This window comes from Crotalus tigris, unplaced genomic scaffold (genome assembly GCF_016545835.1).
Source record: "Crotalus tigris isolate CLP2741 ecotype Arizona unplaced genomic scaffold, ASM1654583v1 scf7180000017773.841730, whole genome shotgun sequence".
In the NCBI taxonomy this organism is placed as follows: Eukaryota; Metazoa; Chordata; class Lepidosauria; order Squamata; family Viperidae; genus Crotalus; species Crotalus tigris.
In genome coordinates this window covers 368,471-440,559 of record NW_024096624.1, presented here as the reverse complement: position 1 = coordinate 440,559, position 72,089 = coordinate 368,471, and the positions used below count along the sequence as shown (strand labels likewise).

At 40.0% G+C, this 72,089-nt stretch overlaps 2 protein-coding genes across 7 annotated transcripts; one reads left to right on the top strand and one right to left on the bottom strand.

The window, feature by feature from the left end:
- Positions 1-25,511: 25,511 nt before the first annotated feature.
- LOC120307294 lies at positions 25,512-40,419 on the bottom strand. Its single transcript, XM_039341891.1, has 2 exons — positions 40,211-40,419; positions 25,512-26,797 (listed from the first exon to the last, which is right to left on the bottom strand). The coding sequence occupies exons 1-2, from the start codon at positions 40,290-40,292 to the stop codon at positions 25,974-25,976; spliced, it is 906 nt and encodes a 301-aa protein (XP_039197825.1). The 5' UTR covers positions 40,293-40,419; the 3' UTR covers positions 25,512-25,973.
- Positions 40,420-47,018: 6,599 nt separating this feature from the next.
- LOC120307293 (inactive serine/threonine-protein kinase TEX14-like) lies at positions 47,019-71,723 on the top strand. 6 transcript variants are annotated; one of them, XM_039341888.1, is made up of 21 exons: positions 47,038-47,155; positions 50,289-50,374; positions 51,760-51,902; positions 52,569-52,683; positions 54,250-54,415; positions 55,510-55,652; positions 56,299-56,359; positions 56,465-56,595; positions 57,078-57,194; positions 57,355-57,478; positions 57,558-57,730; positions 57,808-57,953; positions 58,942-59,132; positions 60,727-60,841; positions 62,830-62,924; positions 63,363-63,506; positions 64,646-64,853; positions 66,764-66,843; positions 66,925-66,998; positions 68,349-68,416; positions 70,338-71,723. In XM_039341888.1, the coding sequence occupies exons 3-21, from the start codon at positions 51,764-51,766 to the stop codon at positions 70,349-70,351; spliced, it is 2,304 nt and encodes a 767-aa protein (XP_039197822.1). In that variant the 5' UTR covers positions 47,038-47,155; positions 50,289-50,374; positions 51,760-51,763; the 3' UTR covers positions 70,352-71,723. The 6 variants fall into 6 exon arrangements, with proteins under 6 accessions (XP_039197819.1, XP_039197820.1, XP_039197818.1 ...); XM_039341885.1 differs by lacking the exon at positions 50,289-50,374 and having other exon boundaries at positions 47,019-47,155; positions 62,833-62,924; XM_039341886.1 differs by lacking the exon at positions 50,289-50,374 and having other exon boundaries at positions 47,019-47,155; positions 62,830-62,918.
- Positions 71,724-72,089: the final 366 nt, after the last annotated feature.

Here is a 72,089-nt window from a genome sequence, read left to right as displayed (position 1 = left end):
TTTAGAGACTGAGTGCCCAAACTGCAACCTAAAAGCCACTTATGCATCATCGAGTGCCGGGTGGGTGTGGCCTATTGGGTGGGCGTGGCTGCGGTGGTAACAGCAAACTGGGTGGGATTAAAAAGTTCAATCAATTAATTCCAACTTTACAAGAACTTTTTTTTCCCCGCAAGAAGTTGAAATTGACTGATTGAACCTTTTTTTCTTTTTCGCACATGGCAGCGGAGGCTTAAAGCGAAAAGGTTTTATAAAACCCAGCTGAAGGCCTAGGACTGAGAGGGCTCTGTGTGCCACCTCTGGCACCCGTGCCATAGGTTCGCCACCACTGCCCTACAGGATTCCAGCTTTTAAATGCTTTTCAGAGGTGGCCTTGCCAAAAACAAAATAAAAAAAGAAACAAAACAGCCTAAAAAGAGGTAGAAAGTTATCATAGAAGCACATAAAAGGTGCTTATGGCAATATACAAGGCTACATACACCTGCATAATAAGGAAGGCTGTAACCAGAAGACCCATTGGCTTGTGCTGCTCAGCTGTCCAGAGGATGACCTGCTCAGATAAATTCAAGGCTTCCTATTGTCTTATCCCCTCTCTCATCCCAATTCAAATCCTAAATCAGCCCAGTCTCTCTATGCACCTGATAAAAGGAACATACCAGTAGAACAGAGAATAATAGGACTGGAAGGGACCTCAGAGATCTTCTAGTCCAATCTTCTACTTCAGCAGGAGTTCCTATACCAGGGATGGCGAACCTTTTAAAGACCGAGGGTCCAAACTGCAACCCAAAACCCACTTATTTATTGCCGGGTGCCAGGTGGGCGTGGCCCACTGGATGGGCATGGCTGTGGTGGTCATGGCAGACTGGGTGGATGTGGCCAAGGTGGGCGTGGTCTCCTCAATGTTGCTTGTGGGGAGGGATGCCTGTGGGGGCCAGGCAGGGTTGGGGGAGATCCAGGGGGTCTCTGGTAGGTGGGGCGGTGGGCAGGAGGCTCGTCCTGTGGGGTGAGGTGAGGCAAGACGAGGCAGGGTGGGGGTGCCATTGTCGCAGGGCAAGGCAAGGCAGGGGCCGGGGCGGCGGCTGCCTGACACCATCGGCCCCCGCACACAGAGGCCAGCAAGTGCATGGGGGCCGACAGTGTCCATCAGCAACCACAGCTGGCCAGCCCCTTGACTGGCGCACTCTGGGGCTCTGCAGCCCGTAGCCAGCAGTTCAGAGAAGCCGCCATTGAGCTGAACGGCCGGCCGACAGCTGAGGAGGCAGTGCAGTGGGTCATGCCCAGGAAAAGGAGAGCATGCGAGGCCAGGAGGGATAGGTCGAGGGGGAGGGAAACCAGCCATGCTGGGATGCATCCGGCCACATGGGACCTCAGCAAGTTAGCAGGTGGCTGGTTGAAGAGGGATGGTTGCCATCTCTGGGGCATGGCACACATGCCCACAGAGAGGGCTCTGAGTGTTGCCTCTGGCACATGTGCCATAAGTTCGCCACCACTGTCCTATACCATTCCAGACAAATGGCTGCCCAAAAAAGACAGAGAGCTGTAATGCATAATAATTTAGGCCTTATAACAAAATGTTTAAATCTGAAAAATAGCCAGCCTTCTTCTGTGCTTTAAACCTGAAGGTCAAGTTAGACAACACCATCAGAAAGAGGGTGATTCTGCATAGACATAAATATATAGTGCTTTTCTTTTCTTAAAGATGAGCTGTGGTGGCGCAGTGGTTAGAATGCAGTACTGCAGGCTACTTCTGCTGACTGCTAGCAGTTTGGCAGTTCTATTCTCACCGGCTCAAGATTGACTCAGCTTTCTATCCTTCCGAGGTTGGTAAAAGGAGAACCCAGATTGTTGGGGACAATATGCTGACTCTGTAAACTGCTTAGAGGGGGCTGTAAAGCACTGTGAAGCAGTATATAAGTCTAAGTGCTATTGCTATTAAAAGGATCTCAAATGGAGCTAAACTCTGTGTCAAACCTGCAACGAATCTGACTGAAGCCATCTTGCTCATTTTCGGTTGTCATGAGGTTGGGGGGAGGAGGTATGGAAAGTTCTATGCTAACTTAAGCAATTATCTGTCCTGTGGGAGCCAAGGTTGTTTCTGTTCCTTTGGCTTGGGGGGGGGGGTTGAGCCTAATGTTAGAAAGCCCGCCAAACTATTCTATTGGGAAATGCAGTTGATTGCATAGATTTGGGGGATGGGAATTTTAACTTTGTAATACTGTTGCTTTTGGAGGGAACTTTAGTCTTGGTTTCACTTTTGACCATGCCGATAAACATGTTCTTAGAGGAAAACTCAAACCTGGGAGTTCTGCTTTAATTGTTCTCACCTATCGGAACCATGACACTCTGTGTATGCATATAGGAAGGAAAAGATTTATATCTGAAGTAAACTACTGGACATCAACCAGACAAGAGGAATAATCCCAATAGAGATCAATATAGAACAGGGGTCTTCAAACTTGGCCCTTTTATGACTTGTGGACTTTAACTCCCAGAATTCCTCAGCCAGCATGCCTGGCTGAGGAATTCTGGAAGATGAAGTCCACAAGCCATAAAAGGGCCAAGTTTAAAGATCCCTGATATAGAATAAGAAGCTGTTGGGCCATTTTAGAAGAATAGTCTTCTACTGCTCCTCCAGAGTGTCACAATATTCCCTGCTTTTCAGCTGAATCAAAAGGATTCAATCTACCTGTAAGACCTGGTCAATCCTCAATAGGATTAGAACCCAACATGGTAGGTGCGCTAGTCTCCTCCATAAATGGGGAAAGCTCTGTTATTCAGAATGGAGCTGTGATGCTCCAAAGCAGACAGTGCGACCTATTGTAGAACAGTGCCCTCTGAGCGCATATCAGGGAAGCCCCAGAGACTATACCAGGGGTAGGCAACCTTGGCTCTTTTATGACTCGTGGACTTCAACTCCCAGAATTCTGGGAGTTGAAGTCCATGAGTCATAAAAGAGCCAAGATTGCTTATCCCTGGACCATACCAAGGTCCCCAACCCCTGGTCTGTGGTCCAGTGCCAGGTTGCAGAAACAGGCCGCGAAAGTGGTGGGCAAGTGCATGTGCGCATGTGTGAAACTGCATTTGTGAAAGCATTGCGCGCATATGCGCAGAACCATCAACTCTCCCCTTCCGTTGCCGCTACTGCATCCGTTGGTCCACTGACCCAGAAAAGTTGGACAACACTGCTGTACACGACTCCGTCATGTATTGACTATATAAATAGTCTACCTTTGAACCCGTAAACAGAGTAAATAGTTACATATTTCCTCAATGAGAATGTAATTTTCATGTGTTTTGTAACATTTTTGCCATATGCTAAATATATAAGTAATCCATGGAAAAATAGGATTAGTCCTGTTTGATTGCTCTTGGTACTAAGGATACTTTTTTCTCTTCTCATTACCAGCTAGAGGTACTAATGCATCTGCCAGTACGGTGTTGCCCTTCACGGTCGGCACCTTAATGGTCCCGAGGAACCTGTCTATGGCAACAGGAAAGAGCCATTTGGCCAAAACACCTGCCAGCATCACAGGCATCTCCAGTGGAACAAGAGAGGAATCAGCAACAGCAACCATCAAGACTGCTGTTCCTGGAACATCCGACATTACCAGAACGTCTCCTGGGAACCATAGCAGAATAACTGCTGCTCCGTCAAGTAGGTTCCTGATAGCTGTGTGAGGTTGGCCCCAACCCTCCTATCTCTCTGTAAGGGCCATAAGATGTGGCTGCGCCAGTCGGCTGGGGGCCCCGGGGGGGGGGGGAACAGCACAATGGAGGTGGTTGATTGAGTAATAACAGATCCCACCTCCCCCCTCACTCGACCCCCGAACTCCTGCATGTATCCTTGGTTTTAATGTCAGATTTTAACTTTTTATGTTTTAACTATATGTGTTAAAGCCACCCAGAGTTACCCTATGGCAATGATGGCAAACCTTTTAGAGACCGAGTGCCCAAACTGCAATCCAAAACCCACTTATGTATTGTCGGGTGCTGGGTGAGCGTGGCCCATTGGGTGGGTGTGGCCCATTGGATGGGCGTGGCTTTGGTGGTAACGGCAGACTGGGTGGGACTAAAAAGTTCAATCAATCAATTCCAATTTTGCGAGATCTTTTTTTCCCTGCGAGAAGTTGAAATTGATTGATTGATTGAACCTTTTTTTTTTTTTTTTTTTGCACACAGCGGAGGCCTAAAGCAAAAAGGTTTTATAAAACTCAGCTGAAGGCCTAGGACTGGGGCGATGGCATGCATGCCACAGACAGGGCTCTGCGTGCCACCTGTGGCACGCGTGCCATAGGTTCGCCACCACAGCCCTATGGTAAGATGGGTGGCCAATAAATTTTATAAATAAATAAATATAAATAAATAGCTGGTCTAGAGCCTCAAACTGGGGACACAGAAGAGTAGCTGGGTTCACATCACACGCTGAGCTTGGTTATGATTAATCTTGGCTAGTTGCTTCTCTCTTTTGCATCATAAGGCAGTCTGCAAACTGTTAGGTGCAAATAACTAAGAGCATGCGTTGGGTTCAAGCAAAGAAGAGCTTATTGTTGCTACTTCTAATACAAGTCCGAAATAGTATAGGGTTTCCTGCCTGAGCAGGGGGGTGGAGTAGAAGACTTCCAAGATCCCCTCCAACTCTAACATTATTATCATTATTATTAAGTCACTAATGCTCAAAGCTACATTGACACTAGATAAGGGTCAATAGAATTCATGGGGGCCTGGACTTGTGTCTTTTGTGACAATGCAATGACTGGTGTCACATTTAACCCTGTATTCCAGCTCAACATCTTCTTTTCTTACACAAACCCAGATAGTTGGTTAGTTTATTGCAGTATTTCTCAACCTTACAGCATCCCATGGTCACATGACTGCGTTTTATGAAGGTTTCACCAAAACTTGACATTTATTTCTGGGTTTTGGCAAAACCATGTCCACTGGTTTTCTTTAAAAAAGGTTGTAAAAATGGTTCACATGACCGACCTGTTTAACAATCATCATAAGTTATGATAGGCAGGTTCCATTGAAGTCCTTACTGGAGGACTAACTATACGTACAAATTCAAAAGCATGTACAAAACTAACATTGCAGAAATGTGTGCATGGGCTGAAACTTTATACAGGTCATGTTTTGTTCTTACAGTTTCATTGCTGACAACTAACAGCACTCATTCATTAGGCTCAGGTGGTCCCAGCACAACTGCAGTCAGTACAGCAGGAGCCAACGTCACTATACAAGGTATGATAGAACAAAAAAAAAATTGGTTCACATTGATTTACATTCATCAGCCCAGTTCAATGCAATATTCATGTTCATTTTCTGCTAAAAGGGACAACAACACAAGACCCAGGAAGGCGACCACTGACATTCTGGGCGATCATTCTCATCTGCTTAACCGTGTCTGGAGTCTTCATTGGAGGATATCTTGGATGCTGTTTCCTCTGGAAAGTAAGTCAGGACACCCATCTTTCCTCAGATCAATGGGAGGTTCTTCATGGTTTGATCAGAGCCAGTGTTAAAATCTATGAGACATAGAACAGAGTGTAGCCTGATAATAATGTCTTTGGTTAATGAAGGGGCCAGTCGTAAAGCACAATGTGATTGTGCTGACTTACCACAACAGTTCCAGCAGTTCCAATTTGCAATTGTTGGGCAAATTCTGCCCAGTCATTAGGCACAACATCACATGATCACCATTTGTGACTTCCTGATGTTTTCCCCATAGATTTTGCTTGTAAGAAGCTTAACAGGGAATCTCACAAATTTATTTATTTATTTATTTATTTATGAGACTTATATACCGCTTTAAGTGCAAGCACTCTCTAAGCGGTGTACACCAGTAAGCAATGTATATATATATATATATATCTATATTTACATTGCCCCCAACAATCTGGGTCCTCATTTTACCTACCCCGGAAGGATGGAAGGCTGAGTCAACCTTGAGCCGGTGAGATTTGAACCGCTGACCTGCTGAACACAGTCAGCTAAAGTGGCCTGCAGTACTGCACTCTAACTGCTGCGCCACCTAATGATCACGTGACCATGGGATGTGGTGAACATCATGATCTATGATGGAAATGGGTCGTCAAAAAATGTGATAGATAGGTAGGTAAATAGGTAGGTAGGTAGACAGACAAGCATGCAGGCAGATAGACAGACAGACAGACAAGCACCCAAATCACAGTTATTGTTGTGACTGTCATAGCATTCCTGTAGTCATGAGTATCAACACCACCATAATTTTGATCAGTCCCTGAATGAGTGGTTGTTAATCAAGGACGGTCTATCTCACCCTTTGTATTTCTTGCCTCTAATATTAAAGGTTGAGGGACCTGACCAGGTAATATTGCCTCAGACCACCTGACCTGCTTTCTCTGCAGCAGATGACAAAAAGCAATATGGTTTAAACAAGCCACAAAACTATTAAGTGAAGCAGGCAACACACTTTGAAAAGTGAAAGATTAGAAGCAACTAACTCCTATTATTTCAATTTCCTACTTCTCTAGTGGTAATTATTAGTTCTGCTAGCAGAGCTAATAACCGCCCAGAGTTACTGAGTTATCAGATTGCATATAAAAATGAATAATAGTCATTATTTTTATTATTTAATAGGAGTAGAAAGCCAGGCCTTCTCAATGTCTTCACTTAGGCTTTGGAACTCCCAACTGCTGGAAGTCAGGCTAATCTTTTCTCTAATGGGTTTCCAGTGGCAGGCAAATAGATAAAGTTGGGATGGCTTTCTTTTCAACAATATTTTGCCTTATAGTATACAAGCAGGGCTTTTTTTGTCACAGAATGCCCAGAACGGAGTTCCAGCACCTTTTTGGGATGGAACTTTGTAGGGTAGGCAAGGCGGGTTGTATGACATGTGTGAGTTCCAGCACCTTTTTTTTTTTTTTACAAAAAAAGCACTGTATACAAGTATAGGCCTTACAGTAGAAAGGTGAAGTTATAATATTTAATTGTGAGCCTCACACATGTTGCTAAACTATGACTCCCAGAATTCTTCATTTACAAGGAGGCTGAGTTCTGCAACATCTGGAGATTTCAATCTTCTGACCTACTTATGTCTTTACAGGAAAGACCTGCCCTTATTGGGTTGGTTCTTTGATTTGCAATCTAGTGTTTTTTTCTGCTTTGTTCTGGTCCTGAAATTTCACTATATATTTTGCTTTGTTCCAGAAGAATATTTTCTAGGTCAAGTCTCAGTCTTTCCCTGGAATCTTGTTCCCCATTTTAAACACAGGAACAAAAGGATTGAAAAAATGAAGGAAACTCTTTCTGAGTCATCACGTTTGTTGAAGGACAACAAGGACAATTGGTGGATCTTCAACCCAGATGTTTTCATGATTAAATGTTAAGCCCTGGAAAAAATAAAATTCTTAACTCTGTATTTCTTTCACATTGCCAAAGTTTGATATAATACCCAGAGTATAAAATAATACAGAATAGCAGTATTATCACAGAACCATATTTTATTTATATTGGAGAAGGCGAGGGGATAGCATTTCCACCACCACAACTAAAATAAGCGGGTCCTTTTATACCAAACATGTAATTTACATTTTTTTTGCATTGTAATTACAAGTAGTCCCCGACTTATGACTACAATTGAGCCCAACATTTCTGTTTTTAAGTGAGACATTTGTTAAGTGAGTTTTGCCCCATTTTATGACCATTCTTGCCACAGCTGTTAACTGAATCACTGCAGTTAATAAGTTAGAAACACAGTTAAGTGAATCTGGCTTCCCTCGTTGACTTTGCTTGTCAGAAGATCACAAAAGATGATCACGTGATCCCAGGACACAGCAATGGTCATAAATATGAACCAGTTCTCAAGCATCCAAATTTTGATCATATGATCATGGGGATGCTGCAAAGGTCGTAACTATGAAAAACTGTCATAAGTCACGTATTTCAGTATTGTAACTTTGAGCGGTCACTAAATAAATGGTTGTAGTCAATGTCTACTTGTATACAGAGAACAATTAGATCTTGAGAATTTGTACATGTATACGAATGTTATGCTTTGCTACCATGTAAAGCAGACATGTCAAACACAAGGCCCGGGGGCCAGATGCGGCCCACGAACTGGTTTCATGTGGCCCGCGAAGCCATCCTGGAAACAGTGAGGGAATGGCCCCCGCTGCCTTGGCCCTGGCCCAGGCCAGCCGGGAGCCAATGTACAATTTTGTGGTTGCCATCTTGGCACTTGCCTCATTGGACCATTCCTTGGCACTTGCCCCGGTCCCACCCCCTTCTGCCAGAGACCCTCAGATCTGTCCCACTCCTGTCCAGGTCCCCACAGGTACCCTTGACGCAAATGATGTAGAACTGGCCATACCCACCCAGTAGGTCACACACACTCCATCCACACCCACACAGTAGGCTGCACCCTCTCTGGCCACACCCACCCAGCCCCCCCCCCAGGGCAACCGCAATGCTGATGCGGCCCTCAGTGAAATTGAGTTTGACACCCCTGATGTAAAGCATCTGATTTCCCCAATTGAACATAAAGAAAGGCATCCCCTTAATATCTTATATTATATATACCATCATCTATAAATAAAGAAATCTTTTTGAGCCCTCAGTGTTTATATTGTATGCTGGACATGTTTCTTTTTTTACATGGTTTTATGCAGTGCTTTTTTTCTAAAAAAAAAAAAAAAAAAAGATGCCGGAACTCACACACGTCATACAACCCACCTTGCCTACCCTACAAGGTTCCATCCAAAAAAAGTGCCAGAACTCCGTTCTGGATGCTCTGTTAGAAAAAAAGCCCTGGTTTTATGTATATTTTGGGTTTTTTTCCCTTATTTTTAATTGTCAGCTGCCCAGAGCTGTTTAGAATTGGGCAGCCTCCAAATCTAATAAAATAAAAAACTAAAATAAATTCTGGTACATAAGTCTCCCCCTACAATGTTTCTTGATAATACATTCTATAGTTCAACTTTTGGCTCCCGTCTACAAATTCAAGAGTTTATATTTTAAAACTCAGCAATTCCCCCACCCCAAATTAACAGAGGCATAGAATCAAGATCACATGAAGTATTTTTTTTTAATTGAAAATTTTTAAAATTTTTACAAGAAGAAAAACAATCCTCCCCAACCCACCCCAACCCTCCCATTCCCTCCCTCAGCTTTCCCAGAGCTGAATATAGGCTTAATTAAAGTTTCTTGAATTCTTAAAAAAAAAGTATAAACCATAGATAAATCTAAATACATTACTTAAACAACTAATAAAATAATTAACAATAATATATATATATATAAAAAAACATAAATATTAAAGAAAGGAAAAAAATACTTAAAAAGAAAAAAAAAGATCACATGAAGTATTAATACCACTTTACAATGCACTTGGAATACTGCATCCAGTTTTGGTCACCACGATGTGACCAAGCTATTCTCCAAAGCGCCTGAAGGCAGGACAAGAAGCAATGGATGGAAACTAATCAAGGAGAGAAGCAACCTAGAACTAAGGAGAAACTTCCTGATAGAACAATTAGCCAATGGAACAACCTGCCTCCAGAAGCGGTGAATGCTCCAACATGGGAAGTTTTTAAGAAGAAACTGGACAGCCATTTGTCCAAAATGATATAGGATTTCCTACCTGAGCAGGGGGTTATATTTGATGACCTCCAAGGTCCCTTCCAACTTTATTATTATTATTATTGATCATCGCACAGTCAGCCAGATGTTGAGACTAGATTTGGCATTTTTTCTACCTATCGAGTCCTTACCCAGGACCTGGGATAGGCAGATGTGGATGTTTGATGGTATTACAGATATCGTTGCAGGATGGAAGCAGTTCCTAGTAAGGCCACCTTTTGCAATTGACTAATAACGAATTTGTCGATGCCAATGGTGTTCAAATGGTGCTCCAGTGTTTTGGGATCATTATTATTATTATTATTATTATTATTATTATTATTATTATTATCATCATCATCATCATCATCATCATCATCATCGTTATTATATCCACTTAGATTCAAGAATATGAATATGATTTTTCTTTCAACTTGGTCTAAAATATATTCTCTTCCTCATTCCAAGTAGGCACTGTTCCTGCCTGAAATGCTTTTACCCAGTCCTTCAATGTAAGCACATTGTTTTAATGTGCAAACCCTTTTCTATCAACATTAGCAATGAAAACTCAAATGCACTTTTGCAACTGGCATTAGACTGGACCACTGTGAAGTCTTACACCAAGGTCACCTGGGGTCAGCCTGCTTTTCCAATAAGTTCTTATCAGAGAATTTCAACTTCAAGCCCGCTTTCTTTGCTCAGAGAAAAGTAGGCAGATATCCCATATTATCTCATTTGAACAGCCCTCTCACATACCAGAGATAATATTCTCAACCATATATCAGTGATAATATTCCCTTAAATCAGCATGTTTCTCAATCTTGGCAGCTTGAAGATGTATGGACCAACTCTCAGAATTCCCCAGCCAGCCTTGCTCTCATGACTTTATCAAGTTTTGGATGAAAGTCCAAACAATGTACGATGTTGTTCAGCGGGTGGGGAAGAAGAAAACTACGTTGGATTTATACTTACTTAATGCTTAAAGTTGTTGTATCCAATATGCTTACTGTCCAGTCGTATCTTTAATAGTTCCTCCCATCTGTCACGTTAGTATTACAGCAGTGGTTCTCAACCTGTGGGTTGGGACCCCATTTGGGGTCGAACGACCATTTTACAGGGGTCGCCAAACAACGCAGTCCACCATTTTTTTCCCCCTTTTCCTTAGCTGTGCTACTCCCTTTTATTCTATTGGCTTTTGAAAGCCAATAGAATAGAATCTCTTGAATAGAGTCTAATTCTATTGGCTTTCAAAAGCCAATAGGAATTGTCCGGGCTGTCTCTGCCCTGCTGAGCCCGCCAAAAGTCCCATTCTGCAAATGGTGCTGCACCAGTTGAGTAGTCCTCGACTTACGACCGGTTGATTAGTCCTCGACTTACGACCGGTTGGGGGTCGCGGCATTAAAAAGGTTGAGAACCACTGTATTACAGGATCATAATGTTGGGGCTCTCAAAATTTTTGTGGCCCTTGGGACCCCGATTGGGCACCTATTTGGATTGTCAGGCCTTTTTATGTGCAAATCATTTTTCCCTGATATCTACCTTCTCATAGTATGTAGGCAAATCAGTTTCAACTATTCCTGGGGATCATCAGACATGAAATATCTATCTCTATCTATAATCTATCATTCATCTATCATCTATCTATCATCTATCTATCTATCATCATATTTAGAAACTGTCCATCTCTCTCACAGGGGAACCATGCTGATACACCATCAGGTTTTTTTTTTAAAGTAAGGCCTGTTTCCATTGGTTTCTCCCATCCATTTAAGGCAGTGTTTCTCAGTGTTGGCCACTTATTTATTTATGAGACTTATATACCGCTTTAAGCGCAAGCACTCTCTAAGTGGTGTACACCAGTAAGCAATGTATATATATATATATTTACATTGCCCCCAACAATCTGGGTCCTCATTTTACCTACCTCGGAAGGATGGAAGGCTGAGTCAACCTTGAGCCGGTGAGATTTGAACCGCTGACCTGCTGAACACAGTCAGTTAAAGTGGCCTGCAGTACTGCACTCTAACTGTTGCGCCACCTCGGCTCACTTGAAGATGTATGGATTTCAACCCACTTTCTAGCCTTCTGCCTTAACCACCATAGCAAAGTGGCTCTCATCACACTCCCAGTATCATATTTATGTGTTTGATTGTCATATTTATAGCATAATGTTCTCATGAGAAAGCTAGCCTGCAAGAGCTGACGGCATGAAACAAAATACCCTTCATAGACAAGTTCGTTGGCGTGTTATGTAGTACGCCGCTCCCAACTTAGTTTCATCATTGGAAGAGGCAACTCGTAGCTTAGCTGAGATCAGTCCGTCTCCACCCAATGCTCACAAAAGAGTATGATAGCTATGAGAAGTCCCGGTGTTTTTAAGAAGTTTCAGAAATACATGGCTTGTGAGCCTGCATAAACTAGAGATCATTTTTTCCCTTTCAAATCCAAAACAAATCCAGAGCTCATCTTTATTCTGATGCATTTCTCCAATCAGCACAAAGTAAAGTAGCATTATTACTTCCTGTAGCTTGCTAGATAATTCTCCACCTATACATACCACCACTGTACAGCAGATGTGAAGTTTGTTTTGCCTTCAGAAAGACATTGTTAATCAGACCATGTTCAAATGTGATTTACTGGATGTTTTGCTATGTAGAAATAGTTTGGGGCTTATAATGTATTACTATTCTTTAATCTGCTACTGGCATAATTCCTCTCTACCACCTTATCTTTGGCAACCAGGATCCTGACTTATAAAACCCACCTTGAAAACTGTCTAGTTCAGTGTTTCTCAACCTTGACAATTTTAAGGCATGTGGACTCCAACTCCCAGAATTCCACAGCCAGCTTTGTCAAGGTTGAGAAACACTGGTCTAGTTTATAATTATTTTTTATGACATGAAACCTAGACCAAAATGAATAATTTTTGTCCATGATGTGCCTTTATAAGGGTATACTGAAATTTCACAACCGTTATATATGTTGAAGTTAAATAATAATAATAAGTTATTAAACTTGAATGCAACAACAATCAAATAAAAAAATACAATAAAACATAAAAGAGGGCAAGTGTGACAGACCAGGTGAGCAGACCATACAGATTTTTGTTCTACATAATTTATTGGAAATTCCTTGACAACTTAAATGTCAGAACTGACTTTATATGAAAATTGAAGATATCTTCAAGAGAACAGCTTTGGTTGACACCAGAAATAAAGAGAAATAAATACTGGGAAGTAGACGGAGAGAAAACCATAATCATATAAATAGCCGGAAAGGCCTCCTTTCAATTCAAAACATAAGAAAGGCATTTATTCACTGAACGGACAGATAAGATTTGCTTAGCAGAACATCATCATCATCATAGTTGTGAGATTGATTCTCATAGTCCATCCATTTCTTTCAGCTCTTCCCTTTTTCTATTCCTGTTGACACACAACCTCCAAGAGCCTTTCAAGACATAGTAACAGCAAGTAGGGGTGAGTCTAAATTTGGAATATTCTTTTTTTTTTTAAGTTCAGATGGATTTTGTAAGTGTACACGCTTGGGGAAAAAATAAGATACAGTTTCATATTTCCTACAAGGAGATCATGATGGAAGATATTAATCCTACCCAGAATGATCTTCAGGAAGTTTTCCTAAATCATCTCGCTCAGGCAGTGGTGGCCAAGGTGCCACTGGCAGCAGGGGTAACGGTGGATAAGGATCATCAGGAAATGGGGGATTTAGTGACCCAGGAATTTGTCCCAGGTTGAGAGGCCCCAAGGGCTTTGGTGGTTGTGGAAATTTAGGCTGTGTAGGATGTGGTGATACAGGAGGACCTTCTGGCCAAGGTTTTCCAGGCACTAGAGGGCCCAAGGGCTGAGGGCCTTCTGGTTTTGGTGGTCCTTCTGGCCATGGTTTCTCTGGAACTGGAAGCAATGGACTGTCAGGTTTTGGGATAGGAAGAACACTGGATGCTCCAGAAGGACCAGGCCTTGAGGGATCTGAAGACATGATGAGCTACCACAGAAAGAAGAAGGCCTGGAGAGTCCAAAAAGAAAAAAAATTGTAAATTTTGTAAAAGTTGACAGTATCCATCTGTTGACAGAACCTGATATATAGCGATCAACTTTCTGAATAAATGACTATTGGAAAGCAATAGCAAGATTTATCATCTCTATTGACATATAATGGCAAATATTCAATAAGATTTGAGAACTGATATAGTAAACATTGGCTCACTTGGCTGTCATGAGAAAACCAATAGAACTGCCAAATTTCAGTTAAAGATAATGATGGATTTCCAAACAGAAATAGTCTTTTGTGTGGAAAATCTCAGACATGAAAAAATGAAATTTTGAAAAGTGAGACCATGATGGATTTCAACACTGGGGGAATTATCATTTTAAAATGTGACCTTTCCCCCTTTCTTTATACTAATTTATGCCAAGAAGCATTTATCAAAGATGGACCAGTGGATCTTTTGTACGTAACAGAAACTCTAAAGAGACAACCCAGGTGCTCATATACTATTGCATATCATAGTCAACAAGCAATAGAACAAAACAACAACTTCATAAGTATATGGCACAACATAGGAGAACAAACCCAACAGGACAAGAGTCAGCAGCCCATTTGATTTAAAAGACAAAGGCCATCTTACGAAGACAGCAAAGTCCACATTTTGGACAGAGAGGTTTGAAAGAGGGGTCAAAGAGGCCATCTATGTCAAAATTGAACAGCCTTCTCTCAACAGAGGGGAAGGGATCCAACATCATCTATCTCTAGTCTACAACACATTCCTTTCAGCAGTTCTAAGAAGGCTCCACACCCATTTGCACTACTCAGGTGATCCTGAAGACACAAATAAGCCTCCAGGTAGCTTTAACAATTCGCTAAAAGAATGCAAATAAACAGCTGTCTACAAGGAGTATAAATCTTTCCATTCCCCACCATCCAGTCAGAGCTGAAGAAGCTTCTTGGATGAGAAGCAAAACATCTTCAAAGAAAAAACGAAGTCCAGTTGCCTTGTGAAAAAGCATCTTTGGGAAGGCAAGGAAATGCTTTGAGAATTTTTTTTTAAATGATCTTTAATAGTTCTTTCCTTAGATTTCTTGTTGTTTTGCTATATTTAAAAAATAGGAAATTCCATTTGTAATTTGAGAAAGTTTGCTGAAGAGAATTCAGTTGTGATTTTTGCTACCACTAACAATCAGTTTTGGCTACTGTAGAATTTGTGGTTTGTGGAAATCCAGTTCATCAATTAGCTACAAATTAACCTGACAATAACGTAGTCCACCGATGCCCATATTTTACCTCAGCATATTAAAATGAGACTCAATTCTTCAACAATACACATTCTGGAAACTGTGTCTTTGAACGTGAAGAAGACAAGGAGTGTCTCTCAAAAGCATGCCAACAGAAGATAAATGGTATAAATAATCTGCTTGTTACAAAACACAGGGTATTACTGTGGGTACTACTTGGCATGTGAGGTTGATTCAGTTCAGGCCTGAGGTCACAGAAGATGGAATATTCTGCTTGATTCTACAACAAAGATCAAGGATCCCAGAGTGGTGGGATGAAAGTCTCTTGAGAGATTTCCTGGTCAGAAATGACATGGTCAAAGCTCCGGAAGGCAAGATAGATTGGACCAGAGAAGAAGATTGCCCTCACCTCCCTGCCATGATCATCGCTGAGACATCCAAGAGAATACTGAACTGGATTATATGCCTAGTCAACAGCTTCTTGTGTTGCATGAACTTCGCTGTCTTCTTCAGACACTGACTAAGCAGCAAACTGATCCTCCTGTAGATACATAGGCTATTCTAAACCACCTGCTGTCTATATTGCAGGATCCAATATATGGGTCGGTCGCCGGGACCAGATATTTTGTCTTCCGAGCTTTTGGGTTCATGCTGAAGCCCATCCTCAGGGAACTTTGCTCTAGCAGATAAATATACACATTACATATGTGTGTGTGTGTCTGATCTTCACAGCCCTATTGATTTGGCCCTCCACAACAGTGCCAGTTTCTCATGTGGCCCCTTGGTAAAATTAATTGCCCACCCCTGGTCTATAGCAACATATTAAGCACCTTACCTAGTAGGACTTAACTTGCTTCTGATTAAGTGTCTTAAAACGGTTTTGCATGGCCATGTTTATGCATAAAGCTCTTATTTGTCTCAGTTCATATGCAACTCTGGCCAAAGAGGATGTTAAATAATCATAACCATATTAAGATTTCTTTTTAATTGTATCCCACTTTTTAAATATATATATAACCCAAGGGGGCAAACATGCTCCTGCTCCTACTTTCCCCACAATAACCCTTTCAGATGTGACAACTATAAAAATTTGTTCTTCAAAGGTGACATAATTAACCATTTGACTTCTCCGCAATGCAATAGATGCCTTGTGGTGAAAAATGAAGGATTCTTCTTTCTACAGTTCCTCTGCAGCTCCCATCCCTACTCTTCAGCATACTTTATACTGGTGATTTGTGTGAGAGATATGAATTCATTGGCACTGTAATGGTATTGGGAGAGAACTTGGGAGATGGGTCAAGAAAAGCTAGGGAGCCATCAGACAAGAAATAGCATAGCCCACAGCTGGATAGTGGGTGGGGCAAGAGGCTCAGAAAGGACCCTCCCTAGTTTCTTGGTCTGTAAAGGAGGTGGTGGGAGAATTGTATTTTCAGACTTGCAAGTTTCTGTTAATGTAGCTTTGCAAGAAAGTAGAATTAGTTTATCTGGTTGCATGTCCTGTCTGGTCTACCTAGTAAGGCTGACAGGCATGAGTCTTCAGCATCTCATGATTGCTGACCTAAAGTGGGATGTAGATAGACATCTATTCTGTTCTCCCTCTTTGTCTATCATCTCCCTGACCTTTGAGAGATTGCTAATCTTAGATCACTTTCTCCCAGCCGCCTTCCCAGATACTCATACCTGGAACACAAGCTCTCTGACTCTCTTCCTGGTAGAAAGTCCTTAGCTGGGTGCTAGGCTTTGCCTTTCCCCAAAACATATTTCCCTAAATTTTATATTTATATACGTACTTATATCCCGCCTTTATTATTTTTACAAATAATTCAGGGTGGTGAACATATCCAACCCACCTTCCCTAGTCTCCTATTTTCCCCACAAAAACAACTCTATGAGGTAAGTTGGGCTGAGAGAGAGTGACTAGTCCAAGATCACCCAGCTGGTTTTCATCATTAAGGTGGGACTTGAACTCACGGTCCCCCGCTTTCTAGCCTGGTGCCTTAACCACTAGACCAGCGGTTCTCAACCTGTGCTACTCCCTTTTATTCTATTGGCTTTTGAAAGCCAATAGAATAGACTCTCTTGAATAGAGTCTAATTCTATTGGCTTTCAAAAGCCAATAGGAATTGTCCAGGCAGTCTCTGCCCTGCTGAGCCCGCCAAAAGTCCCATTCTGCAAACGGTGCTGCACCAGTTGAGTAGTCCTCGACTTACAACCGGTTGAGTAGTCCTCGACTTATGACCGGTTGGGGGGTCGCGGCATTAAAAAGGTTGAGAACCACTGCACTAGACCAAACTGGCTTTAAGATAGATAGATAGATAGATAGATAGATAGATAGATAGATAGATAGATAGATAGATAGATAGATAGATAGACAGACAGACAGACAGACAGACAGACAGACAGACAGACAGACAGACAGACATCTCCTTTCTGTTATAAACTTGCTTCACTAATCATTGCTCGGGTCAGATCCCCACTCTCAGGAGTATTTACGTTTACCCATAAAATGCTTCTGTCTCCAACAATTTGTTCTCTTAAAAAGAAATTGTCAAATTTCACAGAGTCCCTCAGTCAAGCTAATTAGTTGATGTTGTTGTCATTTAGATGCATATCCTGCTTTTCACTTAAGAGCAAAAAGTAGCTTGGATAAGGGTATCCCTTCATTTTATCCCACAACAATAACTCCGTAAGGGAGTGCAGGAGAAAGTCACCCAAATGAACATCCGTGGCTGAGGGGACACTTAATCATGGGTGTCTCTGTGTTAATTCAACACTGTAACCACTAGACCATAATGGCATTTTCATCAGTCAATTGCTTCACAACCGACAAAACTAAATCCTTATTAAATACCGCAATTAACTTGGAGAATTCACTGCCAAGAGACATAATTGAATGCCACACACTTGGATGACATGTTTAAAGAAGTAATGAGCCTGACACTTTTTGAATAGTTATGAGCCATTAAGGCTGAAAGAAGGCAACAATAACAAGCCATATCTGAATGTCTGCCAAAGAAAACTGACTGTTTGTGTCTTTGTAGTCATCAGCAGAGCTCATCTTGAAAGAGGTTTGACTATTAAAGCTAAAAGGAGACAGTCAAATGCTACTACATAGCTGAGTGACTTTGGCCCAGTCCCTCCCTCTTAGCCCTAGTCCAAGTTAAAAAAAATATCTATCAACCCACACTACATCAGTATAGGCAGTCCTTGCTGTACGACCCCAATTGAGCCCAAAATTTCTGTTGCTAAGTGAGACAGTTGTTAAGTGAGTTTTGCCCCATTTTACGACTTTTCTGGCAAGAGTTGTTAAGTGAATTACAATAGCTATTAAATTAGTAATACAGTTGTTAAGTCAATCTGGCTTCCCCATTGACTTTGCTTATCAAAAGGTTGCAAAAGGTGAGCGCATGACCTCAGGACACTGCACCTGTCATAAATTTGAACCAGTTGCCAAGCATTCGAAGCAAGAAAGGACTCTTAACGTAATAAAGACTGTGCCCCAAATTTTCCACTGAAAAGGGTGACAGTGGCATAGTAGATTTGTCACCTTCTTTCTGAAGCCAGGAGGATACACCATGAAGTCTTGTTGTTCAAATGATGAATTGACTCAGCCAAAGAAATTGGGGAGGGGAGAGACACAGCATGGCTGGCTGGACCTCTGAAGAAGGCTGGCTGGATCTCTGCCTGCTATCCTGTACTTTGTCAGTCTACATTCCTAACCATTTACACCAGAGTTCTCCCAATTTTGCTATGATTCAGCCTTGCACACCCTTCCTTGATACGTCTTCTATGTATGTCAACATATATTTCACCCTCACCCTGACTTCAACACAGTCATCTGGGCAGCCATTTCCACTTTAGGGAGACATCTAATTAAGCATCTTCTGGTTTCTTAACAAAAGGTCATCAGAAAAGCAGCAGTTCTAAGAATAGCAAAGTTTCAAACAGGAGCTGCTAACTTCACTAGACGTTTTTAAGAAGAGACTGGACAGCCATTTGTCTGAAATGGTATAGGGCAGTGACGGTGAACCTTTTAGAGACTGAGTGCCCAAACTGCAACCTAAACCCCAATTATTTATCGCTGGGTGCCAGGTGGGCATGGCCCACTGGGTGGGCGTGGCCATGGTGGTCATGGCAGATTGGGTGGGTGTGGCCAAGGTGGGCGTGGTCACCTCAATGTTTTCGTGGGGAGGGACGCCTGTGGGGGGGGGTGGGCAGGTCGTTGTTTATAGCGCTTCTAGAATATCTTTACTTCGTTTTGCTATATACAATACAGGTAGTCCTTGACTTACAACAGTTCATTTAATGACTCTTTGAAGTTATAACAGCACTGAAAAAAGTGACTTACAATCGTTTTTCACACTTATGACTGTTGCAGCATCATGTGATTTACATTCAGATGCTTGGCAACTAGGTCGTATTTATGACGGTTGCAGTGTCCCAGGGTCACGTGATCACCTTTTGCGACCTTCTGACAAGCAAAGTCAATGGAAAAGCCAGATGCATTTAACAACCGTGCTACTAATTTAACAACTGCAATGGTTCACTTAACAAACGTAGCAAGAAAAGTCATAAAATCAGCCAAAACTCACTTAACAAACGTCTTACTTTGGGCTCAGTTGTGGTCATAAGTTGAGGACTGCCGGTACATAGAATAGACCGGTATTTCTCAACCTTGGGCAGTTGAAGATGTGTGGGCTTCAGCTCCCAGAATTCCTAGCCAGCATAACTGACTGGAAATCCTGGGAGTTGAAGTCCACACGTCTTAAAAAGTTTTTCAGGAAACAATGGAGATTGGTGATTCAGGTTTTCCCCTCACTGACTTTCCACTCATCCATCTTGAGTGTTGGCTTTTGGTGGCACTGAAAGATCATACTGCTGGAGAAGTGTGTCAGGTCACCTTCTGCTTTTCTACATTCCCCAGGTCTGAATCCTCCCAGGAATCATCAGAAAGCCTTTGCCTCATTCATAGCATAATTCTTCTGAAATAAGTAGAACTCTTCCGATAGCTAACTAGTTAACCAGCTGGTTCCAGTTCCAGAAAAGCTGCAGCGGAAGGACCTGCCGATACAGCCTCTGGTACCTGTTGCACCTGAATTGGATGATTCAAGAATATCTGGGAAAGTTGCCTGACAGGAAGGGACAGGATGTGATTCAAGGTGTGGGAGATTCCCTATTGCAGGGGTGTCAAATTCACCATATCACGTGATGTGTCACGACTTATCGCAACTTTTTTTGCCAATGCCGGCAATGGGGTGGGCGCGGTTTCATTATGATGTATCCAGCCCGCGGGCCAGCAGTTTGACACCCCTGTCCTATTGCCCTAATAATGCTTTAGCTATTAAGAGAGTGATTGGAACTGGTCTGTAGCACTGTAGTTCGTCTCAAGAGTCAGTTTGGTTTAGGAGTTAAGGCTCCTGGCTAGAAAGCAAGAGACCATGAGTTCAAATCCCACCTTGGTCATAAAAGCCAGCTGGGTGAGCTTGGGCCACTCAATGTTCCAATATCTCAGGGGCTGCCACAGAGAAGAGGGAGTCAAGCTATTCTCCAAAGCGCCTGAAGGCAGGACAAGAAGCAACGGATGGAAACTACCCAAGGAGAGAAGCAACCTAGAACCAAGGAGAAACTTCCTGACAGTGAGAACAATTAGCCAGTGGAACAACCTGCCTCCAGAAGCAGTGAATGCTCCAACACTGGAAGTCTTTAAGAAGAGACTGGACAGCCATTTGTCTGAAATGGTATAGGGTTTCCTGCCTAAGTAGGGGGTTGGACTAGATGACCTCCAAGGTCCCTTCCATCTTTATTATTGTTGTTGTTGTTGTTGTTGTTGTTATTGTCATTGTTATGTAGTAGTAGTAGTAGTAGTAGTAGTAGTAGTAGTAGTAGTATTCACTCACTCACTCACAGCCCAATCTACCTCACAGGGTTGTTGCTGTAGGGAAAATAGGAGAATGAAGGCATGTGGGATATATTCACTACCTTGAGTTATTTGTAAAAATAGTAAAGGCAGGAGATAAAGAAATAAATAAAGCCAGTAGCTCTATAGATGTAGAAACTGGATCAATAACAATGAAAGTTATTCTTGGTCTTAGACTGTTTCTCATTAATTAATACAGAACATCACATAAGGAATCTTCCGAAAGATACATTGGACAAAGATTAAACATCTTCCAATGATATGATCTTCTGGAAACAAATCTGTCTACTGTTTCTCCTGTGCAGGTATGGGTAGTCCTCAATTACGACCACAACTGAGCCTAAAATTTCTGTTGTTAAGTGAGACATTTGTTAAATGAGTTTTGCCCCATTTTACCATCTTTCTTGCCACACTTGTTTAGTGAATCACTGTGGTTGCTAAGTTAGTAACACAGTTGTAAGGTAAATCTGTTTTCCCCATTAGATACGTGCAGTCAAAACAATTGTGGCAAACAGCACCAAAAAGGTGTTTGAAGCCACCTGCAGGCTGCAGGCTGCCCATTCCTTGACCTACAGTGATTCTCCTGTGGGAAGGATGAGTAAATCAGTGGCAATTAGACATAAATGGTCTCCAAGTTATCGTGTGTATCTATTGCCATCTCCTGGAGAAGTTACTGTAATTCCACCCATTTATTTATTTTATATTTATTTATTCCTATATCAGAGACTGCTCATCTCACTCACTCATAGATGAACTCTGAAAAAAAGTCTCGAGGGATGTGTTAAAAAAAGAAAACAGTCTTAAATCAGCCACAACAACAGAGGAAATATTTCATTCTGGCTTCCAAAGTGCACAATCACAATGTGCCAGTCAAAATTGGGATGGATAAAAATAGAGTAATAGTAGTTATGATAATAAGAATAACAACAACCTTAAGTTGCTTCCCAGAGCTTGCCAAAAGACTTTATTACTTTACTGACTCTTTGAGAGAGAGAAAAATTAAGAACAAAATCTGTACTGCTGGTGGCCCTATCAGGATTCCACTTAGATCTTGTAAAACAATAACAACATCAACCACGGTTTTGTGGGTGTGCAGGGAAATTTCATTTCTCTCTCCATTTGTACTGGGGAAGAAAACAGTGGGGCAGGTAAGTTCAACTCTCTAAATGGGGCGAGTTAGGAGTCTGTCTCTATGCCAATGTGTGTCTTGTCTGAAATGGTATAGGTCTCTTGCTTGAGCAGGGGGTTGGACTAGAAGACCTCCAAGGCCCCTTCCAACTCTATTATTCTGAAGGCGGTATCTGCTTATACGTGAGAGTTGATGAAGGGAAGACTTTGAGTCAATGTGGATCCCTGGTGATTGTCTGAACTGGTCCATGCTGTTTTCTCAGCAAGATTTTTTTGAAGTGTTTGCCTTGGCCTCCTCCTCCTTAGAATTGAGAGAGAAAGACTCGACCAATGTCACCCAGCTGGCTTTGTACCTCAGGCAGGATTAAAACTCACTGTCTCCTGGCTTCTAGCTTGGTCAAGTGCAGGGGTAGGCAACCTTGGCTCTTTTATGACTCGTGGACTTCAACTCCCAGAATTCCTTAATCAGGATACCAAATTGGACCCGGTAAAGTTACTTAGCACAGCCCCAAATAACCTGGAGTTGTTCTGGATTAAAACTACCAGCCTCTAGCCCCAACGGTAAATTATAATGTTTGGACAACACCTTATTTCTCTTTCCCTTTTTAAAACATTGTGTGAATACAACCAGAATGTGATATATGCGTAATAACAAAATGTGAGAATGTTCTGTGTATCTTTATGTTTGTTTGTTTTTTATTTGTTTCCCACCTTTATTATTTTTAAAAATAACTCAAGCTGGTGAACATATCCAACACACCGTCCTCCTTCTGTTTTCCTCACAACCACCACCCTGTGAGGTGGGTTGGGTTGAGAGAGAGTGATTGGCCCAAAGTCACCTGGCTGGCTTTCATGGCTAAGGTGGGACTTGAATTCATGATCACTGCTTTCTAGCCTGATGCCTTAACCACTAGACCAGGGGTAGGCAACCTTGGCTCTTTTATGACTCGTGGACTTCAACTCCCAGAATTCCTGAGCCAGCCATGCTGAGGGGAAAGGGAGAGGTTTCCAAGCTGAGCCACGCTGGCTCTGGAATTCTGGGAGTTGAAGTCCACGAGTCATAAAAGAGCCAAGGTTGCCTACCCCTGCACTAGACCAAATTGGCTCTCTCAGTATTTCCTTGACCTCCTAGGAGAAAAGCGGGATATTATGCTACAAATGGATCAATGAAAGTGGTGTCCTGTAGACCCAAGACATCCAAATCTCAAGGGTTAAAAAGGGAATGATAAGCATGTTGTTGCAGGTAAATTTTTCATCTTCCCGTAATATGATATGGTTTTGTTTCCCTGAGGAATGAACTTTGAGATGTGATCAGTTTCCAAGAAGTGTTTACTGTAGTCAGACAAAAATTCCCAAACTGAAACGGGTATCAGATGAAGAATCTAGTGATTATTTTAGAAGCCTTTGTAGCCTACTAAACATGGACACTTACATTTCCTTTTTTACAACCCTTGAATGTTCTTACCAGTTTCTTTTACCATACCTATTCACTCCCTCTCTCTAAGCCCTGCTGCATACATGTCTTCTCTTTCTTTGACCTAACAGTGGGTATTGAGTCTTGCATTGACCTATCCGCCTCTCGTGAATTCCTTCCTCTTGGAATTTCTTCTGCAGAAGGTAGAAAATGCTGTCTGAATTTCATATCTTAACCCAGTGTTTCTCAACCTTAGCAACTTTAAAATGTGTGGACTTCAACTCCCACAATTCCCCAGCCACCAAAAGAGGTTTGGCAGATCTACTCTAGTAGCTAGCATTTCAATATATGTAAAATGGGCCACCTGCTCCATGTGCCTTACTTTAGAGCTGAGATCAAGCCATATATTTTCTTTTTGCCTCATTTTTCAAACCAGGCCATCTCTCACCACTAACTGGCTGGGCTGTTGGATTCCCTCCCTTCCCCACTCCGTAAGGGCACATTTTCCTTAGTTTTCAAACATGACCTACCTTTGTAATTGCCAAGCACCCAGATGAAATATTTGTTTTTTCTAAGATGGCCTATTTCATATCCTGGCCTTTATTCTGCTCCTGAAGAAGTTTTCCTGTTTAGTCAATCATTTTTTTTTTCTGAAACAACTGTTTACCCAATTCTCTCATTTCTAGTTTTCACAGTGTGTTTTTGGAAAGCTTTGTTTCAACTGTTGGATGTTGAAAACTGACAGAACTCCACCTGACTTCTGCCCAGTTGGTTAGAGAAATGGTGAACATAAAAGCTACCTTGAAACAGCTTTGCTGCCGTGTAAATTACTAATAGGACATTTAGCCTATTTATTTTTTTAAAAAAAACTATAATAGAGTTAATACTCAACAAGGAAGAAGAAAATAGGCAGGGAGGAGATATAAGAGCTGAAACTGATGAGGCAGAACCTTAATGTAAACATTAAGCAGATATTCTTTCCCACAGAATAACCCACAGTTTCTTTAGCAAGGAAAGAGGGAGGGGAGCTCAGACTATACCAGGAGTAGGCAACCTTGGCTCTTTTATGACTCATGGACTTCAACTCCCAGAATTCCTGAGCCAGCCATGCTGAGGGGAAAGGGAGAGGTTTCCAAGCTGAGCCATGCTGGCTCAGGAATTCTGGAAGTTGAAGTCCATGAATCATAAAAGAGCCAAGGTTGCCTACCCCTGGACTAGACTGTCCATGTAAACACAAGAAGGCCATGTCTGACACCCCTGAATGTATTTGTGCCTTGTCTGGTCTTCCCAGGCAACAGCTGCCACTTTGGGAAGATTTGAACTCTACACCTATGGGTCTGGTTGTTTGGGCCTGACAATTACTAGAGGAAGGAGATTATACTTGGTGATGGAGTAAATTTTGGCTTTTCATAAATCAGTTTCATTTAATTGTAGCTGGTTGGCTTTAAGCTTTAAGCCAACTTCATGTCTTGTGTTGTGTTCTCCTTTCCACACTAACCCATTAGATTCTCCTCAAATTTGGGATCCTTTAAATATATTAAATTACAACTCCCATTTAACTTGCTAATCTATCAGTGCTGCCTTGGGAGGTGTAATATATTTGGTTGATAAAGGACTGAGAACTTACTTAAAAATTTCTCATCCTAACTATCCAACAAAACAGTGACAAATAACACAAAAATATATGGCTGAAATAGAAGCAATCCATCTAGGATGGATTTTGGCGTAATGGCACAGTGGTTAAAATGCAGTATTGCAATCTGACTTTGCTCACTGCCAGGAGTTTGATCCTGACCAGCTCAAGGTTGACTCAGCCTTTCATCCTTCTGAGGTCGGTAAAATGAGGACCCAGATTGTTGGGGGCAAATATGCTGACTCTGTAAACCTCTTAGAGAGTGCTGCAAAGCACTATGAAGCAGCATATGAGTCTAAGTGCTATTGCTATTGCTGTTTTTGTGTGGATTTACACAAATAACTAGGGGTTAAATTCAGTTTTGATATCATCCCACCCCCCAAAAAACACAGTCCTAAACTCCAACCTCAGAATTTGTAAAATTTTTGCATCTAATTCCAAATTATGGATCTTGAGGCTCTGGTGAAACACAGAGCAGATCCTGTGCATCCATAATTTGCCTCCCCAACATGTTATGAAAGAAAGGTAGAGAAAGTGCTTTGGAGCTGGAACCCTACCAAAAGAAGTTATAGTTTCCCATACCTGAAATATAGAGTTACTTTATTTTCATAACAGTACTCATCAAAGGGGCATTTCCAACCTTAGTAGAAAGAAAATTCAAAAGGATTGCTATGTATACAAGATCATATTTCCTTCCCTTCCCCCCCCCAAAAAAAATCGAAGCATATATTCAGTGGTGGGATTCAGTCAGTTCACGCCACTTCGGCAGAACCGGTAGCTAATTTTTGTTGCCCAGGCCCAGAATGGACTTCTGGAAGCGGCATCCACACAGAGAACCGGTTGTTCACATATTTGAATCCCACCACCGCATACATTGTGCTTTGTTCAGATCCCTTTAAAAGTAAAAGCAAAAGATCAAGGATGGTGTTTCTTTCACCACCCTACAATCTTCCTTAACGGGGTCTTTATTTTTTTCAATCTCCAGGAAAAACAAGAAGAAAAGGTAAGCTTAGCTATTCCTGATCAAGATTATATTTCTGATCAATTAAATCTCTCTTCAGAGTCTGAGACATCCGAGAGAGAAGGCTCACTCGTTTGAGGTGGGGTAGGGAGAGTTGGAATAATAGAAGTGATGGATTCCTCCAGTGAAGAGGGGAAGGGAAGGCTCTCTGCTTCATTTGGTTGAGCAGAAGGGATGGCAGGGGCCATCTGCAGAGACGGCTCTAACGAAGTAGGGAGAGCAGATCTTCTTGGTGGTGGTGTGATGCTCCTCCTTGGTGAACTGGTGACTGAAGCAGGTTCCTCCCTTGGGGGATCCAGTAGCTCCTTTAGAGAAGGAAACCAAGAGAAAAAAACCTCTGGTGAAGGAGGCTCAGATGTTGGGGAGCCAGAGAAAGCCTTTATTAAAGGCTCAAAAATCTTGGGCAAATCAGAAAAGGAAAACTCATCCTCATTAAGGATGGTCTCTGATTCACCAGCCCCATAATCTTCTTCAACGGCTCTTTTAACACGGAGATTTAATAGGGTCAGAGAATCTTCCTCCTCATCTGCAATCATCTTCAGATTTTCTTCTTCAGCAATGCTGGGCTTTGAGGTGCTTAGAGATCCCCACACAGTAATTCCTTGCTCCTTATTGACTCCCTCTGTTCTGTTATCTTGTGGGGAGTCCAGGTCTTCCAGGTTGGGTATAATAGCTCCAATATCATCCCAGGAGTCATCACCTTCAGTCAAGTCCATCTCGTTGGAATCGACTTCCACCTCGTTGGGTTTGAGCTTGTATTTCTCTGCTCCTGATCCATTGGCCACAGTTGGGGTTACAGCAACAGCTTCCCCGAGAGGCACTTGAATGCTCATGGATATCACACCTGGGAAGAATTACAAAGGCGAAATATTATAAAGTGATAGATCTATAAACCAAGCAATGAAGAATTCAGTAGCACTTGCCTATTATGAGTCGTTAAAACTCCTGTTCATATTTGTAGAAAAGTACTCTGATCCAATAGCAGTTGAATAGGAAATATCTTCATTTGTGTAATCTCCTGTCAAATGGAAGCTTTGTATTGATCTTTTCTTAATTTGGGTAATTGTTAACATAAATTATCCAGAAACTTTTTTAAAAAGAATTGCAAAGCACCCTAATTTCATTGTTGGACACATCAATGCTCATAATGCAGGCTCTTAAATGAAAATGTAATCCCTTTTCTTGGTATAACTATTTGTCTACAGTTTTTGTTTTATTTTCTTTCTACAAACTTTTCTATAGATTATTGATACATAAAACATGAAAGCAGACCAACACTTCACATGATGCTGTGTTTATGCTTGTTTGGTCATTGGAGGAAAAAAAACCGCAAATTCAATTCATTAAATTGGTCTCAGAATACTTTCACATTCCTACAGGTAGTCTTCGACTTAGGAGTGTAATGGAGAATATGCATTATGGTCGTAAGTCATGATGATCGTAAAGCATATCACCCACATGACCAACCCAGTTCTATGATCTTGTTGGCATCGAATTGAGTCGGTCATGTGAATGCTACAGTCATTAAGCAACACGGCTGTTTGTTATGGATTGGTTTTGCCAAAAGCTGGAAGTAAATGACAGTTTTTGGTACAAATATAATAAAACATGGTCAAATGACCACGGGATGCTGCAAACAGTCATAAATGCAGGGTGGTTGACGAGCACCTGATCTGCAGTCATGTTACCACAGGGGGAGGGGAAACTGTCGAAACTTCAAAATTTGTAAGTAGGGAGAGGTCCATCGTAACTTCAAACTGTCGCTAAGCAGCCAGTCGTAAATTGAGGATTACCTGTAATCAGGTCCAATGATAGAACCTTTTTCCCCAACTCTTCATGATATGAAGCAGGATTAATTCTGCTGATCTTCAAGTAAATAAAAGCAAAGTCCCAGGAGACTTATTCCAAGGTATGTTGCTTCTCCAGTTAAGCAGGTATGTTTCCCTCTCACTACCTATACAATGCAGTTATTGTTGATGCTCTAGGCAGCAACCCACACACCTCCAGCTACTCTAACTGGTTGCTTAGGACAGCAAAGAATATAAGCCTACTTTGTGTTTCCAGCCAGTGTTTCTCAACCTCAGCAACTTTTAAGAAGTATGGACTTCAATTCCCAGAATTCCACATGTCTAAAAGTTGATGAGCTTGAGAAACACTGAACTAACCTAATGCCTTTTCCTATCAGATAGACCAGTGATGGCAAACCTGTTGGAATATTCATAAACAGGAAGAGTCATGTGGTAACTCAGTCAGCCAATGTGAAGAAAGTGCTACTGAGTCTGTGCAATAGAGTATTAAGTTAGGAGCTGGATTTCCAGTCTCTGTTTTTGTCTCTGTGTGCCTCGTTTGGGCCAGAAGAATTACATTGTGTGGGCTGCTAAAATGGAATGTTTGCTGAAAGCTAAAGAGCTGTGGTATATTGTAGAAAATCCACCACAAGTATTTGCAGCAGTTGATCAGAAAAGTCATGATCGAGCAATGGCTTATCTCATCTTGAATTTAGATGATGAACAATTTCTAAATGTTGCAAATTTAAAGACTGCAAAGGAAATTTGGTTGAACTTGAGAGCTGTGCACATGAATGTTTCTGCATGCAATATAGTGCAATTGTCAAGAAAACTTTACAGGGCCTGTTTGCAACCAGGTGAATCTGTGCAACAGCATTTAAATAAAATGCAAAGTTTATTTTTGGACTTAGAACAACGTGGGATTAAATTCCCTGAGTCCCAGTTTTATTGGTGTTGAACAGTTTAGATAAAACCTGGGACACAGTTTCTGCAAAATTTGAGTGTAAAGAAGAGCAAGACTTAAATTTTAAGGCTTTAAAGGCATGTTTGCTTAATAAAGAGGAAAAATGCCATTTTAGAAGCAGCCATGAGGAGGAGAAATTCCTGAGGAGGGGGTCCAGACTGCAAGTCTCCGGAGAAGGAGAAGAAGAAACAAGCAGATCGGACCGGACCAAATTGCAACAAAGGAGAGATTTTGCAAGCAGAGAGCTGCTCAGCGGGAAAAGACTTGCTACATTTGTGGAGCAAACAACCATTTGCAAAGGAACTGTTTGCAGAGGAACTATTTGCAGCAAAGGACATTTGTGCAAGGAAAAAGGACTGTTTTGCAAAAGGAACATTTTGGTGTTGCAAACGTTTGCAATAGCAACAACAGAGACAAGTGGCTAATTGATAGTGGGGCAAGTCAAACAATTGTTAATGACTCTGAATTATTTTGCAGGTTTGTTCCAGTAGCACAAGAAGCTGTGGCTTTGGCAAATGGCCAGAAAGCAAAAGTCATTGGAAGAGGCGATGTAAAAATTCCATATTTGGAATCAAAGTTTACCAATGTGCTTTGTGTACCTGAGATGGAACATAATTTGTTAAGTGTGTCTAATTTAGACAAACAAGGTTTTGAGGTCATTTTTGTAAATGGGAAATGTCTCATCAAAAGGAATGGGAATATTTGTGCAGAAGGCATAAAGGAAGATAATCTATATGTATTGCAGGGACAAAAGGTTCAATGTTCCCATATATTTAAGAATGTTGCAGAGCATGATTCATGTGTTCATCTTCTACATAGAAGACTTGGCCATGCAAGCTTTAAAGTTTTGTAGCAAATGCAAGATTTTGCAGAAGGGCTAAATTTGAAGGGATGCAAAACATATTTGGACTGTGCAGTATGCAAAGCATCAAAGTCAAAGGCATTCGCAGTTAGTAAATGTAGCACAAGACAAACAAAAAGAGTTTTAGAGATGGTCCATGCAGATCTGGTGGGACCTATGCAAGCCACTTTGGGAGGAGCAAAATATGCACTGGTAATTGTTGATGATTATAGCAGGTATTCATTTTGCTACTTGCTTAGAGCAAAGACAGAGGTGCTACAACAATTCAAACAGTGGGTAAGTTTTGTAGAGAGGAGGTACAGACAACAAGTGTGTCAGTTGCAAACTGACAGAGGTACTGAATTTATGTCAACTAAATTCCAACAATGGTTGGGGTAGTTGGGGATAAAACACAGACGTACAAATCCTTACACAGCAGCAGAGAACGGTGTAGCTGAAAGAAAGAATGGTGTTTTGCAAACAATGAAAGATTCATTATTGGAGGATTCTGGTTTGAGCAGGTCATATTGGGGAGAAGCCATATTGACTGCCAATTATATAGTTAACAGGGTGTGGAGTTCCTCCATTAATAATACTCCATATGCCATTCTATATGGGAGAAAGCCATCACTGGCACATTTGAGAATTTTTGGAAGTACTGCATGGGTACATATTCCAAAAGCAATCAGAAGAAAGGGACAGCAAAAGGCAAGAAAGCTCAGGTTTGTGGGCTATGAGCCAGGGTCAAAAGGATATCGCTTTAGTGATGGAAGTAAAAGAGTTGTAATTTCAAGGTCTGCTAATTTTGCAGAACAAAATTGGGACAGAATTAATGCAAATTCTGGGTATGTCTCACTTAATGACGGCAATCTGTTTAATGAAAATAACTCTAATGATGAAAAAATTATTATAGAAGATGTCAATGTTCAGGAAGGAGAGGCTGAACAAGACATGAAGCCAGAAAGAATTGAGACACAGGAGCAGTTAATACCACGTAGGTCAGAGCGATGTAATAAAGGAATTCCGCCTGACAGGTATTCTGCCAGCAAGGTAAAGGTTTGCAATGTGTGGTATGAGGCAAGAAGTTATAAAGAGGTGTTGGCATTACCAAAAGCTGAACAAGAAAGATGGAAGGAGGCCATGGATAAAGAGATGAAATCCATGGGAGACCATGAAGTATTTAAATCAGTGACTTTGCCACAGGGAACCAAAGCTGTGGGTTGTAAGTGGGTATATAAGAAAAAGGTATTGCCAAATAATGATATACAATATAAGGCCAGGTTAGTGGCACAAGGTTTTTCACGATTAAAGAATGCATTAGGTCTGATGTCTCTTCCTGTCATGAAGGGAGGAGAGTTGGAATATTCATGAACAGGAAGAGTCATGTGGTAACTCAGTCAGCCAATGTGAAGAAAGTGCTACTGAGTCTGTGCAAAAGAGTATTGAGTTAGGAGCTGGATTTCCAGTCTCTGTTTTTGTCTCTGGTCTGTCTCTGTAAGAAGTCTTCATTAAGCTATGTTGCTGTAAAGAAGAATGGTATTGTAAATATTTTTATATAAATATAAAGTTTTTTGAATCAGCTAAATGCAGTCAACTGTGAGAGCTTCTGATTTATTTTTCACCAATAGAGAAATTAAAATTCTCTAACAAAACCTTTTAGAGACCGAGTGCCCAAACTGCAACCCAAAACCCACTTATTTATCGCTGGGTGCCAGATGGGCATGGCCCACTGGGTGGGCGTGGCTGTAGTGGTCATGGCAGACAGAGTGGGTGTGGCCAAGGTGGGCGTAGTCACCTCAATTTTGCTTGTGGGAAGGGACATCTATGGGGCTGGGCAGGGTTGGGGGAGATCCATGACGTCTCTGGCAGGTGGGATGGTGGGCAGGAGGCAAGGTAAGGCAGGGCAGAGGTGCCATTGTCACAGGGCAAGGTGAGGCAGGGGCCAGGGCGGCCGCTGCCTGACACCATTGGCCCCGCATACAGAGGCTAGTGAGCGCACAGGGGCTGACGGTGTGCGTCAGCAGCCACAGCCTGCCGGCCCCTCGACCAGCGCACTCTGGGGCTCCACAGTCCGCCACCAGAAGTTCAGAGAAGCTGCGTCTGAGCTGGACGGACAGCCGATAGCTGAGGAGGCGATGCAGTGGGTCATGCCCAGGAAAAGGAGAGCATGCAAGGCCGGGAGGGATGGGACGGAGGGGAGGGAAACCAGCCGTGCTGGGATGCATCCGGCCATGTAGGACCTCAGCGAGTTAGCAGGCGGTTGATTGAAGAGGGACAGTTGCCATCTCCGTGGCATAGCGCATGTGCCCAGAGAGAGGGCTCTGAGTGCTACCTCTGGCACATGTGCCATAGGTTCACCACCACTGAGATAGATTATTGCTCTTCTCATTTAACAACTAGGAAACACAGGCTGGGGTAGAGAAAGAATCAAGATCTTCACAATTCTTAAGAAGTCCCCAGTGGGCAAGAATGGGATTTGGCCTGTTCTTAGTCTTAGTTTAATGCAAACTTCATTGAAATCCTTTGAAATTGATTCTTAGCTGCTTTATAGCAGTGTTTCCCAACCTTGACAACTTTTTTTTATAACAAATTTTATTAGTTTTCCAATTTAACATCCACATATTTAGAAAGCAACATGGTGACCGGGTAATCAATAGTTCAGTAACAGCATTTTTAGTACATGTCTCAGGTCAAAAATTCCTTCTCTATTTCCCGTTAACGTTTGATATAACATAGTAATATCAAAGTAATAACAAAGTAATACTAGTTAAACTAGTAAGTATTACTAGTAAGTTTCTAACCATAGCAAGCTCAATTAAAACATTTGTCAATCTATTTTTTGCTTATCCATATCCATATCCTGTTTTTAAATTTTACCTAATTCTTAATTTCTAATTGCAGTATTCCAATTTTAACCTTTAACATCCATAATATTCAAATTTCTGGTAACCCAAATTTCCTTTATTTCACTACATAAAATTTATGATATCTAAAATACACATATTACTTACTTAGATATATTCTTATTTTATTTCATAAACTTGAAGAAATGTAAATTCCCTAGCCAGCCATGCAGCAGCTTTTTCTGTGTCCACATCACCTGGCTAGGCAAGTTATACTTGCTCAAAATCTGCTCATTGTGTGAATATTAAAGGCTGCTTGGAGCACTTCTTTTCACCAAGAAAGGGAAATTTCATTGAAGCAAGTAATTAAAGAAGTGGGAGTGTTGAGTGACTCAGGCTGAGCATTCCATGGCAAAGCCAAGGTTTTATCGGTTCAATTTCTGCCTGCCACAATGTTGTAAAATGCACAGAACCCTCAGCAGAAAAATTAAGACAGATTTTATTTTGCGTGTCTGCTTAAAATTATAAAGTAGGACACAAACCAACGCAAAGCGGAAATCACAGGGTGTAATTAGCAGGATAAGTACAAACAAATAATATATGAACTGACGATGTAGGCAGTGGAACTCATATTACAGGTTGTCCTTGTTTAGCAACCACAATTGGCACTGGCAATGCAATCATTAAGCAAAGCTGCCATTAAGTGAAACCACAACTTATGATCTTACTTCAGCTTTCCTTTCCGTCACATACCTATAAAGGTCATAAAATGTGTGGATTGGTTATAACTGCAAACGGTTGCTAAAGGAGGCAGTTGCTAAATGAGGACTACCTGGACTTTCTTTGGCATTTGTATGCTGTGATTACAAATGTGTTATCTAACAACCTTTCCCAAAATTAGTTAGAGACTTGCTGTAGTAACAATAATGATATAAAGTAAGAACAGAACCAGGAAAATAAATATCTATCTACATTCATGCTGAGCGGGGATGATGGGATGTGTAATCAAGCCCATCTCAAAAGCCCTTGGTTTGGGAAGGCTGGTTAAAGAAGAATAAAGAAGACAAAGCAGTATATTGTTCTCTTAACCATAAATTAAATGGACTTTGGAGAACTTCCCCCCTCCCAGTTTACCAAAGGAGATTACCTAAAGTTATCACTGAGAAATAAGTCTTGCAAACAAATTTGCTGAACCCCAACAGATAAGAAACTGGGGGGGGGGGAATTCTACCTTTGCCATTAATCTCTAACACACACATCAACAGTGCTTAGTTTATTTTGTATTTCATTTTGAATCACATTTAGGAATTCCACAGATGGTCTTGATAAGGAAAAGAAAGCTTTGTGCAGTTTACTATGGCAATAATGGAGGTTAATTCTGAAAGCAAAGCTACTGGGTGGGGTATAGTGTAAAACTGAAGTCAAGTAGCTTTGACTCACAGCCTTGACCCTTGAGAGACATAAGAATGTTTAAAATCTTGCTTTGTCAGGCTTCGAAAGGATTCTGATTGTGTCTCCCAGGTTCTAAAATCTCAAGTAACATTCTCCGTAAATATTTTTTTTCTAGTAAGTATCACTTATAAAACTATTGGGCCCCACCTTGAAACCAATTAATTTCCTTGTCTCTTTTAGCCCTTTACTGGGGAAACTCAGCACCCAGGAATTCCTATTGGCACTGCTGACAGAAATTAGAGCCCCGTGGAACAAGAGTCCATCAATCAAAGTATAAGTGAAGGATTGTATGTTTGTTTTTAACGTGCCCACCTTAAGAGATTAAAATCCAAAGCATCTAGATCAGTGTTTCTCAACCTTGATAACTCTCAGATTTCTGGGAATTCAAGTCCATGCAATCTTAAAATTGTCAAGGTTGAGAAACACTGATCTAGATGAAAGGGAATAAAAAATCTGCTTCTAAGCCATTTTGAGCCTGAAAATCTAATATTCAATATACCATGTTTTGTTTCTGCTTCTATTATTATTATTATTATTATTATTATTATTATTATTATTATTATTATTATTATTATTATTATTATTATTGATCATCGCACAGTCAGCCAGATGTTCAGACTGGATTTGGCATTTTGTCTACCTATCGAGTCCTTACCCAGGACCTGGGATAGGCAGATGTGGATGTTTGATGGTATTACAGATATCGTCGCAGGATGGAAGCAGTTCCTAATAAGGCCGCCTTTTGCAATTGACTAATAGCGAATTTGTCAATGCCAATTGTGTTCAAGTGGTGCTCCAGTTGTTTTGGGATTGCACCCAAGGAGCCTATGACTATTGGTACTACCCTTGCTTGCTTTTGCCACAGTCTTTCTATTTCTATTTGTAGGTCTTTGTATTTTGTTATCTTCTCCAGTTCTTTCTCGTCTATTCTGCTATCTCCAGGCACTGCCACGTCCACTATCCAGACTTTTTTGTCTTTCTTATCGACAATTGTTAAGTCTGGGGTGTTATGTTGCAGGTGCTTGTCTGTTTGAATTCTGAAGTCCCAGAGCAGTTTAATTTTATCATTTTCTATGACTTTCTCTATTTTATGATCCCACCAGTTTTTGCTTACAGGCAAATGATATTTTTTGCAGATCTTCCAATGCACCATTGTTGCTACTTTGTCATGCCGCTGCTTGTAATCAGTTTGTGCAATCTTCTTACAACAGCTTACCAAGTGGTCCACTGTTTCTTCAGCTTCTTTGCACAGGCGGCACTTACTGTCTGTTGCTGTCTTCCCATGCCTCTATTCTGTTCTTCATTTGGTCTTTCTTGTAGGCCAGTTTAGTCTCTCCAGTAGTTAGTAAGCCTTCCTGATATACTAATTTCAGTGCATCTTCATCATTGTTCTTCAGATATTCTTCCAAAGCCATTTTTTCTTCTTCAACCATCTGATGTACTTGTAGCATTCCACGCCCACCTATTTGCCTTGGTAGATAAAGTCTATCAATGTCACTGCGTGGATGAAGGGCATGATTCATTGTCATTATTTTTCTGGTCTGCCTATCCATTGCTTTTAGTTATTTAGTTATTATTATTATTATTATTATTATTATTATTGATCATCGCACAGTCAGCCAGATGTTCAGACTGGATTTGGCATTTTGTCTACCTATCGAGTCCTTACCCAGGACCTGGGATAGGCAGATGTGGATGTTTGATGGTATTACAGATATCGTCGCAGGATGGAAGCAGTTCCTATAAGGCCGCCTTTTGCAATTGACTAATAGCGAATTTGTCAATGCCAATGGTGTTCAAGTGGTGCTCCAGTTGTTTTGGGATTGCACCCAAGGAGCCTATGACTATTGGTACTACCCTTGCTTGCTTTTGCCACAGTCTTTCTATTTCTATTTGTAGGTCTTTGTATTTTGTTATCTTCTCCAGTTCTTTCTCTTCTATTCTGCTGTCTCCAGGCACTGCCACATCCACTATCCAGACTTTTTTGTCTTTCTTATCGACAATTGTTAAGTCTGGGGTGTTATGTTGCAGGTGCTTGTCTGTTTGAATTCTGAAGTCCCAGAGCAGTTTAATTTTATCATTTTCTATGACTTTCTCTATTTTATGATCCCACCAGTTTTTGCTTACAGGCAAATGATATTTTTTGCAGATCTTCCAATGCACCATTGTTGCTACTTTGTCATGCCGCTGCTTGTAATCAGTTTGTGCAATCTTCTTGCAACAGCTTACCAAGTGGTCCACTGTTTCTTCAGCTTCTTTGCATAGGCGGCACTTACTGTCTGTTGCTGTCTTCTCAATTTTGACTTTGTATGCATTTGTCCTTAAGGCTTGGTCTTGTGCAGCCAGAATTAGTCCCTCGGTCTCTTTCTTCAATTTTCCTGCTCTTAGCCATTGCCAGGTTTTATTATTATCTGCTTTCCCAGCTATTTTTTTCATGTATTGGCCATGTAGTGCTTTGTCTTCCCATGCCTCTATTCTGTTCTTCATTTGGTCTTTCTTGTAGGCCAGTTTGGTCTCTCCAGTAGTTAGTAAGCCTTCCTGATATACTAATTTCAGTGCATCTTCATCATTGTTCTTCAGATATTCTTCCAAAGCCATTTTTTCTTCTTCAACCATCTGATGTACTTGTAGCATTCCACGCCCACCTATTTGCCTTGGTAGATAAAGTCTATCAATGTCACTGCGTGGATGAATTATTATTATTATTATTATTATTATTATTATTATTATTATTTTGGCTACATACAAAAATTGCTGAAAGTTAAGTTTATAGCTACAGGTAGTTTTAGTGAACTCTTTAAAAAAATCTGATCCAAAAGGAAGGAAAATAGAAGCTTTTTCTAAGTTATCTTTAGGATTTTTTTTTTCTTTTACAATTATTCAACATTCCATGAGTAGATTAACGGCCTTGCCCTTTGCATCTTCACTCAGACATAATTCCCATTTCTATTCTTGCCAAATCTTATAGACTCCTAAACCTAAAACGCATCAGATAAAGTTGAACCCAGCTAGAGGTAGAATACTTTCTCACAAGGCACTTATGTTCAGAGCAGCATGGGATATTTTGAAACACAAATTACATTATTCAAATTGGACAGGTTGCAGAAAGCATAGTTGAAGAGTTGGTTTTTTTGGTCCAAGGCCTAATTTTTCCCTGCAACATCAACCCTGCGAAGTAAGCTGGGCTGAGAGAAAGAGTGTAGCCCCAAATTGCCCAATGAGCTTCTGTGATTCAGGTAGGATTGGAATCTTGAGGGCTGGAGGAGAAAATAGCTGTATCTGATGCCTGCTGAGATTGCAGGCTAGTGGTTTAGATAAGCAGTGGAGAGACCCAGCATCAAGACCCCCATAATAGCTGCATAAAAAAATCCTTGGATGTTATGGGGTCAGTCTCCCTCTCTTAGCCCAAGAGCAGAGTGGTGGAGTGGGGAATCCAGCCTGACTCACAAAGCTGTGGTAGGGAAAAAAAATAAGGGCAGACTATGCACACCACTTAGAGCTCCTGGGAAAGATGGGATAAGAATAATAACTCCAGAGTAGCTTAGGGTACCTATGGTTATTGGTTTTTTTTAATTAAAATAAATAAAGGATTGGCATCCTTCAAAGCCTCAGCCTCTATTTAGAAGGATGCCCCAGGTGTTCTTAGAGAATGGAAATAATAATAATAATAATAATAATAATAATAATAATAATAATGACTCGATAGGTAGACAAAATGCCAAATCCAGTCTGAACATCTGGCTGACTGTGCGATGCACGATAATAATAATAATAATAATAATAATAATAATAATAATAATAATAATAGTAAAGTCGGAAGGGACCTTGGAGGTCATCTAGTCCAACCCCCTGCTCAGGCAAGAAACCCTACACCATTTCGGACAAATGGCTGTCCAGTCTCTTCTTAAAAACTTCCAGTGTGGGAGCATTTACTGCTTATGGAGGCAGGTTGTTCCACTGGTTAATTGTTCTCACTGTCAGGAAGTTTCTCCGTAGTTCTAGGTTGCTTCTCTCCTTGATTAGTTTCCACCCATTGCTTCTTGTCCTACCTTCAGGTGCTTTGGAAAATAACTTGATTCCCTCTTCTTTATGGTTGCTGGCAGTGAAGCCCAATAAGATGTTTGGAGGTGAGGCTGCCTACCACAGTGTTTCCCAAACTTGACAATTTTAAGGCATGTGGACTTCAACTCCCAGAATTCCACAGCCAGCTGGCTGTGGAATTCTGGGAGTTGAAGTCCACATGCCTTAAAATTGTCAAGTTTGGGAAACACTGGCCTACCAGAAGACTAAATGTAAGCCAAGATGTGTTCTCAAAAAGGCTTGGGGGGAGCAGGGGGCTCGGCTCTATAGGTATGAACCTATCTCAACTAAAAGAAATTGTCCAGATAGTTGCTTAGAGTGCTAATAGTTACCATATTTTGAGGGAAGAAAAAAAAATAAAATACAAATATTTTTTTCTGAAGTTGCTGATTGCATGGTCAGCAACAATTACTATTAGTTAGTTTATGGCTATCCCTGGTTTTGAAACTGGGATGGAGTAAAAAAAACTGAAGACATGTTCACACTACCATCTTAGTGTGTAAAATCTTGACAATCCAGCATAACCAGATTATAAATACTCCTCGCTTCTGCAGACATAAGCGAAGGACGTTAGCTGCTCCTAATTAGGCTTAGAAGAAAATTTGGCAATTCCAACACAAATGCAAGTAAATAAGATTGAAAAATAGAATCCTAATTTCTTGTCCCAAATTACATGATGCAACAGTTTTACAGAATCAGAACAGATCTGGGTGTGTTCAATGTTTGAATGGAACTCTGTGCACATACCTTGAGTTTCATAAAAAAAGATGAGAAATTCATCAAATAATAAATAATGACCACCTTGTCAACAAGAAAGGGACAAAAAGAAAAGGTCTCCTGATATTCTGTTTTCAAGACAGATACTTTGTAGATGTCCAATGACTCCATACATTCTCATCTGGAATCTGCTGTTGTATTCCTTTCTTTCCAAAATTCCAGATCAACTTTGGGAAAAATGTCATCAATAATTTCTGTAAAATAGCTTTGCACATAAAAAAGGAGTTTATAAAGAGGATTGACAATGTGTTGGTTTCTAGATGTTTAAGAGTTCACACAATATCTTGCCATTTATCTTGAATATTAAGACTAATTAAAGTTGGTCCATCACATCACTAATGCCAGCTTTTAAAATAATAATGGTTCTAGCTTTGTGGCAGGATTGAGTGAAGGGGGTTCATTTTCTTGCCATTATTATCACAACCTATTTGCTTTTCCTTTCTTTCTGGGCCACACATACATTACTTCACAAAGAAGAGCATAGGAAAATTTTAGGTAACATGCCTGGTTTATCCTAAGAGAACCTGGTTTGTCCAAGATCATCCAGAAAACCGAATGTCATGATGGAGATTTTAATTTACCATATGCACACTAGACATTGATCATTCCACAACACTCACAAATGCACACTGGAAAGCCTCTCCGTGGACTAAGAAGAGTTATTGAAATACCATTACAAAGACTTGATCCAAGCCAAACTTCATTCTAACTCCAGACTTTATCAGCCTATAATATGTGCTCATATCAATCCTATTTTAAAATTTTTGAATCATTTTTTCAGCTATGAAGCTCATAAAATAGCCTTTGAGCAATGAGTCTCTCTCAGCCTACCTACACTACAAAGTCCTTACATTCTGTAACATTTCCCTAACCTTTGTATAAATGTTCTGGTCCCTGAAAGTATTCGTCAGCTATCAAACGAAAATTAAACACAAATCATTTTAAGCCCAGCTGCTCCACATTTACTAAATAATTGGCTGATGCAATTCTATAAAATGCTAAACCTTAAGTCATGTGACACTTAAAATAAGAAAATAAATAAAATGCTGAAGTGACCACTGTCAGAAAACGAAGAATGTGTTATTCTTTTTCTCAGTGGATCTCTTCTTAGGTTTCACAAGGTCTAGGGATATCTTTTGGGCTTGCTATAAACATAGTCCTAATTCTCCCAACAAATGTTGATGCTTTCCTAAAAATCTGAAGGCCCCTAGTAACACCTTCTCAGACTGAACGGGAGTTTTTGTGAACTACATATGACTCCATCAAATGCATGGAAAGGTTACACTGATGGATGTAGGATCTAAAACCATTCATGCCTCTGATGAAGACAATTCACAAAAGCTTATGTCTTTTAATAAAATTCATTTGTCTCAAAAGATGCTACCAGAGTCCTCCTGATTTCTAACTACTATGGTCAAAACAGGACTTTTCTTGGTTCTGCAGTCCTTCCATTTTTCTTTCTTTCTTTCTTGATGCTCTGTTTCTGCTCTGACTTCACTCATCATTTACTTACCTGTGAAAAGTAAAGTCATGGCCAAGATGAAGACAAGGCTTCCACCGAACGAGATTCTGCCCAAGCTGAAGCTTATCTTCATCCTTCTGGCTTGGGCCGCTGCAATACCTTGCTGCTTTATGAATCTCCAGTCAGGCTCATATATGAAACCAATTGCTCCAGGTACTCTTAAGGAGACAGTTTATATCTTTCCTGTTGGGATACGGGGCTGGATTTCCCAGATTTTAGGGTGTGGTATATTGCTATACCTTGCATGGGAGTGCCACTCTTTACTGTTTCCACAGAGCAGGTGCAACCTTTAGGAAACATCCTCCTACTGGGAATTTGGCAAGGCAAGTCTGGAATGATGAAAGGACTGTGACCAATCCCCTTTCTTTCTCAGCAAGAAGGCATGGAATCACAAGACAGCAACAATCACTGTGCTAAATTTACCACAACCACCACAACCGCCAATTCTAGGCTACTCATCCTGCTTCCCAAAAGCTGTGGGTTGGTGCTAAAACTCCTTTTGTATTGGAGGTTTTGTGACATTTTAAATTGCAGAGCTGTGAAATAATGCAACCAGGTTTAACTGCAAGATTTTCGAGAGTAGAGAAAATTAGAGAAGAGGCACCTGATCAACATGCAATTTTAAAACTAGAGCAGAGTGGATAACCTGTGGCCTCAGACCGTGGGGACTACAGAGCTAAAAGTTAATGACAAATCATTAGAGATCCACAGTTTCCTGCTGATATTCAAATACAAAGCCAAATAAGTGTGGGTTTTCATGTATTTACCACACAGATTTTTGTGGTATTACCCACAGCCTTACAAATGTTGGTAAAGTTACATATATCACTAATTAGACAAGGTTAACAAGCAAGCTTCTCTATGCCCATATACATTATGTTCCCTGGGCCCTTTGATCTTCTAATAAATAAATTTGTTGAGTATCCTAGCTGTTGGGAAACTGCAACCTAGGTTGGAAGGAGGGGGTCAAGTAAAGGCCTAGCTTAGAGTCTTTGAGCAGCCACAAGAGGCATAAGCTTAATCTCTCCCAAGATCCATGAAGCCTTATCTGATCATTTCCAGGGGAAGGCAACCCATCTGAAGAGATTCTTGTAACTTAGCTAAAGAACAATAAAGTTGCTTACTTTAGCTATCTACGAGTAGCTCTAATTGCTTGAGCCTGACACTAGCTACTCTTTAGTAATAAGCAGGTGTATCATGGTGGGAAGATTGGCAATTCTTATTCTATTGTTTTGAGTCTTGCTTTGAACTCCAGGGCCCCAAAGCTTTAATGAAAAATAACAAGAAAATTATTCTTAAAGAGTAAAGAATGTCTATAAATCATGATGTATATTGATTTTAAGGGGGTTGTGTCATTTTTACGGCTCTTTTAATTCAGTATATTTACTGTTTTGGGGGGGTAGTGTAAGAATGGCTATCTACAGAAAGAACAAGGGTAAATGGAACATATGGGTATAGGGCCATCTGTGGGATTCAAAAAATTCAAATTGGCAAGCATGACATCTGATTGAAACCTTACCCCTTTTTTATATCCATTGTGTCTGCAAAGAAAGTCAGAAAGGAATGGGGTTTCAATCATGCTGCTGTAAGCACTATCTGGACTCCCTCAGCACCAAGGATGCTCCCGCTGTTCAGAAATACAAAATAGCTAACTACATTGTAGTACCCATGCTGTTGTGGGTACACTGATTAGGTCATTGGTTGATACTTCAGGGTGCTGTATGAATCTAAAATATTGAATTAACTTAATAAACTACAGCCAGTGAATTCAGTTGGTAGCATCCAAGTAATTAAACATTACTTTGTTTATAATGATTATTTCTAATAATATAATCAACATATTACTTTGTTGTTTATATGTACATTGAGAGCATTATGCACCAGAGACAAATTCCTTATGTGTCCAATCACATTTGGCCAATAAAGAATATTCTATTCTATTCTATTCTATTCTATTCTCAAAGCTACTCTACTCTACTTTACTCTATTCTACTCTACATTTGAAAATCAAATTGCAAAACATTTGTCCACAGATTAAGAAACAATCAGGTTCAGCAAGGGAGAGATTTGTAGGGATATAATGGTCATCCAAAATGATATGGAAATTTTGTAATAACAGGTGGAAACTGATTCTATTCAATAACTAAGGAGGGTATCTAACGTGATGTGGAGGCCAGACTGATAACAGCACTTCCCAGACCAGCTTTCCAGCAGCATAACTGGAATATGCAGAATGGAAGAGGAAGTTGCAGAATGTACAGCACACGCTAACCAGCTATCCATCTTTCTGCATTGTTAGATCAAAGAGGACTCATTGTTCTTATTAACAGATGTAGGAGGTGACTCTGGGCAGCATTCAGCAAAAAAAAAAAAAAATACACAACAAGAAACATGTCAAACACAATCATGTTAAAAATAAAAACTCCCACCCACTACAGAAGATGTTAATCCATTCATTTTTTTCTCCTTGAAGTTTTATAAATTCTCACACTTAAAGATAAAAGCATCTAGATAGATCTAAAGAAAATATTATATAATAATCCGAAATGATATCACAGTTTTCTTTGCAGGCTTTCCTTAAACAATTTTACATTGCAAGTCTTATGTAAAAGGTATCATTTATTCAGATATTTGGAAATCTATGACCTGAGTAGTGAACAAGCAAACAAGCAAACCATACAATTATAGCAATAAAACTAATAATGAGAGCCAGCTTGGTTTAGGCAGGGGTAGGCAACCTTGACTCTTTTATGACTCGTGGACTTCAACTCCCAGAATTCCTGAGCCAGCCATACTGAGGAGAAAGGGAGAAGTTTCCAAGCTGAGCCATGCTGGCTCAGGAATTCTGGGAGTTGAAGTCCACGAGTCATAAAAGAGCCAAGGTTGCCCACCCCTGGTCTAGTGGTTAAGGTGCTGACCTAGGAATTAGAAGACTGTGAGTTCTAGTTTCATTTAGGCATGCAAAACCAGCTGGTGACCTTGGACTACTCATTGTCTCTCAGCCCAACTCACCTCAAAGGATGATTTTTTGGGGGGGAAATAGGAGAAGGAAGGAGCTTCACCATCTTAACTTATTTATAACGATAATAAAGGAAGGATTAAAAATTCTAAATAAATAAAATAAAAATAAAAGGCTGGATAAAAATCAAATAATGCCAAATGCACTCTAAAATATCTGGCTGACTATGTGATCAACCATAATAAGGATAAACTAGAGCCAATTCAGTCTTAGTGGTTGGCACCAGGCTAGAAAGCAGGAGACTGTGAGTTCTAGTCTTGCCTTAGCCATGAAAGCCAGCTGGGTGACTTTGGGCCAGTCATTCACTCTCAGCCCATCCTACCTCACAAGGTTGTTGTTGTGGGAAAATAAGAGGAGGAAGATGTGTTAGATATGTTTACCACCTTGAGTTGTTTGTAGCAATAAAGACAGGATAGATAGAAATAAATAAATAAATTTTAAAAAATCCCAGAGAGTGAAAGGATGAGTCTTCATAATAACCACTCAGATGCCTATGAGAAATCCATAAGGATGAGAATAGATCAATAGAACTACATTACATATTCAAGTTCTCCAAAAATAAAAGTATTCACTAAAATATTGCATAGACTCTTTAAATTAATTGCTGACAGCAGGAAAAGCTTGATATTTTGTAAACCTGAAAACTGAAACAAAAGCCTCTCTTTGGGGATATTATGTCCCCAACCAAATCTTTTTCAGTGGGGAAAGTTTTTTTTTTCTCCTTTTATTCATACAAAGCATGCAAACCACCAGGTTAAAAGCTTGCTTTCAACATGCCTTCTCTCTGGGAATTCTGCACTGCCGTTTTAACAGGCCATCTCATTTCTGGAATTCTTCATATTAATTTATTAATTTAATTATTTTCCCATTAATTGCCATTCCCATGTTTCTTTGAGAGACATTATGTCTGAATGAAATGACAAGGCAAAGCTAACGTAGTAGAATGCTAATGGTGTGAGTTGGCCAATCTAACTTATTATGTATGAACAGAGTTACCATTGCCAGCAAAGGATCACTTGTAAGAGCATGGGATAGTGGGAAAAAATGCACTGATGGCACAGTCCCCATACAGTTTATTGAAATTAGGCCATACGTGTGTTCAGCAATTTAGCTTTTTTTTTCAGAATTAAATTAGAGCAGGAAGTGACTCAAGGATTGTGTGGAAAACGAATGGGCAGGTTTGCCTGGATACAGGGAAAGCAGAACAGAGCCAAGGAATATGGAGTATAGTTTGGAAATGGAAGGATGATCTACTTTTCTGGTGTCTGCAGACTGCTATTGCATGTTGATTGCTATACACTCAACTATGTCACTGAAGGCAGTAGCATTATATCGTTTTTGGATTAACCAGTATTCACAGCTTGTTGTGTAAGAATCTTCTGACCTAAGAAATCTAAACAAGGAGAAAAAAGTAAAATATTAAAGCGAGGGGGGGGGGTGTCACTGTTTTAAACCAGGGCTGAGAAATCTCAAGAACTTTGCATTTTCTATCAGTGACCAAGGAACAGCCTCCAAACAAAATATAAATTTAAGTCACAAGCATTCGTTCTACTTTTCTCCAAACAAACCTTGGTCTAGGTCTAGGATATATTAATTTTCAGATCCTTGTTGTATCATATAATATTTGCTAGAATTTGCTTTTTCATCCAACAACATAGCAATATATATATTGCTCGAATCTCAGAAGGGTAAGTGTGGCTGAAGAGAGTTAAGAAACTCGAAATAGCTATCCCATTCTCCCTTAATTCTTTGTTAGCAATCCAAATTTTATAATATAAATGATGTCGCAGTTGCGACTGCTGCCTGTGGATGGCTCTAGATTGAGCTGATACAGGCAAAAGAAAAAGAAAGAAGATTTCTTTCTCCTATATTTGGGCCGACAGGGTGCATCAAGAAACACTCAAGGTAAATCTCCTCCCCCTGTCTCTTCTCTCCCTGATACAGCTGACAAAGTGAGAAGGAGCCTGTGGCCTAGAGGTAACATGCACACAGCCCAGGCTCGAATCTCAGAAGGGTAAGTGTGGCTGAAGAGAGTTAAGAAACTCGAAATAGCTATCCCATTCTCCCTTAATTCTTTGTTATATTAATATATATATTAAAAAACCCTACCCATTCATACAAATACCCAACCAGTGTGCTTCAAACATCACAAGTATTTCTTATACATTTATTCATAAACACATTAAACAACCAAGGGGCAATCTCATACCTTTGTCTTACTCTCTGCTCCAATTTTGAACCATTTGCAAAATATTCCATTTCATAGAATCGTACAATATACGTTTTGGAAATGTCCTTGGAGATTATCTAGTCAAATCTACTGTCTAGTCAGGAATCTACTATAGGTAGTCCTCAATTTCCATTGCTAAGCAAGACAGTTGTTAAGTGAATTTTGTCCCATTTTATGATCTTTCTTGCCACAGTTGTTAAATGAATAACTGCAATTGTTAAATTAATAACATAGTTGGTAAGTGAATATGGCTTCGCCATTGACTTTGCTTGTCAGAAGAGGGCAAAAAGTGATCAAAGGACCCCAGGACCCTCCTAGCCTTCCTTAAGAGCCTGAAAACATGGTTCTACCGCTTGGCCTTGGGACCAAAAGGAGGTGGTTGTGAGACTGATAGTAGATTCTACCTCCCCCATCCCCTCTTGCTCTCTGTTCTGCCCCTATCCAATCTTTTTGGTTATCATATTGATGTATTATTCTTGATGTGTTATTTTGTCATCCTTTATTTTATTGTTTATTATTTTACTTCTGTTTACAATCCTTTCATTTTTCTTCCTTTTTATTATTGTATGCTGCCTAGCCCCATGGCAAGATAGGAGGCAAATAAATTTAGAAAACAAACAAACCATCAATACAGTACATACCAGTTACTAGGCGTCTGAATTTTGATCATATGACCACATGGAGACTGCATAGGTCGTAAGTATGAAAAACAGTTATAACATCATTTTTAGTGCCATTGAATAACTTTGATCGGTCATTAAACAAATGATTGTAAGTCGAGGAGTACTATAGCATCCCTGGCCATCCAGGGCTTCTAAAGAACTACCTTAAACTTAAAAAGAGATATGAACAAGCAGTCACACCTTATAGTAAGTTATTTATCCAATGCCTTTTTGTTGTACTGTACATTTATTGCATGTATATTCATGTAAATTGCTTTGTATGTCTTGGATTTATCTTAAAAGCTGCATATAAACACATTAAACATTGCCTAATGGTTTATATTGACTTTTGTGCAGTGTAGGAATAATTATCACTGTGAAATGCTACAAGGTATTATTTAGTGGGTCATTATAAGATTGAAATTGGAAATAAAATTCAAGAAACTCAACTCCCACATTGTTTATTTTACCTCATTTTCCTTTTCAAATGGAGAGCTGTTTCAAGTGTATCAGAGATTATTAGATAAATCACATGTTTTACTCAGTTGCATAGTATGCTGTGTTTAAACTTATTTAATAATATAATATGTGGTACAACTCATACATAATCTTTTTATTTGCTATATTATTTCCTGGGTTTCTCTCCTTCATTGACTGATACATCTACAATCAAATGCCCTGATTGTAGGGCTGATAAACAGAAGGTGCATAACAAATTTAATCAAAGCTTGTACAAACACATTTCCTGCTTATCCATTTTGTCTTGCGGCATCTTCAGATGATATATTATAATGGAAAGATGTTTCATCACAACGGTATTCTACTAAGCAGAATGTTCTCTTATCAAGCATTCTCCATTCTCCAGAGATCACTGTAGTGTTTCTTGGCAATGGTAGTGGAGGGCCAGCAAAATAGGTCTCGGAAGAGAAGACAATATTTCTACATAAATATTTTATCCATTCTTGGATATCCTGAGTCACAATGATTTCAAATTATCTGCCTGGAAATACCTATCTTCAACAAAGGTTTGAATTTACTACTTGAATTCATTTTTCTAATTCTTCGTTACTTGTTTTATAGGTAACACATTTTGCATCAAATTACTTCCCATATCCTAGTAGGAACAGCACCTGGCCAGAATATCTGCCATTGACATGCCCCCCCATCATGGTTTATGGAGCAGTTACAGTATATAATAAAAGGCCTACCTGAAACAAGAAGCTAGGAAAATAGGATAGAGAAAAAAAAAGAAAAGAAATGGCAGATTGGACCAAAAAATGACAGAAAACAAACAATATGTGTTTGGGATCAAAAGAATAAAAAGCAAATGAAGAGATAGAATAAGTTAAAAAATTATACCCAAGTATTAAGGAGGACAGAGAAGATCAAATCAAGTATCTTTATTATGCTCATGGTGTAGGGCAGGGGTGTCACAGTTTGACATCCCTGGTGTAGGGACATGATGCTTCACAATACAAGGATGAAACTTATCATTGATTATTCATCAACTGAAATTGCAAATTTAAATTTGCATACTGTAAAAACAGTCATTTATAGAGTACTGTAATGTTTAGCTAGCAATAAATGCAAGAACACCAGGAAATTATAAAACTATAAAATGTTTTAATAAATTTAAAACACCAAGCTTTATTAAATTTATTAAAACTTTTTATAGTTTTATAATTTCCTGGTGTTCTTGCATTTATTGCTAGCTAAACATGAGTTTACCCAGGAATCACCTTTTTATTTTTAATATTCTTAAGTACTGTAATGTTTAGAATAGGGTTTTGTAAGCTGAAGCTTATGTAGAAATTGTTTGTTTCTTTAATAAATACATAATAGCACAATAATATACTGGATGAACCATAACTTGAGAACCAGTGAGCTGTTGGTCTGACTAACTGTCATCTGACTAACTGTCATCTGCCCTTCAGAACAATCTTGGTCTACCTAGATCTAAGGCTAGTTTATTAGGATAAACATTGCAGCTGAAAATATAAGAGCTTTTCTAGACATTTGAAAAAAATAAGAGTTTTTGTTCTTCAATAGTTTAAGGGTAATTAATAAAGAAGCTTGTCTTTTGGGAGTCAGATGTCCAGAGTAATTGTTCTAAAAGAAGTTCTGGCTCCTACTACCCACCTTAGAAATGGACATAATTTTTTTAAAATAATATAAACATAATTAGCACCTTTAGTTTTGTTTGGTTTTGGTATTATGTCATTGCCAAGATCTCTCTGGTGGCAAACCCACCAGCACAAACAAAAAAGCAACCCACCAGTGTTAGGAAAACTGTTTTTATTTAGAGTTGCTGCTTTGATATAATTAAAAAATATTTTTTATCAAATAATCCTCAGAGCAGCCTAATTCAAGATGCTAATTGCCTTGCAACTTCATTTAATAAACTAAGTCCCCCCCACTCCTATAATAAGCGTTCCCCCTCCCCCAAGGACTTGTGAAATCTGAATTTCACAACAAAATATCTTTTGTGGAGTTAAAAATTCCATAAATACCCAAGTCATTTAAGGTAGCATTTTTTTTGGCCAAACAGGGGCAACATGACTCATCTCCGGAGTCAGCGAGATCAAAATTTTCCAGCCTGTCCTAAAGAACAATACGACACTAAAATCCTATCAAATAATCATGAGAAGCGATAGTGACAGCAAATGAGTCAATTTTATGCTGCGATATGGAAAATATCAGTTAAACATAACCCCTACAGAAGCTCTTTTGGAGTCTTCCATCATTTTTAAAAGTGAGAAAGGGTTCGGGGGGGGGGAGCATTAAGAAATACTGAGTAAAAGAAGTGACATAAAGTTGAAGAGGAAGCAGTTAATAAATGAGGACGAATCGAGAATCTGTTGGGAAGATCTGTTTTCTCCTCCAACTTTTCCTCTTTGCCTCCATCTCTTGGTTGTCAGGGTTCTATCAGCTCTCATTTTTGAATATACTGCATATTTGACGAAAAAACATGGGAAACGTTGCTTCTGGTGCATTCGAATACCTGAGAGCGAACGAATATGGATTTAAACCCGAATGAAAAAACCAGCGTTTTTTTATTATTACTTCCAAGAAAACAAACAAAAAAATGCAGAGTTCAAAAGCAAGCAGATTTTAATTTCTAAATTAACAATTGGATTCTTCTTTCCGCCGGCATCAATTGCCCGGAGGGGAACATCTCAGAAATTATTTTGTTTTTAAAATAAAGCGTACGCTACACTCTGCAAATCACTCCCCGAAATAAACGAACGCTCAATCTGCAAACTGGGAATAAGAGAGGGAGAAATGGACTACACCACTTCGCCCTTCAAAGGGGAAAAATTCACATTATTTTAGTGTTTGCCTATGTTATGCTGATTTCCTATAAACAAGAGAATTGCTGAGGAGACAAAGAGATGGAGTTTAAGTCTTTTCTTTATCATGCTTGCTTTCTAGTTCCTTTTATTTTTAAATTCTTGAACATTCAAAATAGGTTGCCTTCCCTAAGGCGGAATGGTTCGGTCTTCCCGCGACCCCAGCATCCAACCATTAAAGCCATGTGGGGCTTGCTTTGAAGGGAATCTCCAACAGATTTTTCGCTGCGCTCGCTCTCGGCAGACCCTTCATTTTCCGTCAATTCACGCTTTGCCCCACCTCCCTTCTGTCTCGCGCCCGTTGATTGGCTCCCGTTGCGGCCGTTGATAAGGCCCCGCTTTCAAAACTCTCTTGCGGTTTGGCCCGTCAATCACGTTCCGAACATAAAAGCAAGAAAGGAAGTAATTGGGGTTTGGGGGTTTCTGTCACTCTAATTCTTCGTTGCGTCTTTCCTCGCCGAAGGAGAACGATGTTTCTTTTAAAGAAGCAAGGATAATTTCCAGAAAGAAGGCATTGTTTTCTTCCCAGTAGATGCAATTGAAATCAGGGATGGCTTTCATGCATTCATTACACTTAATATTTTAGTTAAAACTTGGCATCTGTTGCATTTTACTGCTTTCTGCCCTGCTTGGAGTTGGCTCCACTTTTGCTTTGTTGCTCTACAAAGTGTCCTGACTGAATTCAGGATTTGGCATATTACTCAATTTTTATGGTTTTGCACACTGGCTTGATTTGGGAACATAAAAGCATTTTATAATGCTGCAGCATGAAGAAGTGTTAATGTAGACCGGGTCTCAAACCTTCCAGGAATAGAAAATAAGAGTCAACAAAGAGAGCTGAACATGCGGAGAGTGTTTCCCATATCCATGAATATTTCCAGGTGGATGATCCAGGTAGGCTTGCATTAGCAATGTGGAACCAAGTATATGTAATCTCAACCTTGTAACTGGGACAGGGAAAATCCACACTTGCTTGAGGAACAGTGCAATAAAGAACACCTACATAATAGCATACAGTATACAATTCACAGTTAGACAGACAATAGAAAAAACATTGTAAGATCAGATTGCAATTTACAATATACTGTTGCAACGTTGTTGAGGCAAACTGATTTATCAAAAGCAGATTTTTTATAAAAATGGGAATGTGCAGCAGAGTTTCGTGAATATTCACTCAATAATCCCATTGGAATCAGTAGGATATATTCATGAAAATGGAATTACAGATGGGACTTCCAAAATTCATTGAATGTCTGGATATCCTAGAGCAGTGGTTCTCAACCTTTTTATACGGCGACCCCGGACATAAGCAGGCGGCGCCCCTGCGTGGCACGCATGCGTGACGCCGCCCCCTGCGCGGCACGCATGCGTGCCCCCCGCGCGGCACACATGCGCGACGCCATCCCACGCACCGCCCCCTGTGCGGCACGCATGCGCGGTGTCGGCCCATGCACAGTGCGCATGCGCAGTGCTGCCCCCATGTGCCGCCCCCTGCATGGCACGCATGCACGGCGGCGCCCCCTGACAAAAAAAATGGCGGATCGCATTGTTTGGCGACCCCCATGAAATGGTCGATCGACCCCAAATGGGGTCGTGACCCACAGGTTGAGAACTGCTGTCCTAGAGTAACTTTTACTGTGAAATATATATGAATAAAGTAGGGTTTTAAAAAGAGATTAGACAGCCAGAATGGTGTAGGATCTCCTGGTTGCGCACCTTTGAAAAAGCAACTTTGAGCTTCAGCAGGGAGTTGGACTAGAAGATTTCCAAAGTCCCTTCCAACTTTGTATTCCATTCTGTATAGTGGTGCCCTCTTGAAGATACTAGGATTATAGGAAGGAGGAGGACAGGAACCAGAATAACAGAGTTGGAAGGAATCTTGGAGGTCTTCTAGTTAGCGAGTTAGCGGGTGGCTGGTTGAAGAGGGACAGTTGCCATCTCCGGGGCATGGCGCGCATGCCCACAGAGAGGGCTCTGAGTGCCGCCTCTGGCACGCGTGCCATAGGTTTGCCACCACTGCCCTAGTCCTTCTTTTCATTAAACTAGATATATCCAAATTCCTGCAACTGTTTTTCGTATGTTTTAGCCTCCAATCCCCTAATCATCTTGGTTGCTCTTCTGAATATCCACACATGTTACACATCTAGGTTTTATATCCACACAGCCATGCATCTATGTTTTCTTACAATATATGATTTTTAAAAGGGGCTTGTATTTAATTGAAAGAAGTGCTTTGTTTTATAATATCTCTTAAAACTACATTCTGATGCTTGTTTTAGTGTGATGCCAAAGGTGCCAGTGCTCTCGCCAAACTGTCCTGTAAGCCTAGGCTATTTTACTGAACCTGAATCTCTGGAAGGGCAATTACTGAGATATGCTGCTGAGGGCAAGAGCAATAAGGCCAAGATATTATTAAAGAGAGGTAAATCATGTTTGTTGTGTGAGTTACATTGCATCAATAGCTGCTTTTTTGTAAGAGTTAGAACTCTAGCTGGGCATCATTCATGTGATGAAAATAGAGGATATAACCTGCAAAGTTTGTCTTATTTTCTATTCTATATTTCTAATATGGGACAGGAGATTTAGTTATAGTTGAATCAGCTCATTTTGGTGCATATACAGATAGTCCTCAGTTTACGACCACAACTGAGCCCAAAATTTCTGTTGCTAAGCAAAACATTTATGATCTTCCTTGCCAGTGTTCAGTTAATAATATGGTTGTTAAGTGAATCTGGTTTCTCCATTGACTTTGCTTGTCAAAAGGTTGCAAAAGGTGGTCACATGTTTCTAGGACACTGAAACCATCATAAATATGGGATCAGTTGCCAAGTGCCTGAATTTTGATCATGTAACCGTGGGTATGTTACAATGGTCATAAGTGTGAAAAATCATCATAAGTCACATTTTTCAATGCTGTAACTTCAAACAATCATGAAATTAACTGTTGTAAATCAAGGACTACCTGTAATGTTACAGTATTATTGCTGTTGTTGTTAACATTAATTTATTGGCTGTCCAATTCCAATGAACATGCTTTCAGAAAAAAACTTTTGCTGTTATTCAGTGTGACACATGCTTCCTTCCTTAGGTGTGGAAGTCGACAGCCACAATGCAGCTGGACAGACTGGTTTATATATTGGTGCCCTACTGGGACATGCTTCTGTAGTTCAGCTGTTTCTACGCTTTGGTGCTAATCCTAATCAGTGAGTGATACAGAATTCCTAGAGAAATTAGTTCAATATTACCGGTACAGTTAATCCCCGAGTTATGGACGTTCACTTAACGCTCGTTCAAAATTACGTGATGAACATCCCTAGTGCTTACGAGCAAGTCCCGAAGTTACGAATATTGCAGCACTGTGGCAGTCATTCGCCCTTAAGAGCAATCGCAGTGGCACTGCAACATTCACCCTGGTTATTCCCTCCCCCACCCCGGATCTCCCTAGGCACCAGGCCTTCAATATTCACCCTACGAAAATCGAGATCCTTCACTTTCTTGGCTGCTCTAGGCCTTCGGTGTGTTCGCTTAACAAGCTGTGTGCGTTTTAACAAGCAAGGGAGTAATCTTGTTCGAGGTACAAGATTCACTCTACGAGTTTTCAAGTGACAAGTGGAATGGGCAGGCTCCATTGCACTCGTCACTCGAGTACTACCTGTAGTTATTCTTTTGCAACCTTTCTGACTGCAATTCTTCTAGAATAGAAATATATTGTAACATCCCAATGCATACATTGTTTCAGATATCTACAGATGTTCATTTCTTTAGGACCAATTCCATCATTCATATACATTTCTCAGCTTTGCAGCTACAGTCCACAGATAATGGTGACTAGAAGTGACCTAGCTTTGCTGTGGAGATATCCTCTTTCTCCTTCCAACTAACATACTAACAAGTCTGTTGGAGATGTCCACCCAACAGCACTTTCCCGTTCCTATAGTGTTTTAAGGGGGATGAGAGTGATGACTTGTCCCGGCTGTCCCAAAGACAGGATTACATCTAATGTGTCCATGTTGTAGAACGGTATATTTGCCATTCGGCATGAAAAGCAACATCTTAATGGAGGTTTTCGAACAATGACTGAGTAGCTGTCAGTTGATGAGCTAACCTTGTATCAATTACTGGGTTAGCTTACAAAGCAACTATATAATTCAAACAAGAAAACTAGCAGAAGAACATATGATTTATATATTGAGGCTTTCAAGTTAGTTTTGACTCCTAGCAACTGCTTGGACAGGTCCCTGCAATTTTCTTGGCAAGCTCTCAGAAGTGTGGTTTGCCACTGTCTACTTCTTAGGGCTGAAAATGACTGGCCCAGTTGGCCTTGAACCTAAGGCAGAACTGGTCTCCTGGTTTCTAGCCTGATGTCTTAACCATTATGCTAAACTGGCTCCCAAACTGAGCATCTGCCAGTTGAAAATTAGATTGCACAAGTCTAGTGATTTAGACACGCAATCCCAGGAAAAACAGCATTTGTCTTCTTCACAATAGATGCTACTTATGTGTTCTCATTAACAACCCAAACTTATTTTATTCTTCAGATCCAGATCACTGCCCAGCCCTAAGATGCTGCCCAGTATCACTGCCCAGTACACAAGATACCTTAGCTTAAGAAGCCACTAAGCCCAAGCTACTGTCATACCAACTCCTATTCAATCAACCATGACAAACTTGGTAAAATAGCCCATTCGCCGCAAATGAGATCTATTTGAGTTGTTTCCTGTAGTTGATATCTACACCTCTCCATTCTCTTTCTATTCTATGAATCCCAGTCGTTGTTACGATGGTAGCACACCGGTCCATGCAGCTGCGTTTTCTGGTCACCCAAGACTTCTCAATAGTATCCTGCAAGTGGGAGGAGATTTAAGATTCCATGATCAAAAGGGTCGGACTCCTAAGGACTGGGCCCAGCAAGCTGGAGGTGAACAAAATGCAAAGGTACAAAGTTCATAAGATTGATATGGATATAATTCTATGAAATGCATTAGCCTGCTAGAAGAATAAAATATACTAACTTAGTAGTAACTGATCAGGAGTAATGGAGAGCTCTTTCTGTGTTTGAAAATTCACCGTTTTTACAAAATTGTGAAGGGAGATAGTTACAGAAAGACTTTGACTTACAACCTCAGTTGGGACCAGAATTTCTATTTCAAGCAATGGGGTTGCACCTGATTTTATGAGCTTTTTTGCCATGGTTGCTAAGCGAATCATTGGAGTTGTTAAGTGAATCATGCATTTGTTAAACAAATCCTTCCCCCGTTGACTTTGCTTGTCAAAAATTGGCTGGGAAGGTTGCAAAATAGCAGCCACAAGACCCTGAGGTATTGAAACTGTCATAAACATATGTTGGTTACCAAACCCCATTTCAATTACATGACCTTGTGGATTCTTTGACAGTTATAAGTTTGGACAGGTTATAAGTCACTTCTTTCAGTGCATTGTAACTTTGAAAAGTTACTAAACCAGTGGTTCTCAACCTGTGGGTCGGGACCCCATTTGGGGTCGAACGACCATTTCACGGGGGTCGCCAAACAACGCAGTCCACCATTTTTTTCCCCCTTTTCCTTAGCTGTGCTACTTCCTTTTATTCTATTGGCTTTTGAAAGCCAATAGAATAGACTCTCTTGAATAGAGTCTAATTCTATTGGCTTTCAAAAGCCAATAGGAATTGTCCAGGCTGTCTTTGCCCTGCTGAGCCCGCCAAAAGTCCCATTCTGCAAACGGTGCTGTACCAGTTGAGTAGTCCTCGACTTACGACCGGTTGAGTAGTCTTCGACTTACGACCAGTTGGGGGTCGCGGCATTAAAAAAATTGAGAACCACTGTACTAAACAGATGGGTGTAAGTCAAGGATGACCTGTTAATATTCTGGTGGCCATTTTAGCTTCTATGCTGTATGCAGAGGCACGAGCAATGCTCTTCCCCTAACAATCCACTTACTTAGCCAGCATGCATGTAGTTTATGATACCAGGCTATTGATTATATGCAAGGATTTTGCCGAATGAGGTCCAATGTCTTTCTATTGCTTCTAGGTTATGGACATCATGCAACAGTACTGTGCTCAGATGGCAGCACAAGTGCAGCACGGCGATCAGTCACTGTACTCAAAAAATCTAGGAGCATCTTCACGCAGTTGGCGTTCCTCTTTCACCTCACTTTTATCTACCTCTTTCTGGTAACTTTATTCTTGGCTGGTTTTATCCCCAAACCTCGTTAAAGTAGATTATATAAGAAAAATCATAGTTTGACTGAACTGACCAAATGTATAATCCTTTTGTGTAATATGTCCCAGTGAGTGTATATTTTTAATCTACACTTATGAAAGAAAGAAAGAAGAACAGCATGTCAGAACAGCATGTGTTGGAAATTACCATCCCATAAATAAGCTGTAAAAACGGAAGTTCCAAAAACTTCATGTTGTTCCAAAGCAAAGCAAAAAAGCCCCCAGAACATTATTCAATGTCATTTCTTCTCACTCGGTGAAGTCACAATAAAGGGTTATATCCTGGTGAGATTTATTTAGTTATTATTTAATTTTAGCGCTTGTAAAGATATGCTGTAATTTCTTTCTGGTGCAAACAGTTTGAATGGGGGCTTAGGGCAGTGCAGACCTAAAAACTGACTTGAAGAGATATTTCAGACCTCACTCGAGCAAAGCACTCATGAAAGCAGCCATACTTTTTTTCAAAACCCGAGAAAATAGATTGCACCTTATAGATTTTTTTCCCTGTCAGCAAGAGAAACCGTCCATCTCATTTTCATATACTGAAAGCTCAAAAGAATGTGTCTCAAAGAAAATCCTTCCTCCCCTCTTGTTGTAGGTATCTGGACTGTCCCCAGATGTTTGCAAATGTGAAGAAGCCATTTGTTGGATATGGAAATGTAAGGAAATTACCTTGAGTAGTGTAGTTCAGTGAAATGGGAAGAGCATGTACTGATCTATAAAGTGAAATGCTAAGGTGCATGCTTGTTCATTTCTTTTTTCAGCTCTATCCAAGTAGATACGAGCAGCCACGGATGGCTGCCTTCCTATCCATTGCTGATAATAACGAACTGATCAGAGGACAAAGAGAAGCAGATTGGAGTTATCAGAATGGACCATTTACACTCATGAGGAAGTAAAGCTACATTTTGAGTTGCTATGTACTAGTCCCTTCTGGCTTGTTCCTTCCCATATTTTTAGAGATAATGAAATATAACCTTAATTAACTTGGAAGACCCAGTTCAAAAAGTGGTAGTTAACACATAGTAAAAGTCTTCTCCTGAATGAAAATGTGGTGACATGTCATATAGTTCCATGATTCGTCTTTAATATTTCCCATCTCATTCAAGTTCAGAACATTGTTGCCAAGCTTTGACTTACACTGAACTTCCAAGGAGAGAGTAAAAATACATATGCATCTAAATACACAGGAAAACAGAACCAATATGCAGCCACTTTACACAAATAGAGATGCGTAGCTTGGTAGTCTGGCAGAAGCGATGGCTTGCAAATACTGTCAGCTGACGAGTTATGATTCTAACTCTTCATTTCACAATTTTGCGGAGAAAAGGATTAGGACTCTAACTCCAATTCCTCCACTATGACCTCTATTTCTAGCTTGCTATGGAATGGACAGTTGGTCACTGTGAGAAGCATCAAGCCAGAGGCACATCCCAACTCCAGTAAAGCACGTCGCACCATGGACTTGCTCCTAGCTGAACAAGAATACTGCAGGTAGCTCCAGTTTGCGGGCATCGGGAATACGATGGATCGAAGAAGGATCTATTGATGTGATTTATTTATTCAGGCTTTCCTGGTTACAATCAAGAGATGTGATCTGTGCGGGCACTCAGAGTAGATGTGGTATTTAACATGACTCTTGTGTTACCTGTAGCCAACTTCGCCATCCCTATCTACTGCTCCTCTTAGCTGTGAGTCCATCCGTGGATCTCCAAACAATCCAGCTTGTCTTTGAAAGAGTGGAAATGTGCTCCCTCTACTATGCTTTGCACTGTGAGGTAAGTGGCACAGTCAGGAAAGTAGGCTGCTCTTCTCACTACCCAGAGCCACACACTTCCCTTCTTACTTTCACTGCAGAATCCTAGCTCCCCTGCATCCTCCGCTACAGTGCATCTACTCCTCCAAGTCTCTGAAGCACTTTTGTTTCTGCATTCTCGAGGCTATATCCATCGGGCTGTGACCTCCCACGCCATACAGCTGGTGAGACCTGGCCTTGCCAAGCTCACTAACCTTGAGCACATGCAACAGAGGTTAGTTGAAGCCTGTGCCGTTGTAGCCGTTCGGATACGGTTTTGCAGGAATCTTGACAGCATGGATTCTGTTTCAGGAGAGAGAAACTCTGTTTAACTTGGCCTATCCCACCACCTCCGCTTCTCTACAACTGGTTACCCTTGGAAGTCATCAGAGACCGACCAGCCTCTGTGAAGTCTGACTTCTACAGTTTCTGCACAGTAATTCAGGAAATCTTCACAGGTCAGTTTCCGGCATAGGTAGAAAAATCACAGGTAGAATGAACTAATCAGTTGTTCGTGCAGAGCAAATTTGCTGCAAAAAAAAATATGATGTGAACATGCTACCCAATATGCAATCTGTTAAAAATGCTTTCTTTTCTGGAAAGATCATGTTGATTTTAGCCTTATTTAGCCTCATAATCAGTCTTGTGATTCAACCAGTCAGAAGATCAACCGACCACCCAGGACCTATATAAACGAACAAGACATTTCACCCCAACCCTCCACTGAAGATGTTACCTAGTTTGGCAGCAAAATGTCCGGAAGCTAAACAGCAAGCTTGGAGAACAGACCCCTGCCAAAACCTATAACCCGAGACACAAATATTCTCAACAATTTCTAATTTTAGCCTTAATTATCTTTAAAATATGACTATTGAAGTCAGATTTAAATTAGACATGCCATATTCTGTAGGGCCACGCTTGGATGTTTAGATCCAGTTTAATATTGTACAAACAAGCTCTAAAATAATCAATTGGAAATATGTCTAAGGACTAGAATTTAGGTGCTCTTTGATCTTTTTTGCCCTTACTGTCTTCCTGTGGAGAAATCTTCTTTATCTGGTTCAATTTCTTGAGGTTAGGGCACTTCAATCTATTTCTTAGATGTAGTTTTGACTATTGGATTACTTATTAATGATCCAAATAACAAGATCTTTGTAATAATTAGAATCTGCATGCTTTTAAAATTATTCAAAAAAAAATGCATTATCTACTAACCATAAAAGCAAATAAATCCACACGAGCTTGGAAAAAGATGCTGCTATAAGTACTGCAGTAAAATTACGCTGCTTTAATAATTCATTAAAGGTGTTTCAAATTATTTTTAGGCACAAACCTAGTAATAACAGCTAGGAGTATGCTGTCGTGACCAAAACTGTTAGGGTAGATTCAATAGTCTTCCTAAGCTATCGTTTATGATTTTATATATTAAACAATGCCTATTTTCAGGGGAAATTCCATGGGATGGATTGGATGGCCTTGATGTGAAAGAAAAAATGGAGGGAGGACAGTCTCTCTTAACTGATGCCCGTGTCCCTGAGCCATTTTATGAGGTGGTCAAAAGTGGCACAGCTTTGAAAGAACGTGACCGGACAGGCACTTTTCCTGACTTACGCTACTTACTGCGAGCAGCCCAGCAGGTAAGGAGCTCAACTGCTTAAATTTTGAGTTATTCCTAATCCTATTATCTGCAGAACCGATGGAAGTATGGGCCTTTCCTCACTATATAGAAAATTACTAGACCAGAAAAAAAGGAAAGGAAGAATAACACTGTCAAAGACATTGGGTCTATGTATTGAGAAGGTCTAAAGGTCCAGTTGAGACACATCCATTCATGAGTTTCAACCTTAAAAGTTTTCAACAATGCCTACTAAACCATATTTACCTTCCTGAATTCTAGTCCTAGTTCTTCCTACACTCTCTGCATTTGCACACAGACACTGGAATCTTTGAGTCAACTAATTGATCTTATTCCTTCTTGAATTAATGTAGTCATCGTTAGGCTGCTTCATATCTCACACACCCATCCAAGCCCCATTCTCAATTCTTGTCATTGCATTGTTTTTACACTCATTTTGCTCTCTTCCGCAACATTTAAGCCCTTGTGATGAGGTCTGCAAAGGGTGTTTGAAACCTGCTTCATGATCTCGCACACCCATCCAAGCCCCATTCTCAATTCTTGTCATTGCATTGTTTTTACACTTCATTTGCCCTCTTCCGCAACATTTAAGCCCTTGTGATGAGGTCTGCAAAGGGTCTTTGAAACCTGTTCTTTCCACATCTTCTGAGATGTAGCTTAAATCTTGCTAGGAGCTTCTCACCTCAGAAATGTGTCCTATTATCAAAGGATCCCAACTGGTCCTTTTAGTACCATCTACAGTATGTAGCCAGTTTTTCATTTCCTGGAGTCTCTATTTTCTGGGCCACATCTTTCAATAGGAAAGAATGAAGTCACTATATATGCCCCACTTGGCTTTTTGCCCATGCTTCATACTTTTTTGCTGTCTTCAAGGTTATTGAGTCTAGTCATTTAATGAAAAGTATCAGCTTGTTGTCAGGTGAGACTGATAGTAGAGGAGATCTACACACATTGGCCCAAAAAAGCCAGCAAGAGCCTCCTGAGTTTATCTATTACTGGTGACATAACTTTCTTTGACAGTTGCTATAGAGTTGGATTGTAAGAGTTGGTGCCAAGATCTGAATTCTCCTCCCCTGAGCACATAATATTCCAGCATATTCCCCTCCTCTAATTTGCAGTCATAAATCATGTTCTCCAATTAGTTTGAAGGGCAAAGTTTCCCTTCCATTCTGTGGTTTCTTATCTTAACTAATCCCCACGCACATTCTTTCTCCTCCCCTCCCAGCATCATCTAATTTAACTCTAAAAATACCACCCAGCTTATACAGAGAGTGGCTACCTCTTCATATTTTGTCAAAGCAAGAACATCCAATGTTAGCAGCGTTGACAGTTGGATTATAAGATCTCCAAGGTCCCCTCCAACTCCATTATTCTGTTAAGTTCTGGTGGTGAAATGTAGCAAATTTTACCTTCACTATGACTTTCAGATGCTGTCAGCATAAGGGGGGGGGGGACACAAATACTGGTAGAGCCAAGGCCCCTTTCCTCATATACACTGCTTAAGCTTCTTTTTAGAAAAGAATAAGAGACTGTTGCATCTCTTTTTAATTTTTATTGATCATGAACAAAAATCATAAGCAGTATTACTTTTACAGGGTGCTGTGGGAGATTTTCCTTTGCTTTCATCAACAGCATCTTGTCCAAAAAAGCTTTGCATGTGGGCAGGACAAACGGTGTCCACTCAAGACTCTGGCCCCATCATTCCTGAAGGTCAGTTTCATGCCTGATAGTAGTATTATGGGATGCAAAAGGATATTAGCTTCATGGATTCCAATGTAGATCTAGAGGCCAAACCGAAGTAAATGTTGGGTTTGAGAATGCATGTTAGAATCTATACTCAGATGTGAATTTTAAGTTAAGTCACTAAATGAGTTCATCCATAGTCTTATTTTAGCCACAAATTGTTAAATTGCTTATGAAACAGACCGGAATCTGCTTCTTTGGCCCAGAGGCAAAGGAGAGAACAGAATGACAAAAACAGTGTTGTATCGCAAGGCCTACCCTTCCTGTATATGTTTGCTGAAGTTGCCTGCACTTTTATATAAAGAGAAAGAGAGGATGATATGATGCTACTTTTGTTATTCTGATGAAAACAACAGGATCCCATGGACACCCCATGGTTTGGCCTGTTCTTGATTTGTTCTCACTCTGTTTTGCTACTCTAGTTTTGCATCCATGTAGAAAAATGGATAGTCTTAGAAAATAGCCCTACAGAATAATTTAAGGGGGAAGACTCTGCACCCTTTTGCAAACCATGCTGAGGTTAACTAGACTCGAGGCAACAACAAACTACACTTTTCAGAATCTGATTTATAAAATAGCTTTGGGGAGAAGTAAACTCCAAATGAACAGCTATGTAGGTTACAAAAAAAAAATAATCTCATATAATGTCAGATAAGACAAATAAAACTATTTCTATGCTAACAACTATTTGTGTAATAGTGCAATAATTTTAATTGGAACAATAATATGAATTGGAAAAAAGAATGTTAGGGAATTGCCGAGCGGCTGTCCAAATGAAATCAGAGACACTGACACAAACTTGTAGTTTTATATAAATAAAAATATTTTACATTTATATTTACAGCAGACAAGATAGTCAGGAACACAGGAACATCATGAAGTAAATCAAACAGCATACAGAGCACACAGAAGAAAAAGGTGGGGAGGGAAGGAAAATCCCCCCTTTACACCCACAGCAACCAATCATAGTATAGATTGCCTCATGCATGAGCTAGTTCTCTCCAACCAATCAACTACAACTGTGTGTTATGGCCCATTGTATACTTTGCCGTTCAGCTACTAAATTCAATATCCTAACAAAGAAAATGGGAAATCATAGATAGGAGGAAGAATGGGGAAAGAGAAGGCAACAGTCTAAATTGGAGCTAATGTATAACCTTGCTCAATAGTAGTAACTGTGAGAGGGACCTCGGAGTCCTAGTGGACAATCACCTAAATATGAGCCAGCAGTGTGCTGCAGCTGCCAAAAAGGCCAACACAGTGCTGGGCTGCATTAACAGAGGGATAGAATCAAGATCACTTGAAGTATTAATACCACTTTACAATGCCTTGGTAAGGCCACACTTGGAATACTGCATCCAGTTTTGGTCACCATGATGTAAATAAGATGTTGAGACTCTAGAAAGAGTACAGAGAATAGCAACAAAGATGATTAGGGGATTGGAGGCTAAAGCATATAAGGAACGGTTGCTAGAATTGGGTATGTCTAGATTTAACAAAGAGAAGGACGAGGGGGGACATGATAGCAGTCTTCCAATATCTCAGGGGCTGCCACAAAGAAGAGGGAGTCAAGCTATTCTCCAAAGCACCTGGAGGCAGGACAAGAAGCAACAGATGGAAACTAACCAAGGAGAGAAGCAACCTAGAACTAAGGAGAAACTTCCTGACAGTTAGAACAATTAGCCAGTGGAACAACCTGCCTCCAGAAGCAGTGAATGCTCCAACACTGGAAGTTTTTAAGAAGTGACTGGACAGCCATTTGTTCGAAATCGTATAGGGTTTCCTGCCTGAGCAGGGGGTTGGATTAGATGACCTTCAAGGTCTCTTCCAACTTTACTATTGTTGTTGTTGTTGTTGTTGTTAATATGGAGTAGCAAAATAAATGTATAAATACAAGGATCTAAAAGAACCCATAGACTTTCCATACTTGGTTTTACCTCTGTTGTTCTCTCCAGAAGCACCATACTTTGAGGTGGAGTCCAGCAACAGAAGTGTAGGACAAAGCACATTTAGTGCTCATCCGGGGAGCCAGACAGTGAGACAGGTACAGGTAGGAGCTTGGGTTCAAGTGGATTTAAACAAACTTTCCCCTTTTTCCTCCCGGGGAGGGATGCATCCCAGCACAACATAATCCCTGTTACATGTAAGAGCATGTTGGCTGTTTGTGGAGAAACCTCCTCTTAAAGTAATTTGAATTTTGCTGCAATAGCAATTAGAGTCAAATTTCTATTCTCAGTTAAATGTCTTCAGCAAGATACAAGAAAGGAGGAGAGGAATAATGTTCTTCCCCTCGTGTTTCTAGCTACTGACACTGAGGCACAGGGCCTCAAATATTGGTGTAGACTTACAAAATGTCTTCTGTAGAAAGGAACTGGTCAAGGATGCCCCTCTTTAGGAAACGGGTGGAAGGGACAATTCAGATTAAGTTACATTCCACCCACTGAAGAGCACTCATTTTCATAGTGTTCTGCCTTTTTTATATATATAGAAATATAGCGATCAGCAGGCCGGTGTCCCTAACAAATCTGTAGAACAGCAAAATCCAAAGTCGAACTGTGACAGCACCTGGGAACACGGGAAGAGTGATGAGGAGAAGGCTGAGTCTGATAACACTGTCACGTCAACAGACCTGGTATGGCTTGGTCAGGCTTGAAGCCTTTTTAAGTCTTGATCTTAAAAAGTTGCATTCCCCAAATACAAATTGTAGGAGGAAATGTTTTAGAGTTTTCAATTGATTAATGAGAACTCATTCAATGAATCAAATAAGTTATTTGATTAAGTCCAGGACCCTTTGGATATTTTCAGTAACAATGCTTCCCTGTTAGCACGGTTGTGGGAATTGTAGTCCAGAACATGGGTGTGTGTTTGTGTGTGTACCAGATAGTACAAGACAGGCAAGCTTTTCACTATGAAGGCTGTATGCAATGAACAAGCACGTTCACACTTTGATTCACAATGTCATATACGCAGTGTGTTGATTGTGAATTTCTTTTTATTTGACTGTAAAGCATACCAATCAATAAATGTAATGATTAAAAGTTGTGGCTCTGCTAGGATTTACATACTGCTCCACATCAAAATCTCCAACAGTTTTAAGAAACCTTTCAGCACTTCTCAAGTAAACCATTTCTTTTAATCCAAAGTTTTCCGCTCTGTAAGCCTTCATTCCCTTTTCAACATGATGCTGCTTCAGTATGCACAGTGTAAATGTATCTGTCTTCTTTCCTAGTTCTGGATTGTGTTGCCCTTCACACACAGACACACACACACACACACACACACACACACACACACACACACACATACAAGATTTTTTTCAACCCTGATCTGCATTTTTGGAGGATTTTCCACAAATCAAATTCTGTACAAGTCCTCAACTTACAACCACAGCTGGGACCAGAATTTCCCATCGCTAAGCCAGGTGGTTTTATGACCTTTTTTTTTTGCAATGGTTTTTAAGTAAATTTCATGATCATTAAACAAAATCTGACTTTCCTAGTTGAAAACTGGCTGGGAAGGTCACAAATGACAATCTCATGACCGTGGAATGCTGCAACCATCAGAAGGACATGCTGGTTGCCAAGTGCCCAAATTTTTATCACCTGATTGTGGGGTTGCTGTGACGGTCATAAGTGTAAGGACCAGCCGTGAGTCACTTTTCAGTGCAGCTATAACTTTGAATGGTTGTTAAATTGAAGTTAATCCTAGTCTCTTCTTCTATGTTACCCCACCTGGACTCTTCTCGCAGTTTTTTTTTTTCTTCTTCTTTAGGGAAATAGTGTTGCCAGCCAGGAGGAAAATTTTGTGAACAGCCTACAGGATTCAGCCTGTCTATTGGCAAAGGCCCAAGCATCCTTAGAAAATCTTGAGAAACGTTTTGCATCTGGCATCCATATGTTGGAGTCATTTGTCACCCATCAAAGGGCACCAGGTCGAACGGGTCATAGTGAGAGATCCGTATCTAAGCGGGTGGTGGTGGGTAAGTGTTAATACTGGAAACTGTTAATGTATTTAACAATGACTGAAGGTGTGCTTTCTTGTGTACATTAAAAGTAAGAGCTTTGACCCTTTCCAGTTACTGTAGATATTTTATTCCTTGTAATCTGTGTGCCAGCATTACACAGCCTCTCTGGATATTGTTCAGCACTGAATGCAAATTACTGAACAGATATTGTATGGATCTTTTCTTTAGCAACCATCATGGTCATATAAGTTTTTTCAGACTTTTTCCAATGTTTTTGCCAATTTCCAACTTCCACAGGACAAATTTACTACATGCGTCTTTTATGTTTTCAGATCCTGAGAAGTAAGCCTATTTCAATCTCCTAGTCCAAAGGGAGAAAATTGCTATATTTGACCAGTGCTACTAATACAAACACAATTGCAGTTGACTGCATGAAACGAGGGTTATCTTGGGGAGGGGGGAATCTAGAAAAAGACTTCACAGCATTTTATATCATTCCAAATCCATTTGTGCTTTACTATTGTTTTTCCTTCTAAGTATAGAGTCCAAAGACTCTTGGTGGGTACGTCATACAATTAGAAAGCATAACACATACATTGTAAAAAATATTAGATTATAAATGTTAAATAAGAAATAACAACAACACTCATATTTAAAAAATCAGTTTGGAAGAGTTCCTTCTTAATCGGCTTCTGGAATGCAATTGAGATCATGGCAAAGTTTCAACTCTAATTGCAGAGACTAATCCTTAAAATGAGAGCCATGATAAAGAAATATTGCTTCCTGGTCTCAACCCAGTTATTAACTTCATGGAAGCGGGGGGATTACAGTTCCTTTGGGATCTATGTAGTAGATTTGTCCATACTATTTGGAGAAGGTGATTTTTTAGCTAATAGCTAGACTGTACTACAATTTAGTACTGTACGTGTAATGTAGGAATCCCTCCAAATATAGCTTGCTAATAAAAAACAGATGTGTCACAAAAAAGATATATTTTTAGAAAATCACAGAAACTGTGGAAGATTTGCTATGTAAGTGGAAAGTTTTGAAAAGGAATCTCAGAAGATAACAGGTAGATATCAGTAATGGGGAAATTGATCTTGACTCATAATTTTAGGGAAAGGCTATTTTTGTAGTACTAGAGCTTCGTGCACACAGAGTTATCAAAATACATTTCCTGCCATTACATTCCAAACTTCAGATGGGTTTAGAATAGCAGTGAAATTTTATCGTCCTCCATAGCGAGTAAAGCAGGCTTATTTCCAAAATCCAAAATCTTGGCCTCCAGGAAAAGAGACAGTCAGAAAACTTGGATTATAAAACAGAATAAGGCTGAACAAGTTAATATCTATAAATACTTTGAAGGGATTTTTGATGCCAAAGTGTCTCCAGAAAGCACGGCATGATTATGCCACTTAGGCAGCATTGCAAACTTTTACCATCATTCTTTTCTGGAGATTAAGCGAAGATTACCTGCAGATAATTCTCGATTTAATAACTGGTTGCTTAGCAACCATTCAAAGTTACAGTGGACCCCAAACAGGTATTTGTGCACAGGATTCGAAAATTCAACTATCACTTCCCCCAGCACCATTTTAGTCTCTCGGCAATTGACCCACAATTGTGGCCATTTGCAGCATACTGTGATCACATGACCATGATTTATAACTTTTTTTGCCTGGAAGCCAGCTTTTACTTCCAGTTTCTGGCAAAAAAAAAAAAAAACAACCATTATACACAATCTTTAACAACGATGGTGATTCGCTCAATGGCTGCTTCAAAAAATGTTGTAAAATCTGGTTGGTCATGCAGTGACTTCCTTAACAACTGGTATGACTTCTGGGCTCAATTACGGTCATAAGTTGAGGACTACCTGTAACTAACATCCTTTAGATTGCTATTAACCTGCATCTGTCTCCACTCAGAGAAGTGCAAAAATAGCATCCAGAACCACTCCCTGCAAAACCTTATTGATTTATCAGCTCAAGCCAGAAGAGAGCAACAGGTACTTTTAAGTAAAATAAAACAAAACAGAAAATGCTTTTACTATATTGTTTGGTGGTACTAACCTCCTACTTGTCTGCAGCAAAATCCTGTCTTACCAGAGATATATCCGAGGTTGGATAGCCACACAGAAAGGCCTTTTTGTAACACAGAAAGGTAAGTAGCAGATGTCACAGTCACATTTTCCTGTCTTGTAAAAAGGATTGGCTGCTGGCTTTCAGATTATATTATTCTAGGCTTGGGGACAGGTCTGGGTGTGTTCCACTCTCTAACTCTGAAGGTTAAGTTACCCAGTCTTAGGACATCTCTGACAGGAATTCCATGTAGATGCCCAAAGAAATACTGTTATCCCCAAACATATAAGGACAGGTTGCAGGAATTGAGTATATCTAGTTTAACGAAGAGAAGAACGAGGGGGCACATGATAGCAGTGTTCCAATATCTCAGGGGCTGCCACAAAGAAAAGAGAGTCAAGCTATTCTCCAAAGCGCCCGAAGGCAGGACAAGAAGCAATGGATGGAAACTAATCAAGGAGAGAAGTAACCTAGAACTAAGGAGAAACTTCCTGACAGATAGAACAATTAACCAGAGGAACAACCTGCCTCCAGAAGCGGTGAATGCTCCAACACTGGAAGTTTTTAAGAAGAGTCTGGACAGCCATTTGTCCGAAATGGTATAGGTTTCCTGGCTGAGCAGGGGGTTGGACTAGATGACCTCCAAGGTCCCTTCCAACTTTTTATTATTATTATTATTATTATTATTATTATTATTATTATTATTATTATATTGTGACAAAGAGCAAGGAAAAAATGAAATGTATGTATAGAAGGAAATGGGATTATATAGAAGGATTATATAGAAGGCAGAGAGCTGTGTTTGTTGTCTGCATAGGCATGTTGAATTCTGCTTGAAATTGTGAGGAATTTAATGAGATGTTATTATTGTAAATCTCTTAAGCTCCGTCTGTAATTATGTCAGTTGGCACTACATTATAAGAACATTGTCTTCTGTTTGAAGACACTGAATCTTTGACTGTTACTGTAATCCCTGAAACCTCTTGCCACACAGAAATTGTTAATAAATGTCAACCCTTTGAGGTAAGCAAGAAAGCCCAGAAGGGGTTCTATGAATGCTCTTTATTAGGTAGAACAGAATCTTAAAAGCCCATCGCAATTTCTCCCTGCTCCATCTTTTATCAAACAAAATGAAGATAGAGTTATTTTGACTTTCTTTTCCACCCCTTCCTCTTTTTCAGGAAAAAGAAATCTGCTCTCAGAATCTGGAATTTTTTTATTTCTCATTTTCTGCATCTTTAGCATCAGTAAAAATTCCAAATAGTACCTAACTAGGAGTCCTGCAGGACTACCTCCTTCTCATTTGATTAGTTAGCATCTATGCTTTGAAGACTAAATATATCCCTAAGTTTTATTCTGCCTTACATTTCCTTATTTTGAAATCATACTTCTTGACATTATATTTAAAATGGGTTTATTCGTGTTTCCTCAGATTTGACCTCCTTCAGGAAATTATCCAGGAGTTGAAAGGAACAAGTGACCCCTTCACGGTGAATCACAGTAGGTAGAAAATGGGAATCTTATTTTGGGGAGAAATAGAGCTGAAGAACAAAAGCATGGATATAGTTGTCAATATTCAGTCTTTATTTGTAGACAGATGGAAGAATTCCTTGTTTATTTATACAAATATACAGAAAAGTTCTTTTTGTGTCATGAATTGCAATCGACCTTCTTTGATCTTTGCTGTTTTTAAATAGATGCAGTGTCACTGATTCTGACAATTATCTGTCTGCCTGTTTGTTTGTTTCTTAAATTTATATACCACTCATCTTTCTCCCTCCCCACATTGTGTCAGATACCAGCTATTTGCCTACATTTTTAAAGAACTGATTTACATTTATATCATTAGGCTTTCTTACTTTTTTAACAACACACATGGTAAAGGATTATAAATTATACCATAGGGGAAAGTTAAGAAGCTTGCCTGGCCAGCCTCATGCAAAGGTAGATTTTGCTTCCAAAACTGAATTCAGATTCACTCTTGGAAGGAGTAGAAGCATAAGGAAATATTTCCTGAGCATTTTTGGTCACTTTCTGCATGCTTGCTAGAGATTAAATGATTCCTTATATTCATGTAACAATTAGCGAAGCAAATTTTATAACAATAACAAAGAGGGGCTCTATTTATAAGGAATATATTATAGAGATAAGCAAAGTCTAGTCCCTACTTCACTACATCTTACTGTGAGGAGATCAAAGAGCATCTCCGAAAAGGTATGTCTTGGAAGGAAGCAGAAGGAAGTGACTTTCCATTAGCAAATTGTGTGCAGCAGGCAGAAAGGTGGACTAAGATTTTATATTTTTTTCTATGCTCTGCCTAATGGATTGGATCTCCAACAGGATGAAAGCAGCTGGGAGGTTACACATCAGTGGGAGAGATTTTTAACAAGATTGGAACTTCCTTACAACATGAGGAAATGTGTTGAACTTAAAAACATGAAAATGCAGCAATCAGGTCACATTATGAAAGGATTGGGAAGTGGCTAGTACAGGGGTAGGCAACCTTGGCTCTTTTATGACTCGTGGACTTCAACTCCCAGAATTCCTGAGCCAGCCATGCTGAGGGGAAAGGGAGAGGTTTCCAAGCTGAGCCATGCTGGCTCAGGAATTCTGGGAATTGAAGTCCACAAGTCATAAAAGAGCCAAGGTTGCCTACCCCTGGGCTAGTATATTCCTCCTTTCTTGTAACTTGCACAGAAAGTTCACATTAAGCTAATTTGCATGTGTTCACATAGTTTACATAACAAAATTTAGTTTGCCAAAAAAGCCAAAAACACTGTCACCAAAGATCTTCCTCCTTCTGCTGGCAATCCCTGCTGCCGTCTCCGAAATTAGATTGGTGTTGCCGACTTGGTGTCTTCATTTTTATTCTGCTCCATAAGACAATTTTTATCAACCTTCACAACTTGAACTTCAACCCCCCCCAAACAGCTGGAATTCTGGGAAATGAAAACCACACATCTTCAATTTGCCAAGGTTGAGAACACTGCCATAAGAACTCAAATTTTATTTTAAGCAAACACCCCATTTGGACTTCTTAAGAAATAAAAGTTTTTCAGCATCTAAAACTGACAATATTGTCATCTTTGTGCAGAATCAGAAAATGCATAATCCTAATACAGCGATGTATGAAAATTTGTCCCTATGGGTGGAGATAAATATAGCTTCTTAGCAGAATCAGTGTTTTGCATATAGGAAATCCCAGATTTAACTACTACAGGTAGGTATTTCCAATTAAAGGAACAGGTAGCAAATAAAGGAGAAAGCACTTCCCTGAGGACTAGAGGCATTAGCAGAGTAGACAATACTAGATTGAATTGATATTCATCCTGGTTGGGTATAGAGCAATTGCAAGCTGTTTTTTTTTTATTGTGCAATAGCAACAAAGCATTGCGTTAATGTATTTTTATCATTTCCACAGATCAGCAAGCATGAAGCAGAAAAGAAAAAGAGATTGCCTCTTATCTAAAGAAGGGAGATCTGATCCCCACCACTGGACAAGAGATGGTGACTAGTTAGGTTGAAAAGTAATGACCCCCTCTAGTTCTCTGTTGAAGATAGGACTGAGATAAAAGCATTTTGTTTCTTCAACAGCATAGCCATTGGTATGCATCCTGAGAATTCAGAGTCTCCAGTTCAGAGCCTCATATCCTAGAGTAGCACTGAACATGATGGCTCTTCAAGAGAACAATCTAGTTTTTTAAGAATGAACTAATGCCAGTTAGAGTATTTGAGGAGATCTAGGAGAGCTACAGATCAAATAAAGCTTCTAGTGGATTGATAAGCATACATCACAATCAAAGCTTTTTGTAGTCATTTTTACAGCATAGACTTTGTTCATCTCATGTTCTTTTATGCTTTGAATTCAAACCTGTCCAGTCATGCAGCCTTATACAAATACCTCATTTTGTCATTCTCTAGTGTATCACATTTTATGAAAGTAGAGAATTGCGCAGAGAGGGGGGGTGATCCTTTTCTCCTTACCGTGGTTCTGATGAAAATATTTGTCTCTTAACAAAATCACTTGTTTTTAGCTTAGGTAAAGAATTGCTATGCTCTCATCCTAAGCAAGGTAGCTAAATTTCCCTTCTTGCTCGGATCTCAATTCTGTTTTTTTTTAAAAAAAGGAAAGGAAACACATATATGTTGAAAAATGAACTGTGTTTGCTGTCCCTTTCAAACCATTAACATCAAATTTAGTTTGATCTTAGTCTATTAGTGCTACCGCTATTTACTTTAAAATTTTTGTGTATTAGGAGAATCTTAAACAATATTAAGATATTTTGCTGCCTTTCTCTCTCTTATGAATTCAAAGTTGTTTAAAATGGGGGTTTTGCAGGTTAGGTTCTGATGAGATTGAGGCAGTTTTTTTACCTTTTAAAATATACAGTAATAGTATCTTGTATCCCTCCAAACTACTCTCTGAGTTATCAGTGTTACAAAATAGGTGAGCTTAAGAGAAGTGACAAAGTCAAATTGATTCTTTTTTAAATAATACTAAAGCTCACCTATTTGTATTGTTTAAAAAGAGAATCAATTTGAATTTGTTACTTCTCTTAATTTCTTTATAAATAAATGGAAAAATGTTTTTGTCACTTCTCTTGATTTCTTTATGAATAAATGGAAAAATATTTTATGGTTCACTTGTTTTTTGTAAATCTTTCCCATTTACCTGATGGTGTTGCAAATAGTGCAATAATTTTTTCAGTATTTTTAACTATTTTTTGTTATGGACAGGATTCACTCATAATGGATTCACTCATAACATACTTTGGTAGATTTGTGTGTGTGTGTAAATTCTAGTCCATTGTGGCTTATTATAAAACTTATGTTTGAAAAAATAAAACATAGTGTGATATAGACAAAAAATTACTGAGTTATATTTTGTTTCCTGTTTTAAGAGCTCAAACACTTTTGCTGCTTTTAAATTGTATATGCAGAAACTCAGAGATTGAACTGCTGACATCTCCATTTCAAAAAAGACTGGGCAGAAAAAGACATCCCTCAAGGGCCACAAGATAGAACAGGACTGATTAATGTTTCAAGCTTACGCGTCAAAACAGAAACCATATTCTGTTATAATTAAAGAACAATCTATTGGGATTTTGGTTCTTTGCCAAACTTGGTTTTCTTTCTGCAAACATTTTATTACCACTCTAGGTAAAATGGTCAG

Coding starts and splice junctions, on each gene's coding strand:
- LOC120307293 (XM_039341884.1), top strand. CDS start 47,112: ATGATTTCAAATTATCTGCCTGGAAATACCTATCTTCAACAAAG. Junction 51,903..52,568: donor CAAGATATTATTAAAGAGAG/GTAAATCATGTT, acceptor TTCCTTCCTTAG/GTGTGGAAGTCGACAGCCAC. Junction 62,925..63,362: donor AGACAGTGAGACAGGTACAG/GTAGGAGCTTGG, acceptor TTATATATATAG/AAATATAGCGATCAGCAGGC.
- LOC120307294 (XM_039341891.1), bottom strand. CDS start 40,292: ATGAAGATAAGCTTCAGCTTGGGCAGAATCTCGTTCGGTGGAAGCCTT. Junction 26,798..40,210: donor CATGACTTTACTTTTCACAG/GTAAGTAAATGA, acceptor AATTCTTCCCAG/GTGTGATATCCATGAGCATT.